Raw genomic sequence first — 68,189 nt, forward strand, 5'->3', positions numbered from 1 at the left:
AAACACAATACAGAGGTGCAACGGACAACGAAAGCTTGTTCTAAATAAAGCCTCTACCCCATCATCTCATGGTACGATTGAAAGTGACATAATCGATAGCTTCAAAATCAAGGGGCCATATTACCGTAAAAGTGAAAAATTAAATTACCTTTCAGGAGGGAATCGCACAAGGCCTGATAGCATCGTGCAATTTTTTTTCTGAAGCTCAAGTTGCTTGTCTTTCACCTCGTTAGCCTTCTCTTTCTGCAGTTTTCTAGTGATTTAGAAATAACATCGTAGTTTGAGTTTTTCAGGAAAAAAAAGTTCACGAGGACACAAGACCTTGTTTCAATTATGAATGCCTTCATGATTTCTTGTTTCAATTACAATCTTTTACCTTTTCCATTAGGTATTAGAAATGTACATGCTCCAATTTACGTTTTATGAAATTTTCATGAATGACACTTGGATGGCATTCCAATAGGCCATCTGATTATCGTAACTGCAAGACAAACAGGGGTCAGGAAATAGACAAGTGGACTTTAAGATCCAGAACTAGAAAGCTTAATTATTCAGAACACAAAACTAATGGGCCCAAACCAAAACCATAACCCAATGGAAACTGTTTATCATTTCACAACCAGGAAGGCCTCCAATTATCCACACAACATCAAAGTAAAAGAGGTAACTACATTACCAGACGTTAGCTCAGGATGAAAAATAAACCATAATGTTATGCCATCATCAATGTATAAGGAAAAGGAAAGCTGAAAACAATATTTGAACACGAAATATAAAACACAACCAACCACACATCATCGAACATTTGAGTTGCCTTTGTCAAATAAGCATTTAAAACCATCCACGATAAAAATTAACGAGGCCACAGATAGGAGAGGGGTCTCCCTCTTTCACATGCCCTGACATGATCCAGGACAGCATCTTGCAGTTGTTTCTCAATATCTTCAATGGGTTGGCAAGCATCAATGACCTGCAATCATATCAGACCAACATTTAGTGTTCAGAACAAGCTTCTACTTCGAGGGAAAGGAAGCTAGGGAAATGAAAATGAGGGCGAATTTATATTGTAGAACAGGATGAGGGCGGTAAGACACTTAAGCCAGCAGTAATTATAACTTATATGCATTGCTTGGGAACTTCCGCGTAACTTCAAAAGTTCCCATGTTAGGTGAGAAGGATAATGAAACCTTGTGTTAGATAAAGGCTTCAGGATTGAAGGTGATAACCGATAGCATCAAAATCAAGAAGCTACCATGCAGGTCTGATTATTACAGTAAAAAGAAAGAATTACCTTCCAGGAGGAATCACACAGGGCCTGATAGCATTTTGCAACTTTTTTCTGAAACTCAAGTTGCTCATATCTTTCACCTCCGTAGCCTCCTCTTTCAGCAGCTTTCTGATGATTTAGAATTAACATCATAGTTTTAGGAATTATTCAGAGAAAAAAAAATGCATAAGCCCAAATCCTGAACCTTAATAATGAAAGAAACAAAGTTTTCATTTAATGTTCTAAGTCCATGATTCTAGATGGAGGAAAGGAAACCAATATATTACTATCCATATTCCAGCACTAAAATAGGCAAACTTCATTCCTATCAGTTAAACACCATTTAAAAATGGTGTATCTACAATATTGATTATGCCTCGTGTCTTCTGAGTGTTCATTTACCATAACTTTCCATGACCCCCTAGAAGATCTATGTATGTGGGTGAGTGGATGACATAATATACCAAACCAGTCTCATATCAAATGGCCACACAAATGCTCATGGTATTTTTTGATATAGCTATAGGCACTCAAATGCAATTAGTACCATCAAAGCCAGTTAATTTTCAGCAGGAAAGTCCTGCTAGAAGAAAAGGTCTGCTTTATTAGGGGCGTCTCTGTTTCTGACATCTAGAGTGATCATGTTTAAAACTCAGCAGTATTCCACGTCTAGAGAAAATGGTTGTGGTCTACAGCTCACCTCTGGTGGTATGTCAAGGTACAAAACAATATCTGGAGCCAGCAAGCCAACCTCTGGTGCCTGCAAATGAAGATCATCTCATTGAATTCACCTTGACAACCACAAAAGACAAAGCACCTTTCAAAAAAAAATCAATTTGAATTCACCTTGCACCATTCAATATCAAGTCCTTTTGCAGATGAAAAGGCTACTCCAGAATAAGAATAACGGTCAACAACAAGAGTGGTTCCATTTTTCAGTTGAGTTTCCATCAATGATCTGCAAAACCGTTCCAAATACATGTTTTAAAACTATGTGAGCCCATGCTTATGTGACATGTACCACTCCTTTTCCCATAGAACAGACTTTAAGAAGATACAAGTGCACTTTCATGAATAAGGGCTTGCTAGCATGAAATATGCATCAAAAGGAAATTGACATTTGAAAAATTCCATCCGATCTAGAAAATAATTCATTGGAATTCTGCAATGAAATCAACTTGAATCAATGACAGTCCAGAACTCACTTCTTATTGTTTTTTTCCTATCGCTAGCTTGAAACTTCCTGGAATCAAAATTCTTGTGAAGTGGAACCTCAAAAGTTACGCTAAACAGCAAAGTGTATCATCATCCAAGCCTCAAGAACATGGTTGTGTAATCAAACAAGCCATTATGCTAAACTTTTAGAACACATTTCCAATGAAATCTTATTTGATCAAATTTTGAGCATCAACCACGAATTCAAGGAAGCTTAATATAATAAATCTCAAATATTTAACCGTCACCAAAAGAGGATTTTTTACCTCCTGCTAAGAACAGTGTTTCAGTCTATTTCAAAATACTTCAATTGATACATGCAAAAAATAGACCTGAAAGGGAAGCAGGTAAGCTGAAGACTGGCCAAGTTTTCCTTGGCCAGTAGTTGGAAAGAAAGAGGGTCTTGGGGGAATAAATCGTCAGTTTTTTCTCTTTTGATTACTCGCCAATTCTGACTGGGGAGAACAGGGCTATTCAGTCGTTATATTTCTTGGAATTTGACTCTTTTACAAATAGGAGGGGGGGGATTACGAAGCACACTTGCGCATGCATTTTCTTATTGATTTTTGTCAAGCTAAAGGAGATTTAGACAATGGATAACCCCTAATAGAAACCAAGGTGGGTACAAAATTGCTTATTTTTTTGAGATGCACATTAAGAAAGTCCCAGATAGCCTGGAGAAACCAAGAGAGTATAATGCTACCTGATTAACACCACCCACCCCCCAACACACACACACACACACAAAAAAAGCACCAAAGCTATTCTCATAAATATAAGCAATCCATGCAATCCCTGATAATAAAACATACCTCTTTTCCCATCTATTTGCACTGAAAAGAAGATGGATCGTGCGATCATCCAAGCATGACTTGTTCGAAAGATATGCAGATATCATTTGTCCAACACTAGTACTCCTATTAGGAAATCTCCATAATTCAGTCGAATGCCCTAGTCCCTCCAAGTAAGACAGTAATCTACTAGATTGTGAAGTCTTTCCACTACGATCCAATCCTTCTAAAACTATCAAGGCACCTCTTGACTCGCTGCTGCTAGCCCTCAGGTTGCAATTACTACTGGATTCCATTCTTATTGAGCTAACACAACACTTGTTGGGATGGTCAAGACCAAAACTCAATAACCTCCTTGCTGTTAAAGCCCTCAAATTTCTAAATGCAATGCATGTAAAAATAGGTTAGATAATAGCATATTGACAGTAAAGGAGAAGGTTCAAATCCCAAACAATCGCAGTTGCTCTTATAACTTAAAAAAGGATAGGAAAAAAATAAGCAAAAAATAGGTGAGAAAATATATACATACAAAGCCTTGGTAAAAGAGCAGGCATGTATCATCTCCCTCCAAACTTCATAGCCTATAAAATCAACAAAGCAAATAAAAAAAACGTTGGGTTTAAACCCAAATCCCTAACTAAATAAAGGCAATCAATCTCAAATCATGTTGCATTCCTCATTCAACGCCTAAAATAGCTTTCCATCATTTTAGATCTAAAGGCACCTGATTTTAAGTTCAGTTGCCCGTGCTTGTGGAGTTGAACCTAGCCCGCAAATGAAGAGGAAGCAAGGCAAATCCAGAAATTACAAGTAACAAATTGTTTTAAAATGAATAAAATCCTAATTAGAGCGAGAGATCGAACAAAATTGACATGAAATTAAAGGAAAAAAGAGATTAAAAGACATACCGTAAAAGTGAGTTTTGATTTTCCAAAAACTTCAATGAGCTATTCAGTACCGGATTCAAATTGGGAATTTTTAACATTAGAAGCAAGAAACGGCGCGGAGAAAGAGAACAAGATGTGCCCGCAGTGAGAATCAATATCACCTGCAAAACTAAAAATCCACAAAACAATCACGGGGTATTTTATCTTCTTCCCGATTCTCTACTATGTCAGTCTCTCTTTTTTTGTTGCAGCTGCAGGGGTGAGCGGCATTGGATGGTTGTCGCGTTGTAGGTGTTGGTGTCGGCTGGTGGTGTCCGTTGGGCGGAAGAGGCTGCTGTGGAGGTTGTTATGGAGGAGATCCGTGGTCACTGTTTTATGGAGAGAAAAAAAGAGTGTCGGTTTTGAGGCAGAGACCATGGAAAAGAAAGAGGCGGCTCTGGTCAGCGGAGGTCGGTTTTCCTGATGGTGGCTGGTTTTGGGTTGTTGTGGCTGAGGGTGTTTGGGTCACAGTAGCTCACGATTGAGAGGAGATGGCGAGAGGAAGATGTAAATTGTATGGTCAAGGGCTGGTGAAGGTGGCGACTGACGGTCAAGGGAGAGAAGGAGGCTGGTGTTGCTGTTGAGGATGGCTCGTGGCGGGAGCAAGAAGACTGCAGGGTGCTGTTGATTTTTTTAGTCTAACAAAAAGGGTTTTCCTCGGCTTCTTTTTTTTTGGGGCGTGGGGGGTGGGGTGGGGTGTTTGGATTTTGAATGTGGCTGCGACAGATCCGGTGGGATGTCATGGCTGTGATTTGCCTTGGATTGTGCTGAAAAAAACTAAAAAAATTACGGCCGTCAATCCTTAAAATAAAAATATAAACTTAAAAAATATAATATTAGCAAAATCAGGTTGTTAAAACTCGTGAATAAAACCATTTGAATAATTATTCTTTAATAGGTGGTCTGTACTGTACTAGGGATTTATCATTTTTTATTAAAAAAATATCAAGACATGTATATTTAAAAAAAAGAATCAAGATTATAATAATTGATTTGAGATTTAAAAATATTAAAAAGTAATGAAAAACAAAGTCTAGCCAAATCTTGTGAAGCTGATGAATTTATAATTTAAGATATAATATCGAAAATAACTCAATAAATAAATAAAATCAATTTTAAAAAATAAAAAGCAAAATTCTTTCAAATATTACCTCAAATAAAATGTTAGGAATGCAATCAATAAATTTAATTTAATAAAAAACTAAAATAGAGCTAATCATATTTTTCATTAGAAAAAAAATATCAAAACATTATAAATTTTATAAACCTAGGTTAAACTCTTAAATCTATAATCCATTCAATTCTTGATCCAAGCTCAACACCTAAAAATTAAATGTTGAATAATGAAATCATTTAATTTAATTCAATTCAAAAATAAAATTCATTTGAAAAATCTAAATTTAATAAAAAGCAAAAAAACTAAGAGCAAAGTGGCCTATGCTATTTTAAAATTGACTACAAAAATTTCATAGAATACAAAAAAAAATAATAGGATGGAAAAGGATGGGGAAAAAAGCTTTAAAAAAGTTTAAAAAACCGCAAGTAAATCTTTAAATTCTAGACTCAGACTCAACTAAGCAGTTTAACACCCATCTAATTAAATGTTGAAGAATGAAATAAAAAAATCAATATAAAAAAAATCTTGCAAGGTCGAAAAAATATAATAATAAAAAAAGTTATATTTGACAAAGAAAAAACAAAAGAATAATGAAATTGCCAAAAAAAATAATTACAAAAACCATCTAAAAAATAGCAATAAAAAAACATGAACCAAATTAGATAAATTGAAAAAAACCTTTAATTCCATAAATTATGTAAAAATTTAAAAATTATAATGAAGAAAATAAGAATGAAATCTTAAGTATAACAAACCTTAGGGGTTTATTTGATTTTTTTAAGATCAACACGAAAATCAAGTAGGAGAGAGGAGAAAAAAAACAAAAGACTTTATACCCAATTCAGTCACCATTGAGCTAGATGTGTTACTTATTCGTGGAGGGGATGCTAAAATACTTGATCATCCTGTATTCAGGATAACCTCGCATAAAGAAAGGTGGAAAAAATAACAACACTTAAGGGTCAATAATTTAATGGCAAAGGATAAAATTAAATAAAAATTCAATTTAAAAAAAAAATGAATCAACTCATGTTAACTCAATTACCTTACGACTTGAGATCTGAGATGGGGATAACCCTATAAAAAAAATGAACAAATCACAAAGCTCATAGCCTAATAAATCAATGTCAAACGAAAAAAATAAAAAAAATCTAAAAAATAGTTTTAAAAAAAATATTGAACTCAAACTAAGTAAATTATTAAAATTGGTGGACTCGTTCATGAAAATAAGATAACCCTATAAAAGGCAAAAATAATTACAAAGCAAAATCCTTAATTATATATATAAAAAAAACAACAAGGACCAAATCTTACACCAAAAATAATTGAAAGAAACTAATAAGAGATTAAATTGAAAACAAAATAAATGATAGAAAAGGTGTAATGAGAAAAATAAGGATCAAAAATTGAAAAATATAAATTAAAATTCTAAAGGAAAAAATCAAAAAAATAAAATAAATGCAAAGGATTGAAAAAAATCAAAATAATAAGAACTAGATTGGATACAAAAAAAAAAAGCACATTAAATTAAATGCGAAGAGGGATAAAATTGAAAAAAAACTTTAATAAACATTAAAATCAAAGTAAATAGAAATCAAAAGAATAAGGATCAAACCCAAAACAAATATAAAATGGAGGACACAACTAAATTTTTAAAGGTCTGGCATGAAAAATAAGGCCCAAGAGAGAGAAATGAAATGAAGGGCAAGAGAAAAAACTCATCTTCACCAACTCGCTGCTAGTCTTGGCAAACATGCCACCCTAACAGCTACACCATATCCTTGCGCATTAGATGAGACAACGATCGAGTTTTTCTAGCCACCATAATTGTCCTCATAAATCTTTTGAATAGCACAAAGGACTCTGACGCACAGACGAGTGCATGGCATGTGTCTGTATATTTTACTGATTTATTAATATTTTAATAAGATGAAATACAAAAGAGGCCCCAAAGGCACACCATTATTACAAAATGACCATGGCGCAAAGATAAAAATGTCCTCCGAGGTCATTCTTTGAATTTTAAAAGTCAAAGATTAACTATGTAATTTTAAAATTAGGCTTGTAATTAATCTGGTAAAACCCAAATGACCCAAGTCAACCCTACTTGGGTAACTCAACATAATTTGAGTAAAATGCTTCATAACTTTTCCTCCTTCGACACCTAAAATATCTATCATTTTAGATCTAGAAGCACTTGATTTTAGTTTAGTTGACCATGATTGAAATTCTCATAACCCAATTCTGGGTTAATATCTAAAAATCAATTTCTTTTTTAAAATAAAAAATCAAAAAATAATATAAAGGCTGACAACATGAAGAAAGCAAATCAGGAATCAAGCTGCAATTTTGAAGGAAATAAAAGGCATAATTGCATCCCATTATGCTCAAAAATAAAGAAAAAAAATATAAATTCAAGGTCAAATTAAATGATTATTGGACGAATTTGCATAAAAACTAAGTCCAATGACATAATTAAATTTTTAATAGGCCAATTTAATTTAATCATGGGCCAAATTAGATTTTAATTATGTTTAAGAATTAATCTGGGTCCAATTAAAATATTTAATTAAGTGCAAGGACTTAATTATACTTTAAATGGATTAAATTAATTTTATGTTAGGCTTAATTAGTAAAAAATTAAGTTTGGGAGCCTAATTTGGGCTTAATTGAGAAGATTGAAATTTTAAGAGATCAAATTTAATTTTTACCAAGTTAATCGATTGAAATTAAAAGGCAAAATTGAAAGACAATTGAAGTTTTGGGCTCAATTACAGGTTACATTGAAGAAATTGATAGCCAAGAACCAATCTGCAAAAGACGCTAAAATTTAAGGGCTTAATTGAAAAAAACCAGAGGTGAAATTGAAAAAATTAAAAGTTTAATGGTCAATTAGGAATTAAATTGAAAACATTTAAGACCAGGAACCATATTGTAAAAGGTGTGTAACTTTGGGGTTCCATTTGAAGTTCATCAGGTGCTTAATTGCATTAAATCACAAGTTTAGGGTCAATTAGGGGGTTCAATTAAAACAAATTGAAAGCTAAAGGACTAAATTGCAAAATAGTTAAAATCCCTAATTCAAACCTAAAATGACGTTGTTTTGTGTATTAAAAAAAAGAGAGGACCAGATAACGTGTCGTTTGGTCCTTGTTCATTATCTTCTTGATTTTTTTTTGAAAAAACTGGTACAATCACCTACTTTGTAGGTGTATTTAATGCATCTAACGTCCATCAAATTTGACAAAACATGTATGCAAATGATCCCCTACAGTTTCTTTACAACCCCAACTGAACATTTCAATCTGAATGGCAATGAGATGGCCCCATTATCGGCCTAAACAGGCCATCTTAGGCAGCCTCTATCTGCATATTAAACAACTCATAAGTTACACTTTGAGCCAACGATTGGGATCTTCCCTAACCAAAGCAAGGATTCAAAATTTTTCTCTATGTAGAAAAGATTACTCTCTTCGATCTCCTATAAATAGGAGTGGATTTCATGCTCTAAGGAGGAAAAAATCAGGTCCAAAATCGGCCCAAAACTAGCCTCTTCACCCCCGAGTTCTGCAATTTTTTTCTCCCTCCCTCTCTCTCCATCATTCTAGCCTCCAAGCCATATTTTCACAAGCTCGTCTACCACTCTCTCCACCACACTTATCCCTCTCCATCAAAAGCTCCTCTTTCTCCCTCCACAACGGCAGCATCCCATCAGCACCACTATAATATCCCACATCGGCAAATGAGGGAGTGGTAACCGGCCTTATTAAGAGTGCTGGTTACTAACTTGTTATACCCGTTTTGGGGCGTCAGGCTTAGATGTGGGCTCACGTCACCATGAACAAAATCATGAAAGCGTTAAGGCCTAAAACGGACAATATATCGCAGGTTAGGCGGGGCTGTTACATTTGGTATCAGAGTCGACCTTACTGGCTATCCAATTGTGCCAATAGGGTCATCAGGCTCCTTAAAGAAGTGGATTGTAATATCCAACATCGTCGGGTGAGGGGGTGGTAGCTGATCTTATTAAAAGTGTTGGTTACCTACTTGTCATACGCATTTTAGGGCGTCAGGCTTAAATGTGAGCTTGCGCCACCAGGAACAAAACCGTGAGGGCGTTAAGGCCTAAAGTAGATAATATATGGTAGGTTAGGCGAGGTTGTTACATAATATGAAAACCTTAAAAATTTATAATTTAAATATGTAAATGTGTAAACCCTTATATAAACATAAGACTGAAAGGGATAATATTTCAATGAGTGATAGAAACCAAGATTAGAAATAATAGATAAATAATGATAAATAATGAAAGAGATGACCTCCATAAAATGAATTTTGGTTTAGAATTCATAAGGATAGAGAAACTGGTAATGTGTTTTAATAGATAAAATAATGAGAAGAATGACAAAATATTTTTAGGAAATAAGTGAGGTAATAAAGAATGCATTATAATAAAGGATAGTGCAATGAAAAAGGTAGGACTGAAGATGCAAGCACTGATTAAAAATCAGTAACATTATTTTGAAATGGTAATAACCTCGATAAATAAATAAAGGTGGAAGTTCTAAAATGAATACATTCCAAAATAATAAAATGGCCTTTAAGGTTTAGAATGATAATTGATATGATTTTTTTGAAGATTGAATAAGAAAAATCTAAATTATTGTAAAAAGTCATGAACTAACCAATTTTACATTAGAAATCATCAGATCAAGATGAAATTTTACATGAAGTCTATTAATATGTTTTCCTACCTTGGTTAAATATCTCATCCCAATCGGAGTTTGGTAAAAACTAGCGACTTAAGCAGAAATAAACCAGATAGTTTACATGAAAAATAAAATAAAATACATAAAGGCATGAATAAGGGATAAAATTGTGATTATGGAAAAAAGGTTCCTATAAAATTGCAAAGAGGCCACTAGTTACAAAAGAAAGAAAGAAAGAAATAGAGAAAAACGGATAAATAGAGAGCTGCAAATTTTAAAGAAAACCAATAATGCTCTGGTAGCCATATCTCTAGAATCTACTATTGGACCGTGCTGCATTTTAGATATGTTGTTCTTATTATACCACTGATTAATACTTAAAAATATATTTTTATTAAGGTTTTACATCATCATTTTACACTTGAAGTATCAATAACTCTTTAATTAAAACATGTTTATAATAACATATCTAATAATATAATATACCTTTAATTATGCAGGCTTATCACATAAATAAAAGGATTGATTGATGAGTTTAAATACTGAAATTGAAAGGACAAAGAGATGGTCAAACTTAGAAAAGACATGCTGATGCAATCCAAACTGGAACACTGTTTAGTAATTAGGTCATATCTGGAGTTGTACATTTCAGATTTAGGTCTACTTTATATGGATAGAAAGGTAAGACATAGTCCTACAATTTTTATGTGGAGGTCTGGTTTTAAAAAGGCCTTTTTCAAGTCTAAATTGTAGCAACAACGAAGAAGTTTGAATCTGTCCTACTGCCAGACACTATTTAGTGTTCAGCCCATATCTTGAGTTCTAGAAATCTAAATGACCTTAATTTTATTTTTTTTCATATAAAGCTGAGACAATTTTCTAGAACTTTGATGGTAAGGTTGGTTCAAATTATAACGTTATCAATGATGTTTTATTCAAACAAGAGAAGATAAGGATTGTCACCAAGTTGGCCACTCACTCATCAATTAGTTATCAAATCAATAGTTTCTAATTTTGGCCTATAAAAATGGCATTTTCCATGCATTTAGGTATCTTGGTTTCCAGATTAAGATCATACTCTTGCTTTCTCTCTTTGTATTTTTGTAATGCTTAAGTTTTGTTTTCATTTGTATCTTGTTTATGCCTTTTAATTTCTTTCCTTTACTTAGTTAACTTTTATCTTATTTATGTTCTTATCTTGTTTATTTATGTTTATCTTATTCATTATGTTTAGTTAAGTTTATTACATCAAGGTAAAAATATTGCACTAATAGTGTAAGAATAAGTATAGTGTAAACTTAACATGGACTTTAATATTTGATACAAACATATTTTATATTTGTTATCTTATTTACTCTTTAATACTTTGCTTGTTAAATGAATAATCTAGATTTATGTTATATAACACTTCGTACAACAAATACTTTGTACTTTTATAGCACAAACCGTATGGTATAACCGACACTTGTGCTATGAAAGAAACTTGATTTTTTGTTAATGTAAGTTATAATCATGAATACCTAACAACATTTACAAGTATTAGCATTATTCGAATAAAATAACTAATGTATTCATGTTTATCACACGTGTGCGGCGTTACGGCGAGTTTTCCACTTCATCTGGGAATGTATATCTATCTAATGGCAAATATGGGGGACAAGAAAATCTAGTCTTTTATTGGTGGAAAATGGAATAGGAGTCGCCACCATTAAACCTTCAATAAAATCCAATTGAGTCCATAAACATCCAATTTGGACTTTTCTCTTTAGATTAAATTTTCTTTTCCAACAAGGCTCTCATCATTCAAGTATATACTGTAAAAAAATTTCACTCCTTGTATTTTTAAACCTCCTTAATTAATTTTTCTGATCCTTTTCTGAGCACTCCAACTTCCTATTATTTTTCTAATTTCTTTTGGCTATATATTTTTATTTTCATGGGGGGCCAAAATGGGTTACAACAGATGCCCCCTCTCAGTTTTTCTTGCAATCAAACCCTCTATAAATTCAATTAAACCTTTAATAAAATCCAATTGAGTCCATAAACATCCAATTTGGACTTTTCTCTTCAGATTAAATTTTCTTTTCCAACAAGACTCTCATCATTCAAGTATATACTGTAAAAAAATTTCACTCATTGTATTTTTGAACCTCTTTAATTAATTTTTCTGATCCTTTTATGAGCACTCCAACTTCCTATTATTTTTCTAATTTCTTTCGGCTATATATTTTTATTTTTATTTTTATTTTCGTGGGGGGCCTACAATGGGTTACAACAATTTTAACAATTTATAATTTGATTGGAACTTTCTTTGTGTGTGGTTTCTATTTGAGTAATAAGAGTTTATACTATACTTATTTGAAATATCATTAGTGGATCCTCTAACCTTGACATTTGTTGTTATCATTGTTTAATCATTATATTGATCTTCCATCTCAAAGTTCTCATCAACAACAACTTCTTCTTCTTCTTCTTCTACTACTATTACTATTACTATTAATATTCCTATTATTATTATTATTATTATTATTATTATTATACTACTATTACTACTATTACTAATACTACTGTTATTATCCTTGTTGTTATTGTTGTGTTGTTGTTGTAGTATTGCTGTTATTTATAATTTATACAATTAACCTTCTTGTGGTTTGACCCCGGTCTTACTTGGTTATTTATTACTTTGACACTGCTATATTTGAGAGAAGACATCAATCTTTTGGTTGTGTCAACCACCTCTACAAACTATGAACACAACCCGTTTGATAGAAATCATTATCGAAAATTTCTTAGAAAACAAAAGGGAAATGCACCTGCAGGGTAGTTTGGTCGCTGAACAATTTCTCTCTCTTCCATCGTTGGATCATGTTTATTCTTGGATATGTGGTGCCCCTAGATGTTGCTTTCATCCTGGATGATGGATATTAGAAACTAATTCTTCAGCAAGGTTTCGCGCATGTTGAACAGTAGCTCGTTCATTTTCAAGTAAGCTCGGTTTTATTTAGATCTAGGAAGATCTAACCGTTAGATCATTAGGAGTTTGAGATATATTATGCACAACTCTATGATATATAGTCTGATCGTTAGGTTTAAAACAAGAATTAGAGGTTGATGACTTATTTCCTTTTGAATCAATTACTAGTTTTGGCAAAATATAGTATGCTTGATTAAATACATGTTTTGATGAAATTATAAATGTGTAGGTGTAGGTTTTATGGAAGATGAAATGGTAAAATATGTTTTTGTTGCTAGTATTATTATAGAATAATTGTGTATTCTTTATATAAGGGGAAGAATGATTATTGTGTAAGAATAGTAAGGAACATTGCTATATGAACATGTTGATTGAATAGAAAGTTAACTTGTTAGTTGTGTGGGTATAAATGGGATGGAACCATAAAGAAATTAAAATTAAAAAAATTTGAAAAATAAAACATGTTTAAAGCTAGCCATAAGTATTTTTGACAAATTACTTAATGAATGAAGATTGTCATGGATTCCAACTAGTAGGGTGATATTGTTGTTATGATAATGATATAAGAATATTAATTGTTAAGGTTTGCCGCATATGTTTAATTGCACAAGGAGAAAGCGAAAGAAAATGAATAATTCATCATTTTTTTTTATTAATAACAATAATAGAAGAAATCCCAAAAGGAATGAGTTTTCTCATTTTGGTTTAATCTTGGTATATTATAGAGGTAGGGAAATTATTTGAATGTTTTGCTTTAGAATTAGTTTGAATTTGTGATTTAATGATGCCAAATGACCTTGGATGATGTTGTTTTTGCATAAAAATAAGTTTGAAGTTGAAAAGGATTTCCAAGGAATGAAAATCCTCATTATCCAAAATTTTAGTTATAAAGGAGGGGCTATTATGATTGTTGATTTTGAGCTTTAAAACAAAATAATTTCGAGTTTGTTTCTTCATAAAAGTTGTAAATTTATGTTTTAGCCTTACATAGAGATCAATCATGCTCAAAACTGAGCTTTACAGCTTTAGTTATGATTAAAACACTAAATAATTTTCTAGGTTAGTTAAACTAAATTGATTAGAATTAAACAATTTTTAATCTTTACTTGGAATTGCTATTGAGTGATGGTTTTAATAACAAAATTATAAGAATGAATATAACCATGAAAATGTGTAAGAGTATAATATATTAAAAAAATTTCCTTATGATTGGTTTGAGAATACTAGTTGAATAAGAATTAAATAAAGATGTGATGTTGGTTGTATTGTTAATAAAAACTGAATCCCTGGTGGTACAAGGAAAGCTGTGGGGACTGGACAATTGCATGGAATGGCAGCATGTGCACCTATTCTAGGTAGGTAATTCATCACTTTATTTTGTAATTATTAGTTTTTTTTAATATATGTGTTATGTATCTAATTGAAGTTAAAAGAATGAAACAAATGAATAAGTTGAGTGATTATTACAAATGAGAATTATTGGTAATTTAAGAGAAATTATCGAAATTATTTGGCTAATAAAAGAGGTTAGCTGGGTGTTGGGTAATTCGTATGAAATTACCAGATTGATTGTGACAACCAAGATGGGTTAGCCAGATTTCTTAGGTAATTAAGAGAATTATCGAGTTTATTGGTTAACAAGGAGGATAACTCGATATAGGGTAATTCGTATGGAATTACCAGATTGATTAGCTAATAAAAAAGGTTAGGTGGATGTTGGGTAATTCGTATAGAATTACTAAATTAATTGGCTAACAAAAGAGGTTAGCTAGATGCTAGGTAATTCGTATGAAATTACCGGATTGATTGTGACAACTAAGATAGGTTAGCCAAATTTCTTGGGTAATTAAGAGAATTACCAGTTTTATTGGTTAACAAGAAAGTTAACTAAATATGGGGTAATTCATATGGAATTACTAGATGTTGGGTAATTCGTATGGAATTACCGAATGAATTGGCTAATAAAATAGGTTAGCTGGATGTTGTGGAATTACCGGATTAATTGGCTAACAAAAAAGATGTTGTGTAATTTGTATGGAATTATCGAATTAATTAGCTAACAAAAGAGATTAGCCGGATGCTAGGTAATTCTACGAATTGCCAAATTGAACTTAGTAACCAAGATTGGTTAGCCAAATGTTTTAGGTAATTAAGAGAATTACTGAGTTTATTGATTAATAAGAAAGTTAACTGAATATGGGGTAATTCATATGGAATAACCAGATGTACTGGTAATCGAGGAAGGTTAATCAAATATGTGAGTAATTATATGAAATTACTAAAATTATTAGCAATCAAGATAAGTTAGCTAGATAGTTAAGTTTTAAAAAGATTATGTGAATTAATTGATTGAAGTTAAAAGTAGTAAATTCTAAATGTTATGAGTAAAATAATTAATATATGACAAAGATATTGAGTAAATTAATTAATATGGTTATTAGATAGAGACAATAACTTGGAGATTGGAGGGGAATTGATAGATAATTGGTTACCATTATGTTCGTGGCTAAGGATACATTACAATGATATTTAACACTATAATGATGGTGGCTAAGGGAATAGAGTGATACTTAGCACCGTGATGGGGGTGACTAAGGTTATGTGAATAATACTTAGTGACCGTAATGTCGATAACTAAGATTGTGTACAAATGATACTTAGCAACCGTGGTTATGATGCATATGATGTTAATGAGAAAAAATGAAAGGGGTACGGTATAAATGGAATAATCAAGTGACATTAATTAGCTATCCAGGTTTGGATTGCTAATGATATCAATGAGATTTTATCTAATTTTTAAATTGATTAGTCTAGCCCAATATTACAAGACTAATGATACTAATAAAATTTATTAGTTTTGGTGATTATCTTTTAACAACTGATTCAGAAAAGGGAAAATATTAATTTGTTATTCCAAAAGAATGAGATAGGCTAATAATACTAAAAGAGAAATATCTTGTTATCAAGAGATAATTGATTTATAAGGAGATGGTGTTCATAAATTGTTGAGTTGTGTTGAGATTTCCAAGATGGAATTATTTTTGGTAATTGAGATAGGATATTAGATGGATAATGTTAATAGATGAAAAATATATGTTGTAAAAATTTTATATATCAAAAACAATTTCGTGGAGATTATTGGTTGTCATTGTTATTGCTTCTTACTATCTTTTATATTTATATGTACATGTTAATTTCTATTTTCAGGTCCATCAAGGTCGCGTCAAGGGTAATATTAGTCTAGTTATCTTTTGCTTTTGACCATATAAATTATTTATAAATTAAAAGACATAACTCCTAAAACTTGAGATGTCATATTAATCCATAAATTTGAATGTATATCTTTACTTTACTGGTTGAAATTCTTAGTACCTATTTTATCATGAATGTTTATAGTTGAACTTGAATATTTTATTTGAACTACATTATATGATGTTATTAATTAAGATGTGTTGTGTTGATAATAATGAGTTGGGTTGAAACCTAGGATGATTGGATTATGATTTTGGGTTATGAAATGTGAGATATTAGAAGTGTAAACAGGGTATATGTTGATAACTTGGGACCTACCAGTATAAAGGAGACTCTGATAAAATTTCAGTGGAACCTGTATATCAAAAAACATTTACCTAATAATTTTCAATATATTGTGAAAAATAATGTAAAAAATTAGGGTTGTTACAACCACCATTTTCACTTTCTTCCTTCTCTAGTATCGGCAGCAGTAACACTGACTCCTCCACATATGCCACCACTAGCTTCTGGGCGATTACCAGACCGACAGCTTCTCCCAAGCCTAGGTGGCTTTCCTTCTTTTTTTTTCCTCTCCTTCTCTTCCACCTTATCCCCCCCATTTGCATGTGGGGTGCAAAATAATTCGCCCCCCTGTGTGAGGCCTGGCTAGTTTTGGCCTAGCCCAAATGGGTTAGACCCGACTCAGCCCCTATTATTTAAAAAAAAATCCAAAAAATTCAATAAATCATTTTAAAAAATTGCAATTTTTTCAAATATTTTTCTATCAATTTTACATAATATTAGGCTGTATATTTACATTGTAAAATACAAATATGGTATAAAAATGCTTGATTTTCTCTTAAATATTTCAAAAAAATCAAAACATTTTAAAAAAAAATCTAAAAAACTTTTAAATCAATTTCCCTTTTCAATTTTTTTTTTATGTATATGGTCAAATCCTAAAATTTTTCCAAGCATATTTTTCATAAAAAAAAACAAAAACAAAAATTACATCCTTTTCATGTTTTTAAAAATCCAAAAATGGATATCATAACCAGTATATGATTATCCATTAGGGTTTGACCAAAATATCAAAAACAAATTCTAATTTTTTTTAGAATCCAGATGTAGACTTTAATATTTATGAGGTGTAAAATTACACGATAAAATACATCCTCAAGTATTAAGATACAAGGTGTCAGTAAATGTGATGCTAAAATTCAGACTTTAAAACAATTAGGATTTAACTAAATAAGGTAGAGACTTTTTCATGAAAAAAGATCTGCCTTGAGCCTTAAAAAAGATCAATGAATGAAAACTCGACTTAGAGAAAAACAATCAAACAACAATGCAGCTTACCTTAAGTAGGGTGTACTGGGGGTGATACGTCTTCCTCTCGCATAAGCAGTCCTTTACTCAGACTCTCACAAACCATAGGTTCTTAGTGACCATAATACTAAGTGACGACTCCTAAACCTTAATCATAATTCTATAATTAAATTCAAAAACCCTATTCAACACACAACACCTCATAGTGGAGGCACAACAAGAGCCCTCGTCATCACCAGATGACATCGTCGGCTCTCACACCCTCGTGACAGAAATATCAAGAGCTTTAAGAGTGGGTTTGAGCCTAGCCTGCAAATTAAAGGAAGCAAAGCAAATCCATAAAATATAAGAAATAAATTGAAGCAAAATGAATAAAAACCTAATTAGAGTGAGAGATTAAGCAAAATTGAAATGAAATTAAAGGAAATAGAGATTAAAAGGCATACCTTGAAAGTGAGTTTTGATTTTCTAAAATGACTTTAGAATGAGCAAGATAATAACAACAGAGAAGAAGGAGCATAAAAGCTAATATTTACACCATTTATAAAGCAACAATGGTGAACTCGAAAGGAATCAAAGACAACTTTATGCTAGTAGCAAGACTAATATGTAATGAGATAGAATTATTACTTATGAAAAGGGAAAAATATTATTTACTATAAAGAATAAAATGTTGAAGGATAAGTGAATAGAAAAACAACTAATAAAAAGGACAAGTTTGTGCACCACTTACATCATATTATCTATTCTACATAATCACATATTATAGGAGTAAGATGTTTAAAAACAAAACATATAAAATGAGTCTTCATAATTGCCATACATTTTATCTTGTATTATCAACCAAATCAAGCTAAAATAAGTCCTTTAACATGATAGTACATGGAAAAAAACACTTATATGTTATCTATGAACTAGCCTATATCCTTGGGAACTTAACAAAAAAAAAAAAACAATTTAGCTATGTACCTAGAAATGCACCACACATGATTGAATTGGTAGAAAAGCTTACTTCAAAATTTCATATGGATATTATTGCAATATGGATATGGATATTAGAAGAACATGAAAAGTTAACAATATAAAATCGCTTTCTGTCTACTAACGTTGCAATGCATGAATTTCTTCGCTGCCGGCGAAAGGAAATGGCGTATTTAAGGAGATTGAAGAGTGAAATTGAGACCCTAAAGAAAAGTGTAAGAGGAAGAGAAATACATTTGTTAAGTAAAGTGTAAATAAGTGAGTTCATTTTCCAAAATTCTTGTTTTTTTTTCTACAAAGTGTTTAGAGTTTGGGATTGATTGATTACTAAGAGAAATGAAAGATTATAAATGTATTTTTTGTAATGGTGTTAGGGTCGAGAGATTAAATGAAATAATTTTGGTTTGTCGATTTCAAGAAAGATATTAGAGGGATACAAAAATATATAGGGTTATTCGTGTGTCGGGTTGGTACCTATAATTATATCCAACTTATTATTATTTAAAAGTGTATTTTTATTAAAGTTTTATATCATTATCTTGCACTTAAAGTATCATTAAATTCACTAACTTAAGCATGTTTTATAATAAAAAAAATATGATAATATAAGATATTTTTTATTTATAGTAAATGCTCATTTCAAATGCAAGCATATCTCACAATTCAAAAGATTGATTGATGTAATTAAATATTGAAAGTGAATGAATAAAGAAAAGGTTAAGCTTAGAAAAGAGATGTTGATTTAATTCAAACTGAAACACCATTTAGCTTTTAAGACATATCTGAATTTGTAGATCTTGAGTTTTAGTTTGGTGGCTAGAAAGCTAAGACATAGGCCTAAAATATTCATGACGAGTTCAAGACTCAATTCTGCCGTTTGGAGGTCCAAATCTTAGTATCAAAAGAGAAGTCTAGATTTGTCCTACAGCATAAACACTGTTTATTAATCAGCCTATATCTTGGTTTTCAAATAAATATTATATTTATTCTTTCTTTCTTTGTATTTTAATGTTTAAGTTTTATTTTATATTATATTAATTTCTTATTTATGTTTTTCATTTCCTTTCATTTACTTAGTAACTTATATCTCATTTATGTTTTTATTTTGTTTATTTATGTTTTTCTTCTTCATTATGTTTAGCTAAGTTAATTTTATCAAGGTGAAAAGGCTACACTAATGGTGTAAGAATAAGTATAGTGTAAACTTAATATGGACTCTAATGTTTGATGTTAACATGTTTTGTATTTGTTATCTTATTCACTCTTAATACTTTGCTTGTTAAATGATTAATCTAAATTTATGTTATATAACCCTTCATACAATAAATACTTGACCCTTTCATGACTTACTGTATGGTTTAACTTACACTTGTGTTATGAAAGAAACTTGATTTGTTGTTAACATAAATTAACATTAGAATACCTGATAATATTTACAAGTATTAGCATTATTCGAATAAGATAACTAATGTAATTATGTTAACAATTTATAATCGAATTGGAATCTTCTTTGTGTGTGGTTTCCAGTTGAGTAATAAAAAGAGTTTATACTATACTTATTTGAAATACTATTGATGGATCCTCTAACCTTGACAATTTTTTTATCCTTACACCAATATCCTATAAAATTCTTATAAAAAATTTGTGTTATTATTCACACACACACACACACACATATACATATTATTTTTAATTTAGATAGTTCACCTCCTTGTGGTTCGACCACAGTCTTGCCAGGTTTTTTATTACTTTAACACTCGTGCACTTGAGATTAGACATCAACTCTTTAATCATACTACCAACCAACACAACTTTTTATATTTTATAAATTGTAGACCCAACCCATTTAACTTTTTGTAGATCTAAGTGAGTTGGATATATCAGGTTGGGTTAAAAATATTTGTGAATATTACAAGTATCTTAAGCATGTGAATTCCACTATTCTTTGACAATCTTAAAAAATAAAAATGAATTAATCAGGAAACACACCAAGGTAGTTGCAAACGGATGGGAAATTAAATAACAACACCACCAAAATTTAATTAAAAGCATTTAAATTAAACGCTTGTTATAGGTTATATAGATGGGTTTTGATACATGTTTGTATAACTCTAGATAACTATGTTAATTGCTTGAACTTAATAATGATGAATGATACAAAGTGTAGAGATATAATCTAGGAAAGTAAGAAGAACAAAAACATAAGAGCATCTCACTTGGAAGGGTATATTTCCTTATACTTCCATGACAATATCACTAGCATGGCAAACCAAGCCACTCTAAAGCAATATCACTCCTTTATTAATAGGATCTATAACTAACAAAAACAAATGAAAAAGAGAAAGTGGATCTATAGTAATTTCATGGAATATATTAAAGGAACAACAATTGCCATGAGAGTGCGAGTGTCGCAACATTGTCTGGCAACGACTGAAGCTTTTGCCATGCCTCCTATGTGAGGTATTGTGTACTGAAAAGGGTTTTGAATTTAATTATAAAATTATAATTAATGTTCGGGAGTCGTCACCTAATATTATGGTCACTAAGAACCTCTAGTCTACGAGAGTCTAAGTAAGGGACTAGTTATGCAAGAAAAAAACGCATCATCCCTAGTGCACCCTACCTAGGGTAAGCTCCATTGTTGTTTGATTATTTTTCTGGGTCGGGTTTCTATTCTCTGGACTTTTCTAAGATTCAAGGTAGATCTCTTTTCATGAGAAAATGTCTACCTTATCGGGTTAAATCCTAACCATTCTAAATTCTAAATTTTGTCTACCTTATTGGGTTAAATCCTAACAGTTCTAAATTTTGAATTTTAACATCGTATTTTTAAACCTTGTATCTTTAATATCTGAGAGTGTACTTTTATCGTGTAATTTTATACCCTACAAATATTAAAGCCTATTTTTGGATCCTAAAAAAAAGATTGGAAAAAGATTTTTAACATATTGGTCAAATGCTTATGGATAATCATAAATTGATTATGATATTTATTTTTGAATTTTTTTAATGAAAAAGATGTAATTTTTGTTTTTTATGAAGGTATGCTTGAAAAAATTGTAGGATTTGGTCATAAGTATGAAAAAAAAAATTTGTTTGTTTTATAAGAGAGAAATTAATTTAAAAGTTTTTTGAGATTTTTTCTGGAAATATTTTAATTTTTTTTGAAATATTTTGAAGCAAATCAGGTATTTTATACTAGATTTATATTTTATAGTGTAAATATACAACCGATATCATACAAAATAGGTAGGAAAATATGCAAGAAAATTATAATTTTTTTTAAAGGGTTCTTAAATTTATTTTCATCGCCCAACCTAGCAATTTGGGCAGGGCTAGTAAAAAAGATATTAATTATTTTGCAGAACGTGAACAATAGTTCATGTTCTGCATGCAACTACACAATTGCAAATGGTGGGAGAGAAAAATGAAGGGCGACCTAGCGAAGGGGATGACCAGCTTGTGGTTAGGCTAGTTACCTATGGTAGAGCTGGGGGTGGCTCTGGTTGATGGCTGGAACGACGGGGAGAGAGAGGGAGAGAAAAACTGCTGAAACAAGGGTAAATGGGCTTTTTTTACTGACTTTGTACCTGATTTTCTCCTTTCTCAGGCCATGAAATTCATCTCTATTTATAGGCAATGGAAAAGGGCAATTTGTCTACACTAGGGGGGAATTACAACCTTTGATTCAGTTAGTAAGGATCCCAACTGTTGGCTCAAAGTAGGCATCCTGAGTTGTCAAATCTATAGGAAAATGCTAACTAAGTTGATCTTTTTAGACCGGTCTTAGCATCAATACGTTAGCATTCAACCCGAACGAGCCATATAGGGTTATAGATAAAGTGCAGATGATCATTTATGTGTAATATTTGTTAATTTTTATAGATGTTTGATTAGTACTTAAAAGTGTATTTTTTATCAAGGTTTTATGTCATCATTTTGCACTTGAAGTATCAATAACTCCTTAACTAAAGCATGTTTTATAATAATATATCTAATAATATAAGATACCTTTAATTTATGGTAAATGTTCATTTTAAATGCAGGCCTATCACATAAATAAAAGGATTGATTGATGAATTTAAGAATTGAAATTGAAAGGACAAAGAGATGACCAATCTTAGAAAAGAGATGTTGGTGCAATCCAAACCGAAACACTGTTCGGTAATTGGGTCATATCTAAAGCTGTAGATCTTAGATTTAGATCTACTTTATATAGATGGAAAGGTAAGACATAGTCCTATAACTTTTATATGGAGCCTAAGACTTAAAAAGGTCATTTTCAAGTCCAAATTATAGCAACAACAAAGAAGTCTGAATCTGCCTTCCAACCCGAGCACTATTCAATTATTGACCCATATCTGAAGTTCTAGAAGTCCAAATGACCTAAATGTTTTACATAAGAAAGCTGAGATAATTTCCTACAACTTTCATGCTTTCAAGTGGCTCTAATTTTGACATTATTCATGACGTTTTGGGCAGACAAGAGAAGATAAGGATTGTCACCAAGTCAAGAGTTGGTCACCCACTCATCAATTAGTCATCAAATCAATAGTTCCCAATTTTGGCCTATAAAAGGAGGCATTTGCCATGCATTTAGGCATTTTGGTTTTCAGATCAAAATCATACTCTTGCTTTCTCTCTTTGTATTTTTTGAAATGTTTATGCTTTACTTTCATTAATGTCAAGTTTATGCCTTTCATTTCCTTTCGTTTACTTAGTTAACTTTTATCTTATTTATGTTTTTATTTTGTTAATTTATTTTTCTTTCTTTCATTATATTTAGCTAAGTTTATTATATCAAGGTGAAAAGGTTATACTAATGGTGTAAGAATAAGTATAGTGTAAATTTAATATAGATTTTAATGTTTGATACTAACATGTTTTGTATTTGGTATCTTGTTCACTGTTTAATACTTTGCTTGTTAAATGACTAATCTTGATTTATGTTAAATAACATTTGGTACAACAAATGCTTGGCACTTTCATAGCCCATATTGTATGAAGTATCTTAAGCATGTGAATTCCACTATTCTTTGACAATCCTAAAAAATAAAAATGAATTAATCAGGAAACACACCAAGGTAGTTGCAAACGGATGGGAAATTAAATAACAACACCATCAAAATTTAATTAAAAGCATTTAAATTAAACGCTTGTTATAGATTATATGGGTGGGTTTTGATACATGTTTGTATAACTCTGGATAACTATGTTAGTTGCTTGAACTTGATAATGATAAATGACACCAAGTGTACATATATAATCTAGGAAAGTAAGACGAACAAAAACATAAGAGCATCTCATTTGGAAGGGTATATTTCCTTGTACTTCCATGACAATATCTCTAGCATGGCAAACCAAGCCACTCTAAAGCAATATCACTCCTTTATTAATAGGATCTATAACTAACAAAAACAAATGAAAACGAGAAAGTGGATCTATAGTAATTTTATGGAATATATTAAAGGAACAACAATTGTCATGGGGGTGCGTGTCGCAACATCGTCTAGCAACGACAGAAGCTTTTACCATGCCTCCTATGTGAGGTATTGTGTACTGAAAAGGGTTTTGAATTTAATTATAAAATTATGATTAATGTTCGGGAGTCGTCACTTAATATTATGTTCACTAAGAACCTATAGTCTACGAGAGTCTAAGTAAGGGACTAGTTGTGCAAGAAAAAGACGCATCATCCCTAGTGCACCCTACCTAGGATAAGCTCCATTGTTGTTTGATTATTTTTCTGGGTCGGGTTTCTATTCTTTGGACTTTTCTAAGATTCAAGGTAGATCTCTTTTCATAAGAAAATGTCTACCTTATCGGGTTAAATCCTAACCGTTCTAAATTCTAAATTTTGTCTACCTTATTGGGTTAAATCCTAACCATTCTAAATTTTAAATTTTAACATCGTATTTTTAAACCTTGTATCTTTAATATCTGAGGGTGTACTTTTATCGTATAATTTTACACCCTACAAATATTAAAGCCTACATCTGGATCCTAAAAAAAAGATTGGAAAAAGATTTTTAACATGTTGGCTAAATGCTTATGGATAATCATAAACTGGTTACGATATTTATTTTTGAATTTTTTTAATGAAAAAGATGTAATTTTTGTTTTTTATGAAGGTATGCTTGGAAAGTTTTTAGGATTTGGTCATAAGTATGAAAACAAAAAAAAATTGTTTGTTTTAAAAGAGAGAAATTAATTTAAAAGTTTTTTTAGATTTTTTCTAGAAGTATTTTAATTTTTTTTGAAATATTTTGAAGCAAACCAGGTATTTTATACTAGATTTGTATTTTACAGTGTAAATATACAACCATTATCATACAAAATAGGTAGGAAAATATGCAAGAAAATTATAATTTTTTTAAAGGGTTCTTAAATTTATTTTCATTGCCCAACCTAGCAATTTAGGTAGGGCCAGTAAAAAAGATATTAATTATTTTGCAGAACGTGAACAGTAATTCATGTTCTGCATGCAACTACACAATTGCAAATGGTGGGAGAGAAAAATGAAGGGTGATCTGGCGAAGGGGATGGCCAGCTTGTGATTAGGCTAGTTATATGTGGTAGACTTGGGGGTGGCTTTGGTTGATGGCTGGAACGGTGGGGAGAGAAAGGGAGAGAAAAACTGCTGAAACAAGGGTAAATGAAAGGATTGATTGATGAATTTAAGAATTGAAATTGAAAGGACAGAGATGACCAAACTTAGAAAAGAGATGTCGGTGCAATTCAAACCGGAACACTATTCAGTAATTGAGTCATATCTGGAGCTGTAGATCTCAGATTTAGGTCTACTTTATATGGATGGAAAGGTAAGACATGGGCCTATAACTTTTATATGGAACCCAAGACTTAAAAAGGTCATTTTCAAGTCCAAATTGTAGCAACAACAAAGAAGTCTGAATCTATCTTCGAGCCCGAGCACTGTTTAGTTATTGGCCCATATCTGAAGTTATAGAAGTCCAAATGACCTGAATTTTTTACACAAGAAAGCTGAGATAATTTTCTACAACTTTCATGTTTTAAGTGGCTTCAATTTTGACATTATTAATGACATTTTGGGCAGATAAGAGAAGATAAGGATTGTTACCAAGTCAAGAGTTGGTCATCCACTCATCAATTAGTCATCAAATCAATAGTTCCTAATTTTGGCTTATAAAAGGAGGCATTTGCCATGCATTTAGGCATTTTGGTTTACAGATCAAGATTATGCTCTTGCTTTCTCTCTTTGTATTTTTTGTAATGTTTATGCTTTGTTTTCATTAATATCAAGTTTATGCCTTTCATTTACTTAATTAACTTTTATCTTATTTATGTTCTTATTTTGTTTATTTATTTTTCTTTCTTTCATTATGTTTAGCTAAGTTTATTATGTCAAGGTAAAAAGGTTACACTAATGGTGTAATAATAAGTATAGTGTAAACTTAATATAGACTTTAATGTTTGATACTAACATGTTTTGTATTTGTTATCTTGTTCACTCTTTAATACTTTGCTTGTTAAATGACTAATCTTAATTTATATTATATAACACTTGGTACAACAAATACTTGACACTTCCATAGTCCATATTGTATAGTATAACCGACACCAGAGCTATGAAAGGAACTTGATTTGTTGTTAACATAAGTTATAATCATGAATGCTTGACAAGATTTACAAGTATTAGCATTAATTGAGATTTACAAGTATTATCATTAATCGAATAAGATGACTAATGTAATAATATTAACAATCTATAATCAAATTGGAATCTCCTTTGTGTATGGTTTCCACTTGAATAATAAGAGTTTATACTATACTTGTTTGACATACCATTAGTGAATCCTCTAACCTTGACATTTATTGTTATCATTGTTTAATCCTTACATTAATATTCTATCTAAAAGCTCACATCATCATCATCATCATCTTCTTCTCCTTTTTTGCTTTATTATTATTATTATTATTACTACTACTACTATTAGTACTATTATTATTATTATTATTATTATTATTGCTACTAATATTATTTTTGTTGTTGTTGTTGTTGTTTATAATTGTTGTTTATAATTTGTACAATTAACCTCCCTATGGTTCGACCCTGGTCTTGCCAGGTTATTTATTACTTCGACACTCCTGTACTTGGGAGAAAATATCAATCTTTTAGTCGTATCAATGTTATATGTATTAAACGCATCTACATAGCAGCCTCCCTAAGTTGTCATTTTAGAGATTTAAAGAAGAAGATGAAAAATATGAAAGTTTTATTTTTTGCTAAAGTTTATTTTAGTCTTTTCTCTTTAAATTTGATTTAATTGCACCTATAATTGATCCTAAAACTTCAATTTTCTTATGATTTTGCCTATGATTTCAATCAATTAACTTGATAAAATTAAATTTGGTCTTGTAAAATTTTAATTTTCTCAATTAAGCCCAAATTAGGCTCCCAAACTTAATTTTTTATCAATTAAGCCCCATATAAAATTAATTTGACCCATTTAAAGTATAATTAAGTTCTTGCACTTAATTAAATCCTTCAATTAGATCCAAATTAATTCTTAAACATAATTAAAATTTAATTTGGCCCATGATTAAATCAAATTGACCTATTAAAAATTTAATTATGTCCTTGAAGTTAATTTTTATGCAAATTCATCCAATAATTATTCAATTTGACCTTGAATTTACATTTTTCTTCATTTTGGGTATAATGGGGTGCCTTAAAACTTTCTCTAAAATTACTGTTCAATTTCCTGGTCTGTTTTTTCTAAACTGCTAGTCTTTATTTTATTTTTTATTTTGAAAAAAAATGAATTTTAAGAAATAAGCTAGAATTGGATTCCGAGAACAACTATAAACATCATTTGAATTGGGGAAAAAAAGTTTTTGTTGGGTGAAAGTTACTGCTAAAGTGGAGTGGCTACAAATCAATAAACCATATCAAAAGCTACTGGAATTATATATGTCAATGATTGGGCACCCAATGAGCTGACAAATGTGGGATGAAAATCGAGCAGAAAATTAATGGGGAAATCTACTCTTTTATATTCTTTGTTGGATACCGGAAAACTTAATTAATTCAACTTATTGAATGCAACTTTTTTAATGATCCGTTGGTTAGTATATGTTTCTGAGTAAAACCAAACGTAATTAAAAGAAAACTCAACAAAATCAAGCACCCAAAATCCTAATAAATCCAACTTTAAAAAAGAAAAAGAAAAAAAAATGCAAACCAGTTCAAAGTCCATTAATTATATTCCTCTTCATCGTTTGTGCATCACGCAAAGCAGCGCTCTTTAAAGGAGGAGTGAAAGGAAGGAAGATTAGACTACAGAATCAGCTAGCTACACTTTTACTTGAGCAAATAAATAATGTCTGGAAATAAATTCTAAGTTTTAAGGAGAAAATTGAAAGGAAAGAGATTAAAAGGGGGAGAGAAGGGGAAATACTATTTATACTGAAGGGCTGGGATTACTTGTATTTATATAGCTTGGGTCGATTTGCGTCTGGTTTTAAAAATTTCAACCTAGTTATGATATCATTTTATTATATTTTATGACTTATTATTATTTGTAATATTTATATTATTTATAAAAAATATACTTCTATTTTATAGTAAAATTACATTGATTCCCTTAAGAAACAATATGTTTGTTTGCCGTGTTTTTATCATTTTGTTTTGCTATGCTATGCATATTAAAATTATCATATTACCCTCTGAATTATGAAGAATTTAAATTGAAAACAGGGTTTATTTTGTCTTTTCATTTTTATAAGTATAGTTAAAAAACTTATTTGTCTTTGGAGTTTTGTTTTCCCTTAAGTCTAGGGTTAAAAGATATTTTAGTCATTATATAACTAGTTTTTTTAATGTTGTTGGGGATGGTACAAGGGTAATTTGGTTTTTAAAAATTATATATAAAAAATATTGTGGAATAACCAATTTATTATTTTTAGATAACTTATATGACTGATTGAAGTGGCTAAAAAAAATTATGTCAATGTAATATCAACTTTATCTTAACATTTTATTTATGGATATGCAATTCGTTTACCTAGAGGAATTATAATTGGACACTAATAACTATTTTTTTTCCTTTTTTTCCTTAGTGTTTGTACCTTATCCCTAATTTTTCAAGTCAACCCCTAAATTTTTTTTCTTTTGATTTAATCTATATTTTTTTATATGATTTTTTTTGAAATAATTCATTAAATTAGATTTTTGTTTTGATTTCATCCTCATTCAATTTTTTATCTTGTCAAATTTAATTTTTGTTTTTTTAATTTTTATTCTTATAATCTAAGATAATATTTAGAGTTGCATTTTTTTCCACCCTTCATGAATTTTCTTCCTATTAGATTTTATCTCATTATTTTGATTGTTGTTTTTTTTTATTTGAAATTTTTTAAAATTGGTATTTTTTACCCAATTTCATTCTTTGACGTTTAATTGGTTTAAATTTAAACTTTTTAATTAAATTCATGTCTAAGATTTCATAGGTTGTAAATTTAAAAAAAGATCCTAATTTTATAAGGTTTGCCTATGATTGCTTTGTTTTTTTTTTTTTTTATCATTTAATCTAATGTTTTTTTATTTTTCAATATTTATTTAATTGAAGATTGAGTTCTATTATTTTCATGCTTTTTATGACCTTAGTTCTATCATTCTCTTTTTATTTATTTAATTGGTCACCTTATATCTTTTTATTTGTTGTTTTATATTAAATTAAATATAATTGATTTATTTAATACATTGAATGCCTACGGCATTTTGTTTTCTTCAACTTGCTTTTTTGAAACTTTACTCTAGCTATTCATGCTAATTCTGCTAGTGTCATTGTCCACACTTTTATTATTAGGTTTAAATCATCTTAATAAGCTATTTTTATAAGCTTTTTATAATGAAGATGTTCACAATAGAGTATGATGGGTTTCAATAATTTTTTTAATTTTTTTTAGATATGATATTGATAGCTCATTTATTTTAATTAATTATTATCAAATATTTTTTTATATAATTCATCTACTATTACTCTTATAGTTAAATTTAAATTATTAAATTACTTAATTTTATTAGATGTAATCGAATTAATAACTCAAATATCAGATTTTTATTTACTTATTTAAAAAAGTTATCATTATCTAAATATCCGTTTTGCGTGCTTAAAATATTTTAACCGGCAACCGGCTGCTACGAAGCGCAGGTCATCGATCCAAAGAGAAGTTAATATACAAGAATGCCCATTGTACGCAGCTCTTTCGATCCAATAAATCACTTCTACTGCTAACATAGTCCACGTCATACATTACTATCCAATCACATTTAACTCCTGAATGCTAAATGCACTTCGCACGTGACACTATCACCGCCACTCATTATTAATTTGCTAGTTTTGCCCAGAGAAAAGACAACTTAAACTAGATAGTAATTAATATTCCATCCCCAACGCTGGTTTTAGATCCCTCGGGTGAGATATAAGCACATTAAAACCGTCCAATTATAAAAACATAAAATCCAACGGCCGCTATATGTCCAAATGACCCTAGTTATAAGTAGGCAGTAACAAGCTGACTCTTCCAAACTCTTCTTTTCTCTCTAAAATAAAAAATTGAAAAAAAAAGATACTCTCTCTCTCTCTCTCTAGGTGTTTTTCGGAGCGTTGTCTCATCGAATCGTGATCTAGTTTCAACCGTTGATGTCAGTTAGTCAAAGTCACTCTTCTAGTTGCTTCGATTTGGCTAGATTTGGGGTTTCGTTAATATAGGGTTCTGTTTTTATGATCAGTTTCTGTAAATCTTTCGTTAATTAGTATATATCGTCGGCTTCTATTGGAGTTTGTGTCGGTGAATCGTTTTGCATTCATTGAGCAGCGAAGAGATAGCAACCGGTAAATGTCTTTTTAGTGTTATTAGGGTTTTGTTTCTCTAATTTTTTATGATTGGTCTTGCAATTAGGATTTAAGGTTTTTTTTTTTTAATTCCTATATTCTTTTTTTGTAATTTTGAACGGATAAATTTGAAATTTACTGAAATCCTTACTGGCTTGAACTCTAAGCAGCTCTAATTTTGCCGTTTAATTTTTAGTAATTTTAAATGTTATTTAGGGTTAATTTTACCCATATTTTTGTTGCTGGGAGTAACGGGGAAATCGAAAGAGAAGCAAAAATCTTGTTCTTGATTCATTGTTTTGCAAGACATGAATATTTCAACCCAATAAAGTAATGCAATTTAGAAAATTGTTTTGCAGTTAAATTGTGTAATTGTTGAGAAGTACAAGTAGATAATGACAGTATTTAAAAGTCTCGGGGAATAATTTTGTTCCCATGATTTATTTATGCAGAGTTGGGTAATTAAACCAACCCGCGAACAAAAGAAGTACTGGATTTTAGTTATTGGCTAAGATGATGGCAAAGAAAGGTAAATTCAGTGGAAGGTATCATAGAAATAGATTTCACACAGCAGGTGAAATTGAGGGTTCTGCTAGTTCAGGAAGGATTGACATGGAGATTACAGTTTCTGAGGGTTCTAGTGCTCCTGGGCGGAAACTTAGCAAGTTAAATTCCAACAAAGAGGACACTTTTGGTGTCCCTGTGCAGATATTTTCTCCATCGCACCTGTCACCATCTGAAAGGAAGGATTTAGAACAAAGGTTGAGATGGGAACTTGAACAAGTAAGGAATCTCCAAAAGAGAGTTGATTTACAGAGAACGAATGGTGTTACACTGTCATCTTCCAGTGACATTCTTAGTTGTAGCAATGGAACAAATAGGCCTCGGATAGAAACTTTTAGGAAGTCTTCGGCTATGACTTCTGGGTCTGGGAAGAAAGTGAATCTAACAGGACAGGCACGTGTATGGAATAGGGGTAATTCAGGAAGGTTTAAGTCTGCAAAACAAGTTTCCAGACAGACAACACCAATCACTCCAAATATAATATTGATGAAACAGTGTGAGACGCTGTTGAAACGGTTGATGTCTCATCAATACGGTTGGGTCTTCAACAGCCCAGTTGATATTGTGAAGTTGAACATCCCGGATTATTATACTATTATTAAGAATCCAATGGATTTGGGAACCATAAAGAGTAAGATATCTTCTGGTGCTTACTCAAGCCCTTTGGAGTTTATGGCTGATGTGAGGCTTACTTTCAAAAATGCTATGGTGTACAATCCACAAGGGTCTGATGCCTACGTTATGGCTGATATTCTTAATAAATTTTTTGAAATGAGATGGAAAGCTATTGAGAAGAAATTACCAAGGGCTGGCGGTGAAGTTTTGCAGGAAAATTCAGGTCCTCATGAAGACTTTGAAACTGCTGAAACATCTCCTGCCAAAAAGAGAAAAGTAACCTCTTTCCAACATGACATTATACCAGAGCCTGGAAAGCGGGGAATGACAGATGAAGAGAGGCTCAATTTAGGTAGAGAATTGGAGTCTTTGTTGGGAGAAATGCCTGTAAATATTATTGATTTCTTGAGGGAAAATTGTTCAAGTGGGAGGAATGGTGGAGAGGAGGAAATTGAGATAGATATTGATGAACTCAGTGATGACACCTTGTTCACATTGCGGAAGCTCCTAGATGACTATTTGCAAGAGAAACGAAAGAATGAAACCAGAGGGGAACCTTGTGAAATAGAGGTATCTTACTCTTGGCTTACTGTTTAACCAGAACTCTCCTGCCTTTTTTGTGTATGACAGCAGTTGTCTATTTTTGTCACAGCTATTGAATGAATCCGGGCCAAGCAATTCATCCATGCAACAGAAAAAAGGTTTTTTTCTATTACACTTTGTCACAGTTGATGATGGTCTGACCGTCAAGGCTTGCACATCGGAACCTTTTGTTCACTTGACTCTGGTGGGCTGTGTGTATAGGGAATGACCTGGGTGATGAGGAAATTGACATTGGTGGCAATGGGCCTCCTGTCTCAAGCTATCAACCTGCGGTGATAGAAAAGGAAAAGGATATAGGCCATAAGAGCAGCAAAATCAGCTCAGATAGCTCTAGTGGTAAAAAAAGTTTGCCTTTCTATGTTTTTTTTGTTTGTGCTTCAAAAATTTTGTTTTATATCAAAAATCTTGTCCAAGAATCCTCACAAAGGTGAAAAAATATGCACGATTGAGTTGTATTTGGAAGAGAACATGTTAATGAGTACTCGTCTAGAGTTCTAATTTCTTGCTCACTAAATGTTCCCTAATAGATTTATGTTCCTACTGATGTTTTTGGATACTGGGGAGCAAACCTGTGAAGTTGAAACTTTTAAGTGAAGAGAGATGGAAACAATGAAACTAACTTGGAATAAGGGTTATGGAAATTGCAATTTTCTTACTTCTTTATTTCATAGACATGCTTTGGTGAGATTTATGGTTCTATATCTGTTTTTCCTTGTCAGATCATGTACTTGAATTAGTTCCTAGCTTTGTTGTTAGAATCATCTTTCAAGGTCTGGGTACCTGGATTTACTCCCCTGGGAGTTTCCCATCATCCATTATCCATCATCATTTACATGTGTTTGAGTGATTTAAGGACAGGAATTCACCTATGGTATTGATTGAAAAAATGTGATTCTGATGGTCCACTGTGGTATTGGAAAATTTTGGTTAGGAGACTCTTTTCCTTAATACACTGACAAGCAGTGATGTCATATCAGAAACTTAATGCAACATTATTGCAATTAATGTTTTCTTGCTCACAAAAGTCTACTCATGTAATGAATCATTTCAACTTCCGAAGAAAATTTTTGTTTAAATTAAAGGGGAACATAATTTGTCTTACAAAAGAATACAGGTCATACTTGTCTATTTAGTCATGTAAAAGAGCTTTGTAATTTGTTCTCCAATTCTTTTCAGATTCAGACTCTGGCAGTTCTTCTCAAAGTGAATCAGATATTGCAAAAGTTTCAAGTCCAGCAAATGCATCAAGGGTGAATTGCTTGTTTGAATGATTTTGAATATTCTTAATTCTATATTTGTTAAACGTTCATGATTGGATAGAGCAGTCTGTCTTGTTTTATTTGCTGTTTGGAAAATGTTATTTAATTTCCCTTTCAACTTTAGGTATCTGAAACCTTGGTTTGTGGAGCTCGATTAGGCAACAAAACAAATGCTGGTGCTAAGCTTGAGAGGAATCGTGAGTATTTGTTACTAAATCCTGCTTTCTTGCATGATCCAAAATGAGGGTACAAATAACACTTCAATGTTTAATAGTTCTTGTTGACAAGCCTTAATAAGAAAAGCTGAGCCCTGGAATATATCATGGATATCCCTGCTTTAGGCTGCTACATCATTATTATTGTTTTATAGTCCTTAGGTGAGAGATAATTTATCATACATGCTTAACCTTTTCTTGTTCTGATGCAAGCTCTTTTAGGGGAAACGAAATTGAACTCTATTATTAGATGTAGTTTCTATTTGGATTGTTCTGAAATTGGAAGCTGATGCAAATTCTATTTGAGCTTAGGTATACCTGAATTGTGTTTTAAAATGTTAAAAAGCTGCAATTGTACTGAACTGTGCATCTGATATTCTCAATTTTTTATCGAGAGAAAAATAACAAGGTTGAGCTACATGTCTATAATATCTTTTAAAGCTCATTGAAGGCATCTGCATGCCCTCAAATTTTTACGTTGTTTTTCCTGGTCTAGTGCTGCAAATTTTCTTCCTTGTTTTTATCCCTAAAGTTTTCTAATCGGGGTCCTGTACAGAATCTGTCAGTGGTTTGGATCAGCTTGAACAGACTTCCCAGGAAAAGCTGAGTTCTGTTGAGTCTGATTGCCAGCAAGATGGTAAGTTTTAGAGGATGGAAGGACTTTTCATTTTGTTTTATGTGTTGGGGATCATATCACTAATGAATTCATAAACATCTAAATTCTTAGGGGAAAGTGCTCCAAGTGATAGCCAGGTCTCTCTTGAGAAGCGTATTAGGCATGCTTTGATCAAGAACCGTTTTGCCGATACCATATTAAAAGCTAAAGAGAAGACACTTTCACAGGTCTGGCACAAGTTTTTCCTACCTTCGAAGTTGTTCTTTTTGTTCACGTGCAGTGTAATAATATTTTTTGGATTTTATCTCATTTGATTTTATCTTTGCTGGAATCAGGTTGACAAGGGGGATCCTCAGAAACTGCAGCGGGAGAGGGAGGAACTTGAACTGCATAAAAAGAAAGGTTCTGTTCTGAATTGCCTTTGAACTTTTCACATCATGTCTGTGGTTCTGTGTGAATTCAATTGGTTGCATGTTTGGGTTAACATGTGGTGTACACTATATCAGTGTGTATTTTAATTTATTAGTATCTCCAAGCTGATGATGTATTCTTGTCTGACCAGAAAAGGCGAGGTTGCTTGCTGAAGCAAAAGCTGCTGAAGATGCTCAAAGGCAAGCCGAGGCAGCAGCTGCAGCTGAGGCTAGACAGAAGAGGGAGCTTGAAAGAGAGGCAGCGCGACAGGCTTTGCTGAAGGTAAAAGCATGAGGTTCATGCTGCAGAACTGTAGCTTCTTCATCATTCTGTGTTCTGTATTTTATTGGAGCATGTTTGTTGTGCAGATGGAAAAGACTGTTGAAATTAATGAGAACTCTCAGTTTCTTGAAGACCTGGAAATGCTCAGGGCTGTCCCTGCTGAGCATGTACCAAGCTCTGTAGATGAGACGAGCCCAGATCGCTCACAAGATGGCTTGGGTGGGTTCAAGTTTGGGGCCTGTAACCCCTTAGAACAACTTGGTTTGTTTATGAAAGATGATGAAGAGGAGGAAGAGGGTGAACCGTTAAATGTTTTAAATCCTTTAAATGAAGTAGAAGAGGGAGAGATTGACTGAACTGTGATACTTTGTTTGTCATGTTGAATCAAGAAGCAATGTTTTGACTTCTTATCGGGGAAAAATCACCGGCTAAGTAATTCTGAATGGCTGTCAGGCCATTAGGGTCCTTTCCTTTATAAGATGGGCTCTTGGATATAGCGAACAGGACCATGGACAGCCTGGATGTATAAATATTGTACTCATGCACGACATGGGATTTACCCTGACACATGAACTTGTGTGTAGGCCATATGGAAAGATTGATCTGGTGCACTGCGTCTGCCCAAGAGCATAAAGGCCTTTGTAGCCAAGCAGCAGAGAGTTGTGTTGAGACCCGGTTTTATCTAAGAGAGATGAGTTTGGAACTATGTGAACCCAATATGGTATCTAATGACTACAGGCTATATAAGATACTTTCTTTGGGTGACCTTGGAATTTGGTGGGAAGTCTGTTTTCTCAGTAGTATTGTTGTTGGAATTTTGTGGTTGAAGGTGATGGGATCTCATTTGGTAGATTGTGTTTTGATGCTAATGGTGGTGTAATTGATCTTACTATCAGTTCTATGGCTTTTGGGTTGGTGTGCAATTGATATAGGTGGAGTGGATTATAGGTTATGCGAACCAGAAACTTATGTCCTTCGGGTTTTTGATCAAGTCTAATAGAGGCTGAGGATAATGCGCTGGGATTCTGATGCTCTCAATGTGATAATGTGAGAGTTCAGTGTAATGTCTATGGACAGGGAGGGGGATTGCAATTACACGGTGATGCTTGTAAGCTTGCTTCTTGCATGTGCTAGAGTGGCCAGAATGTCTACTGACCATTTGGAGCAACAGTATGGAATTTCTGGCTCCCCTGGATTCTTGACCTAGTTATGCAGAAAGCCTAATGTTGAGCATTTTTGGATTTCTTCAGTCTCGAAGGGCTGTTAGTATGTTGTTTTATTATAGTGTCTTCTGCTGCTGAACGATCACTTTTATCATCATGTTTGCTGCGAGTTCGGTCTTCTTTTTGAAAAATTGGGAAAATGAGAAAAAATAAAATAAAATTATCTTCAACTCTCTTCTGGAAAAAGAAAAAAATGAAAGGATTTGTGCTCAAAATAATCAAGAGAGTCTTGAAATTAAAATTATTTGCGATTCTTCATTTCATATAGATTGATCATCAGGGATTTGTACTGTTTCGGAGTATAGTGGATTTTGATTTTAGATGTTTTTTCAAAGTGTGTGATTAAAAATAAATATTAATTTCATGTTTTTTATTTTTTATCATTTTGATGTTTTTATATTAAAAAATATATTCTATACATTTTAAAACTCTTAAAACGAAAAGTAAAAGCATTTGCAACATGATACTAAAAACATGCGAAAACTTGTTTAATTTTATGTTGTAATTTTTTTATTTTTTTATTAATTATAAATTAATATATTTTTAATTTTTTTTAATGTTCAAATTTTTTTAATGTGTTGATATTAAAATTAATATTTTAAAAATAAAATAATATATATATTGACATAATTTTTTTTCTAAAAATCAATTATAATTACACTATAAAACAGAATATATTTATTTTCAGAAAATATTTTATTTTACACTGTAAAATAATATATATTCTTTAATTTTATTTATATTATTTTTTGAAATTTTTCTAGTTTTATAAGTTGATTTGATTTTTTTAATATTAAATTAATTAAAAATTAAAATTTTAATTTGTTTTAATTTATTTTTTATAATATTATTTTATCTCATAATTTAGTTTATGAGTTCATTTGTTAACTTGTATTACTTTAAGTTGTGTTTTTTTAATTGAATTTGTTAATTTTATTTTTTAATATTAATTGAAATTAAATTTTATAAATTATTTCAATTTATTTTTAATCGACTTATTTTAGTTTTATTAGATGAGTTGCGAGTTTAACAAGTTAATTCAAACTTATTTAAATTTATTTTTTATTAATTTTTTTAATTTTATCTTTTAATTTTAGATTTATTAAAAATTAAATTTTAAAATTTATTTAAATTTTTTTCTAAAAAATTATTATATTCTTATGATTTGTTATGAAAATTTACAGGTTATTTTATATTGATACAATTCATTTTCATATATTTATTTTTAAATATTTATAAATTTTTTTATTTTAAATATTTATTTTAAGTTCAACTAATATTTAATTTTTTTAATATAATTATAAGTTTAATTGTTTTAAATTATTTTAAAAAAAAATATTAGGAACAGTTATTCATTTTTTTATATTAAAAAAAGTTAATTCCATCGTTAGCGTCGTACGGGTTAAATTTCTAGGCATCCCTGAAAGAGTAGCGAACGCTATAAAACGACCTCGCTTTTTGAAGTCCTTTTTCACAATTCCCTTGTAAACCTTGAAGCTCTCAATTCCTCGAGAAGCACGGACGAAAAAGGCAAAAGAAGTGAGAGAGATAACCTCTCACCAAACGGCCCCCTTCCCTAACACCACCACTATCATCACCAAATTACTCTCCTCCCTCTCTATAAAGTCTCTCTCTATTTTTTGTGTATTAGAGACTCTCTAAATTCATTAAAAAAGAGGTTCAAAAAATAATGGAAACCCTAATCAAATCGCTCCCAGACCTCCCTATCCTCTTCTCCTTCTTCCTCACCATTTACCTCGCAGCCCATTTTCTTGTTTTCCGTAACTGGAGTCCCAAGATCCGACCTGAAGCAGCCAGCTGCTTAATCTCTATATTTCACGGTACACCGGCGGTGTTTTTAGCGACGCACGCACTATTCACAGACCCAAACCGAGGTTTCTCTTCCTTAAACACAAAAACAGAAGCCTCGGTCCTTGATTATAGCATTTCCTACTTCTTAATGGATCTTATTCACTACCTTATTTTCTCACCAAGTGACATCCTTTTCATCGGGCATCACTTGGCAACTCTTTTTGTCTTCGTCACTTGCCGCTACCTTGTCACTCGCGGCGCCTACGCGGTACTGATGCTGCTGATTCTTGCAGAGGTGACTAGCGCGTGTCAGAACGCGTGGACACTTGCCAATGTGAGGAGAATCGATGTGGAGTTTGCTGCCAAAGTGTATGATTTTTTGTCTCTGCCATTTTATGCCTTTTATTCCGTCGTTAGAGGGATTTTGGGGCCGTATTTTGTGTATCAAATGGGTGCGTTTTTTATTAGTGGGGTTGATGGTGGTATAATTCCTAAATGGATTTGGGTTTCTTGGTTGTTTGTTGTTGTAATTGCTATTAGTGTTAGTATTTTGTGGGTTACCAATTTGTGGGTTCAATTGTACAGAGAAAGGAGTGCTAAATTGGAAAAGAAATCGACATAAATTAATAAACTCAAATTTAAGTTTTCATTTCTTCGTTTTGGCTCAAGAAATTTCCCTTCATTTTACATTGTCAATGCAAGCAATCTATGATTTTTGTAGCAATTATCTGTAGGGCTCTAGGTGTTTAGTTGATTTGTTTACTAGTTATTATCTGAAAACTTTTCTTGTGAATGCAACTCTGATATACAATGACGGTGTTTGAATGTGTTTAAAAGTGTGATATTGATTGTTTTTTAAGTGTTTATTTCTCAGAAAAATATCAAAATAAAATAAAATTTTAATTTGAAGTTAAAAAATTTAAAATTTTAATAAAAAAAGGTAGAAATTCACTTACAACCACCTTCTTATTACAACGTGACAGGTATGGCCTTGTTTTTTTTGAAAAACATTAATTAATTATTTTTTATTGTAAATTATGTTGCTATATTTTGAATCCTTTAGATAAATAATGATATTTAAAATAAATTTAAAATAAAAAAATATCTTTTTTAAAAAACTACAAATAAAAAAATTTAACGTTAGTCTTTCTGCTAAAAAGTGTACTATGGTGTTGGAGCTGGCCAACAAGAAAGCTGTATAGATTAATGAAGCAGGTAGGAGAGGTTGGTTGTATGATTGAGAAATCTTCCTCAAAATGGGGTTGAGTATGGGCACAGAATGGAATGGCAGTTGCGTCGTTTTGTCCTTCCTGTCACGGCATTTATGTTGTGTTCATATGTTCAAAATGGGTGGGCAGGTGCTAGGTTCATAGATGTTGGATATGCCCACTTTTACATGACCAAACTGGTATGGAACTCGGCAACGGCTGAAACAATTTGAGCAGCTAAGAACAGTTTTGGCTGCAGAAACCTCAATGAATCATATAATTTCGTCTTGTAATAAATTAGACGAGTGAAAAACAAGAGCGGAACTGAATTTGGGCTTGGAATTAGTGATCTAGTCAGGGAAAATAATTGTACAGGTACTTGATTTCTGATGGGATTAGTCAAATGTGGGAAAGATTAGATCGCCCGTGTCGAAGGGGAAGCAGGCAAGTGTAGTTGGCTTTCCGTATCCAACCTGTGATCTTTACGGCCTCTTGTTCTATAGAATTCATAGCTGAAGTAGCAGCAGTCTTTAGAGTCAAATAAGCGGTGGTAAAGCTTTTCTGTTTTCCAGGATGAATCTTCCTATTTCTCGGTGCTGTTGTGAGTAGATTGGCCGGTTGGTCAGAATGTCCAGAGGACTCAGGAAACGATAAAGAAAAGAAAAGGTTATTGTTGATTAAATTTAAGTAAAAGAAATTAATTTTAATATTAAGAAGTTCCATTTGATAGAGGAATATTATTGAAGTGTTTTTGATGATTTATTTGACTGGAGAAAGCAAATTGGGGCTCATGAAAATGATGTTCTTATTGCAAGATGGGTTTTTTAAGGATGACTCGTGACTTCCCAACTTGAGGTTGTTGGCATTTTCATAGTCAACGATGCGTGCTCGGCTGGCCCTTCTTTATTATAGGTCTGGCACTTGGTGTGCTTTCATAAAAGCGTATTTTTATATATAATTTTATTTAAGATTCATTAGAGTAAATAATTAAAAATATATTTTGAATTATTTTATTCAATATCAGTCAAGTTTTATTTTTTAATATATTATTATAGTATTTTTTATATTTTATTAAATATTATTTTTTTAGCGATTTTTTTTTAATTTCATGTGTTGTCTTTCTTGTAGATATCCTTTTTATTATTTTATTATTGTATAATTAATGAAAAAATTATTCCATATGGTCCAAGTGGTGACGAGAGAGCAGTTTATTATTCTTATATTTTTTTTTAATATATTTTTGTAAATATTGTCAACACTTGCTCCTGTAATTCCGATGAGTTTTTATTTTAAAAACAATATTCTCAAAATTTATTTTTTAAAAAGGAATACATTAATAAGATAAATGAGCTTTAATTAATGAGATACATTTTTTTTTTATTTCAAATTCTTCATTCTTTTTATATTTATTTTAATTGCTTTGAATTCTTTACATCTAAGAAAATCTATATATTTTTTTGCTGAAAACAAATAGCTAGATAAGGAGGAACTATACTGGAAAATTATTTGATTTTTCTTTAAGAAACAACTTTATAGCCATATCATTATATAATTACAAGGAAATAAATTGCTCCCCCAGCTCGAGATGACGCTTTATTTATCTCAATTTTTTTTTAACATTTATTTGTGTATATAATTTTTTATTTAGTTTATTGAATGGATGCTATAAAACATATTGAAAACGCTTTCATACTCTTTCTTGTTTTTGCGTTGAAGATTAATTTTTGCAGCGTAACCAGGGTAAGCATACCAGTCATTCCTGGAGTTAAACAGTGCATCAATAATTTAACTCTTCAACAGTTGCTTTTGGTGAGAAAACTCCCTATGCCATGCAACAATCTTGAAGCATGGTTCAGAGAAATTGTGGAGTGGAAATCGAACTAAGATTTCTACATTGCAGGAGTAAGCTCTTCGAAAACCATGAGAGATGAGTTATGAGAATGACAGTGAGGAATCATGACCTCCAAGAGTATGCAAAAATGTTGATGACATTAAAGTGAATCCAGAACTCCTTCCATGGCGTTTCATAGGAAACAAAGAATCCGAGGCAAGTTTAGTACTCAAATCCAGACACTTCACCAAAAACAAATAATAAGATCATGTTCCGCTGACACGCAAAATGCGAGGCAACTGCAGTTCAAATAAGAGACAAACTGTGGCCAAGCTTGAAAACAACATTGGTGGACAATGGAAAAGACAATACCTACCGATCAGCAATGACTTCTGCACAAACTGAGTCTGACTTATTGTCAAAGACATCTTAATTTTAATACAGCTATAGGGCGCCAGTCTAATACAGTTCTCAGAATTTACACTGAGTTGTGTGAGGATTGATCAAGAGAAAAACTCGTAGCCCTTGGCATTAAGTATGATTGTCCGCAACCCTCCAATAGGTGACAAAATCATCAATAAGAAGCCAAGTATAATGCAGATCTGAAATGGAGAATGCAGGATCAGGTTTGAGGAGATGAAAAGCATATCAAAGTGTGGTGTGAAAAATTAAGCATTGAGCATACCCAGTTGGTGATCCATGATAAGCTGAACCTTTTTGGTTTGTAGATGGCCAGCCATATGATACAAGGGAGCTGAAAATGAAAGGAAAGAGATTCAGGAATTGGAACTGAAGCATCCTTGAGAAGTCCGTAAACTAAACAAGAAATTTCTGCAACTAAATTTCATTTTTTATTGCACAGGACAAGAAACTAGTGCTTACAAAGTAAGTTGTTGGGGCAAAAGCAAATCCTCCGAAGAATCCCAGAAGACCACCAAAGAAAGGGAAGCAGATGCCAACGAACATTGTAAACGCTGAAATCATAATCGAAGTCTCAGTTTATACGAATTAAACCAGACACTTCCGAAGTGACAACACTGGTGAAATTTACTCACCAACATATATATTGCGTGAGATGAATCGAAGCTTTCTGGAAGGCCTGAAATGCAACTTCTTTACCAGCAATGTTTCTAGCATGTCAAATACTGGAATTGCATATATCTGTTCTACAACAGAAACAAAAGAATAATAAAAAAAAAAAAGAGAGGACAAATTCATGTTAGTTTTGCTATCATGGCGATTGAACTGCTCATGAGACATGATCAACTGCATCAAATCAAACCTGATAGCTTCCGATAACATGGATAACAACGAACATGTTCGCTGCTACGATGAGCCATGTTGGTTTTTCTAACGATATGAGTATGTTATCTTCGACTTTATTACCGAACATGTAATACCCTATCAGAGCAACTGGGAAGTAGCACAATGCTACAACTATATAGGCAACCACCACTCCTTTCCACATTGGCCCTTTCGATGGCTTGCCTGGTTTAGATGGAATTGTTGCTTGAATCTCTAACACGACGTTGTGCCCAGCATAGGCAAAAGCTACATCGCCCAAGGCAGAAAAGAAATTGAAGACCGTTCCAGAAGTTTTCGAGGCTTTGTAGCCATATTCGACATCTGGCTGCACACCTTTGTGGACAGAAGCTGTCCATGCAATGGTAGAGTAACTGCAAAAGATTCATTACACCAAACACGATTGTGTTTGGTCATCATCAATTAGAAAGTACAAAACAAGAATTAAATGAATTCCCATGACTCTTGAAGAATTCTCTGTTGCATTAGGTGTACCCTGTAGGAATGCTTTTCATTTATAACACAGGAGGCTGCAGTCTCTGGCTAAAGCTGATCGTTATTTTTTGAATTCATAATGGATTATGCTAAACGGTTGCCTCATTGATTAATTTCTAGAAATCATTTAAGCAATTCGTGCCTCTCAATTCCATCCTATCCTCTTCAATTTTCCAGCAGAGGATTTAGAATTCTGTATTGCAAATCAAAGAGGGTGGTCATTTGACTTGCGGCCAACATACCTCAAAGACATGACTGCGGCAGCCAGTGAAACACCAGAGATAGAGTTAAAGTTGGGAAGATGAGAAAGCACGAAATGAACCGAGGCGAAAATCATGATAAAGTAGGTTAATTTGATCGGTGCACAGTCTTTGCACACTAACTTGTGGATCTTCTGAAGTGATTTTCCTCCAGTAACCATGTAGACTATGTCAACCCCTACTTCACAAATAAGCTGCTGGGGCACTACTATGTAAAGACCAAGTTTTTCACCAAAGGCATGCTGGCCAAGCTCATGGTATCGGTCAAATCGTTTCCCAGGAACCATCTCATGCATCTCAACCATTTGCCATAAGGTGTACAAAGTGATGGTCCATGAGAGCACAAGAATTACGGTACCAGGGCCCCTGGAATCAAAGATGAAAAAGACCTGAATTACCAATCATGCCGTCACAGAATAAGACTAATTCCATTTTCTAGAAAAATTTAAAGATTTAAGGACAAACATGAATCAGGCAATTTCACGATGATGCTGACGAAGACACATACCATCCAAGATTTGCCATTGCATATGGAAGACTGAGGACACCAGCTCCAACCATGGCCGTCACATTGTGGAAAGCTGAATACCACCATTTTGCATTTCTCGAGGAAGTGATTGGAAGCCAATCATCAATCTCCTTCTTCCTTCTATCTGCCTGTCATTCACAATATCACATCTCTTTGTTACTTTCAATAACAAAACTGCACAGTTAAAAATTGAGCAATCCAATTCCAAGTAGATGCTAGATGGATATTCCAGAAAATAAAAAAAGGGTTCATGACTATGATTTGTTGATTGATCACAGACTCAGGATCTTGGTTCCACAAGCCAGCATGGTTTGCACTATCCTAAGGCATATTGTATGTAAAGTACCCTCCTGTTTTTGCTTCTACTAACTTCGTAATCCTGCATCCTAGCATAACTCAGCAGAAATATTTCTGTTACAAGAAGAGGTAAGATCCTAATGGACAAACAAAGCCTGCTGTAACTTCACATAGTAGAGTCTAGCTATCATTCCAGATGAAAACATGTTGTTGTGTAGGACAGGAGAGGGACATACTACTGAAATTTCCTCGGGGACATCAGGTTTTTGATTATCAGGAACTTGAGTACCCATTTCTGTGCAGGCTGAGAATTTTGTGACAAATGAAGATGACAATGAATCTTTGGAAATAGCAATATATAATTAGGAATTGCGAATTAGGGGAATATCGAAAATGACGATGACTTTAAAGGGATACCGTTCGCCAGCTTGATGACAAGCAACATAATCCAAAAGAATTAAATATAATGGATCTTTTTTAAATGAAAAAAATATAATGCAAAGAGCAGAATCCACGAGCGGTATCTTAATTAACAAACAAATATCATACTTACCTTAAATTCTTTTCTGTACAGATTCTTCATTCTCTCTTTCGTTCTTTTTTTTCTTTTTTTCATTTTTCCTTTTTGTTACATGTTCTATTCTAATGTTTTTGGCATCCTGTGTGCATTGAACATGAATGATTTTGGCTTTGGAAGTCCAATGTATTTCGTTTTTTTTTTTTTATATAGAATTTTATTTTCAGCACAGTAACACGTTTTCAATTTTGCATTGAAAAAGAAAAACTAAATAAGGAAAAACCATTTTCAGCACACCTTAAGCGCTCTTGGTCATGTGGGCAGGCCTTATTTTGGCTTGTTGATATTGATGCTGGTCGGCATTCATGCACCTAATTCTTGCAGCCTTCTGCTAAACAAGATAGAAGAAAAAAAATACACAGCATTTAGATGCTGCAGTTTGCTTGTATTTCCCGCAAAGAGGTTAATGACATTGGCCAACTATAAAATTCTTCATTATTATTCCTCTACTTTTCAAGTAAAATTAACCATCAAATCCTGTCAACAGCTGGGGACCCTAAATGCTTTCCATGCAAATACAGGATCACCATTTTTGCGACATGGCAGGTGATATTCCTATAAAGGAATCGCCACCTTCTTAGGAGTATCTGACCGAGGCCTGTGGCGAAGTGGCTGGCAGGCCTTGAAACTGTCGAACTTCTATTCTATTTATCTATTCTGCCTACTCCATCTGATATAATTTATTATGCTTGCACTGACACATGGCGCCAAACATTGCAATGGTGGAATCTTTGGGAAACATACAGCTAGCATACGTTTAAGGTTCTAGTATTAGTAATACTGACAAATCTGCTGGTGTATAATCAACAGCTGTACGCTTGCTAGCACATCACTTTGAATCAAATCCTCATTGATGTCTAATCTACAAAACCACGCTGCCCCGTTCCTACTATTTCTGGGCTAAGGTAAACTTTATTCTGCAATCTCTATCTATGACAACAACAGCCTGCAATTTCCTGGAAATCTCTTCGCATATCCATCTTTCTTTTCATGGTTGCACCAAGAATTCAAAGAAGGATGTAAGAAGGAAATATTCTTTATCGATACGGCATGCTATTTTTTCCGTTCATCTCAACAAGGTTTGTTTTAACCACAATTAAAAGCAACTCAAACACAATCACAATCAAATACCTGCTACTGTATAGTTATTCTTGCTCCCGTCGTGATAAATCGAATCCCATCCTCTGTTCCTGCTTATTTATACAAGATATTTTAAAAGGTGAACATCCTTCTTAGTAGCAGCGGGGTTTGGAGAAAGAATATGAAATATATATATATATATATCAAGAATGAGAAAAATAATATTACAAGAATAGAATACTTATGCATACGTAAATTCAAGGACTAACCACTGAGTCACAAATAAAAAAAGAGAGGATAGGTTGATGGATCCCAAGCTTTCTATTATAATTTCTAATATTAGAATATAGCTTATACCTGATATAAAAAATAAAATTGGATTGAATAGAGTTGATGAAGAAGAAGCTTTCATCGGATAACAGACAATGTGATACAAGGCCCACCACCATAATAGTTTAATATAAAAAGACTAGCTATCATTATTAGTTTATCCAAAGTTTTTTTTTATCAAGGCAGTCTCCCACATGAATCACTAGCTAATTTCAACTATTAGATAATATTTTATTGTTATTAGAAAAGATAGAAATAAATAACTGGATATCAATTTACCTAAATCAATTTATAATTTAAAAATTTTAATTTTTTTTGTGCAATCAAAATTATGATCAAACAATCAATAAATATAAAATAACATTCATACAAATCAATACCAATATTTTTAAGTGAAAAACTCAATTCAGGAAAAACTACGAGACTGTAGTCCACCTAAAAACTTCTATTATCAACAAATAATGAATTTATAACTGTTCTTCCTTAAATTCAACTAAGGGTTACAACATATATATTATCAAAAACAACTTATTCTTGAAATATAATAACATTAAAGAAAAAGTATTTGAGAAAAAACTCACAATACTGATAATCTTTTTTTTCAGTTAAAACAACCAGCTTCTACACCATCAATTTTCAATCTAACTGTTCAAATGAAGAATAATATGTCTAAAAGTTACGGTTAAAATCTCAGCTCAATCCAAGAGTGAACGAGCTAGAAATCAAGAAAAAAAGACAAACTGCTTTATGACCTCTTCTTCCTTTTTCTCTCTCTTTTCTCTTGCTCTCTTTTGTTTAATAATGCTACTGTCACATTTAAATCAAATAGACATTTAACTACTTTTCTTTTTAATTAATATGGTAGTTTTACCATCATATTGTACGAGATTACATACAACAATTATTGTTTAAAAAAAAAGGATTTACTAAGATATTATTACGGAGATAAAGATAAAATTAGGATAATTTTTAGTCAATTTTCAGTTTCTCTAAATGGAGAGAGAGACAGAGCCAAGCTATTTTCAGTTTCTTTTATTCTGAAACAATAATCAAACGTGACCTTATAGTCCAACACAAAATCTTCCAGCCACTTAGTTTACCACACAACTGAAGCGAGGAGTTTATCCTGACACAAAGAGCATAAGGCTTGTTTCTGAAATATCCCCTTGAGCCATATCTGCAATTTGAAAGATAAGTAGACATGGATAGTTTGCGTTAATGCTCCCTTCTCAACCTTTACGTCTATGGTTACTTTGCCTTTGAAGCTTGCAAAAGAAACCAAACACTGCTGCCCAGGAATACTAATATCAGTATAATACAAACAAGAGCTCTCGGCTTTCCAGCTTATCATTGGGTGGTGATCCCTTGTGATGAACCTCAATTTATGCAAAATCTTCGTTTAATATCCTACATCAAATTTTTGTTATAATCAACATCATCCTGTGCCATCTCTGGGCTCCGATCTCAAGCCTAACGAGATAAGTTACCTCAACATTTTTGCCTAAGTTCTGACAAATATTGATCCTTATCCTGTTCTTCCTTTTTATCAACAATTGATCCATTTGGAAGCCAATGATGACATCAAGACTTCAAGAGTATATGTCTGCAATTCCTCGAGTTGGTATAGGCATCACCTTTTGCGACTTCAAGAGTATATTTCTGCCATTCCTCGAGTTAGTATAGGCATCACCTTTTGCAGTCCCTTATTTTACCCTCCGCTGGTGAAAAACGTGCAGGATTTCTTGCTATTATTATACCCTCTGAAGCTTTTGTTGTAGGTATGGTTCATACTCAACTTCTAGGATGTCCTATTTCAAAAGCTGATATTGTTTAGGATTTAGCAGGAGTATATGGTATGATACGAGGGAAACTGAACTTGATTATCTTATTTATTATTATGATATCCATAGCAACATTTTAGCAAAGTCTACTTTGTAAAGCTTGCCATTCGATTCCACCACAAAGTGATCTTTTTTTGGTTACAGAGTAATCTTTTTTGCTATGATTATTCAAACTGAGAGTGCATTTCTTGATAGACATTCTGACTCCTCTACTTTATTTGATAGCTCTAACATGAGGATTCCAAATTTCTGTGAGCAAATTCCAGGCAACTAGAAGCAAGAACGTTATAATATTTGGAAATGGCAAAGTGCTGCAGAGATTTTCTGACGTGAGATAAAAAAGACGGTAATCTATGCACAACCATATTCACCTTAAATGCAAATTAAAACACTTTATCTGTATTCATTTCAGTAATCGAAGGGGAGAATTGACAAGCCAAATTGAGCTCAAACAAAACATGAAATGGAAAAGGCATGATATACGCATACACAAATGGTGAAAAAATAAAAGGAACAAAGTATTGGCATGTAGGAAACCCTCTTATGAATCTGCGGCCACCATTCAAGCTTACACGAGCAAGAAGCATGTCAATACTCCAAAACAGTCTATTGGGGTCTTAATAATACTGGATAGCCCTATTTAAAGATCTAGTTTTGTTCGTTGCCATAGTTTCTGTCACCATTTTGGTTTCTTCACTCGAGGATTTTTCTTTTATAGCAATCCCCTTCATGCAGGTTGGAAGGTTGTTCAATTGTAGAACTTGTAGTCCTTTGCTTGAATTATGATTTGCCTCATCCCTCCAATGGGTGATACAACCATCAAGATAACGCCGAAGACAATGCAGATCTGCGGTTGAATAAATTAAGTAAGATAAAGTGAATTTAGATATAAAGCAAATGAATAAGCGTAGATCTTCAACAACTTACCCAGTTAGTCCACCAAGATAAGCCAAACTTCTTTGGTTTGTAGATGGCAAGCCACATTATGCAAGGGAGCTGAAGAATGAAACAGTGAGGTTAGGCATTGATGCAAAATCTTTTAATAAACCAATCACATAATAGTTTTCTCAATCATACTAGACTGAAATAAAATAGAGCCACTCACAAAGTATGTAGTTGGGGCAAAAGCAAATCCTCCAAAAAATCCGAGAAGACCACCAAAGAAAGGGAAGGTAATGCCAACAAACATTGTGAATGCTGCAATGAAAACAAGAACAGATGAATAAATCTAATTTCAAACTCGATCTACTTGATTTCACATGAAATCCTTGAATTCAAAAGCTAAACTTAATAACTGAGTTCTCTCTTACCAACATAAATATTGCGTACAAAGAAACGAAGAATCATAGTGGGCCGGAAATTCAATTTCTTTACTAACACAGTTTCCATCATGTCAAACACTGGCATAGCATAAATCTGCATCGTGGGAAAAAAATGATGTTGAAAAATCTGGAATAAATATCAATCTGAAGTAAGGAGGAAAGGCTAAGATAAGGTTTGATTTGCACCTGGTAGCTTCCAATAACATGGACCACAACAAACATGTTAGCCATTGCAATAAGCCATACAGGCTTCTCCAATGTGATGAGGATGTTGTCGGAGACTGAATTTCCATACATCCAGTACCCAATTAGAGCAACAGGGAAATAGCACAAAGCCACCACTATATAGGCAACTATGACTCCTCTCCACATAGGTCCTTTGGATGGCTTCTCAGGTGTAGATGGGATTGTTGCTTGAATCTCCAAGACCACATTGTGCCCAGCGTATGCAAAAGCCACATCACCCAGGGCACTGAAGAAGTTAAAGACTGTTCCTGCCTTACTAGAAGCTTTATATCCATATTGCACATCTGGCTGAACACCCTTATCAACAGAAGCCGACCAAGCAATCGTAGAATAGCTGCAATGACAATGTAAATCAATTTTAGTGCATGTGAAGTTCACAGATTTATAGATGGCAACATAGTTTCCTAAGACCTAGAATGTTAGAAAAACATATCAGTTTCTAGCCCCTTAAATTTCTCTTATTTTCCTTTTTTATTTATTATTTTTTAATTGTGTTGTGGGGTTCCATATCACAAAATTTGGCACAGACTCAGTAAATTTTATCTGAAGGCCTAAAAGTGTAGGGCTACCTCAAGGACATGACTGCAGCTGCCAGAGAGACACCAGAGATGGAGTTGAAGTTGGGGAGATGGGAGAGCACAAAGTGAACAGAGGCAAAAATCATAATGAAGTACGTTTGTTTGATCGGTTTGCATGTGCTGCACACAATATCATGGAACTTCTTCAATGATTTTCCCCCAGTAACCATGTACACAATGCACACACCAATTTCAACAATAAGTTGCTGCGGCACAACAATGTACAGGCCAAGCTTTTCACCAAAAGCATGTTGACCAAGTTCATGATATCTATCAAATCTCTTTCCTGGCACCATTTCATGCATCTCAACCATTTGCCATAGTGTGTATAGCGTGATGATCCATGATAGTATCAGCACAGCCACACCGGGACCCCTGAAAATAACAAATAGAACGTTACATTGATAAAAAAAAAAAAAAGTCATTAATGTCATAATGAAATGGGCCACAGCTGGGAAGCTTCTCTTCCTTTTAAAAATATGTGCTGCTGAACATACCATCCAAGCTCTGACATGGCATAGGGGAGACTGAGGACACCAGCTCCAACCATGGCAGTGACATTGTGGAAAGCTGAGTACCACCATTTTGCATTCCTTGAAGAAGTAATTGGAAGCCAATCATCAATTGCCTTCTGCCTTGCTACTTGTTCATCATCCTGTCATTGATGATTACACATTTCTACATCAATTTTAACAGCAAAACATACAGAATAATGCAACAGAATCGTTGTTTCTTGCTATTGAATTAGCATAATAATTAGACTATAATTCAAGAAAATGATATCAGACAGCGCAAAAAAAGTTGAATAAATTTATTTCCCTCCCTTTATCCTATAAGTTGACGCTACACAGTTCATTCTGTAAAACAAAGTTTGCAGAAAAATCCTCGGCGCACCCATTAGTTCTTTTCATTATTTATTTTTTAATATTCCAATCCTATGGATCTAGATATCCCTAAACCTCGGGAGCAACAAGCAGTAGATCATTTGTCAACTTGTCCATTTTCTAGTAGTTCAGTTTCCAAAGTTAATCTTCATACTTTTGGGACCTAGCTAGCAGCCAATTGGTTGGTTCACACATCACCCAACCACCACTATTTATAACGATAATCTGACTTTGACTAGCAACACATAGAGCCCATCATTTCTGGGAATGGAAAAAATGGTCCCTGTACTAAATATAAAACAACCATAGCCACCGATAAAGACTTCAGAAATAATCATCTACTCTTCCTCAAGTCCTGCTTGATCTAACTGGTTTCCCACACGCATACTGCTCTTATCCTTTTTTTTTTTTAAAAAAATAACTATTTATTTTCCAAAACAAACCATATTTATTTGCAGTAATTAGTGTAAGGGTCAAATAATATGCAAGTAGAGCCATGTGCATGAAGAGTAAAAACCGCAATCGTCCCATAAAAAGAAAAAGGCAAAATTATAGTAATAGAAAATTTATGAGCTGTATGCATACACCGACAAGGCTACAACTAAGGCAGTATCTTACAAATTCATTAAGAAAAAGGGTACTGGTATCTTAGAAAGTGTTAATTATTTGTGCATCCTCTATTAAATTTTAATCAATTTTTTACTCTAGAATCCCCCAAATCCATTGATGATGACGATGGTTACAGGTGTTTTTTTATTTTTATTTTTCAGTGGCAACTGGCAATATACTTTGTAAAGTTGAGAACCAATAAAGAAAAAGATTGAAAACTATTAATTTGAATTGCTGACCTAGCTAGCTAGCTAGCTAGCTGACATGCAAGATTAGAATACGGCAGAGAAAAAGAGGAGCATAGTGGTGAGTCAAGTGGATACAAATTTCCAAATATAAATGCTAGGCTTGGAAAAATTAACAAGAAGAACGAAGCAGTGGATGTGCGTGTAGAGTCTAAATTTGTAAAGTCAACATATTGAAGGCAATTACGTGTTTACTAAAGCTGTCTAATTAAGTCTAAAGTATCAATAAATAGAAAACAATAATTTAAGAAACCACAACTTTTTTGAGAAATCAATTAACATAATAAAGAAAAAACTGAAAAATGTGCAGCAGAAACATACTGAGGATTCTTTCTATGCTTCTCCTTCTTTATGAAGGGAAGGGAAGTATATTGGAGCACTAAGCATAACCATTTTTATATAGCATCGCTATTATATACTCAATTCGGACAATTTAAAAAAAACGAAAATAAACTGACTGGACACAGGCTATGAACATGAAGATTGCCAGCTTGATGAAATTGCAGTAAATTAAAGGGACTGGTGCAGTTTACGAGATTAAAGGAGACAAAATGTAGATGCCCTTTTGTTTTTTTAAGAAAAAGAAGCAAGACACTGTGAATCTCTCAGTGAATCACATCAGCAGATTTGTTCTTTGTTATGCCCTCAGTTCTTGAATACATGATGCACACAGATTTACCGCTCAATTCGTAGCAGAGCACCTGAACGTTTATGGCGAGTTCTTGTACGTAATAACATTAATTAGATTCTCGAAACTGGATAAAAATAATCATTTTCTCCTCTACTTGCCAAGAAGAAAGATGTGCTAAAACTTTGTCCCGAATGCAAAAAAAAAGGAGCAATTCAGAAAAAGAAATTCTAATATATAACAAAAGGTGCCAATTGGAGAGGTTAATGATGCAAGAATCAAGTTAAAAGCTAACAAAAGACAAAACTCCAACCATTTTGGAAAAGATCTCATCACTTTTCATGTCTTGTTTCCCTGCAAAATTAACAATATCTAGGAAAAAAGTAAGAGAGAGAGGGGGGTGGGCTCACCTCTTTCTGGGTGTAGCCATGATCATTGTTAGTAGTTTCAACACCCATGTCTTCAAACTGCAGAGAATGACACGCAGGAGAGCTCAAGAAAATAAAGAGCTAGAAGATGAAATATTGCATCGACGTGCTTTGAACGACCTCAAGCGCCAATCCTTCCTTCTATTTATAAAGAAAACCCAAGCAACACGAAGAGAACCGAGTGAAGTTTTTTGTTTGACTTGATTAGAGTCCTTGTGGGGACACCTAAGAAGCCTATCTTCTACCTTACCTTTTTGAAAATTCCACGAAGTTGCATTCGCTTAAAAATATTAAATTATTTTCATATATATATGAAAATGATTTCAATGTATTGATTATAAAAACATTAAAAACTATTATTTTAATATATTTTTATTTTAAAAATATTATACACTGTCATATCAAATCCACAATAAATTATCGTCTTCATCGTAATTTAATTTTAAGCTGTTTGTATGGTAATTACAGTAAGAAAAAAGGAATATTTACTATGGACCAGGAAGTTTAGCCAAGCACAGGATAAATTACATTATAATTAAGCAGTAATATAGTCGTTTTTACCTATACGCTTCCTTGATACTTTTCTTTCTGTCATTGGACAACTAATATTTCAATTTGATCCTAAATTATATATCAATTGCAATTCGATCCAATGAATCTAATTTTTTTTCATTTAGAATATTTTCGAGTTAACTTCTACGACAAAAAACATAAAAGAAATATAAAAGAATAAAAATATATATAATATATAAAAATATAAAAGAATGCAAGCATTATTATCTTTATCGTCCATAATTAGTGTCAGCATTCAAAGAAATCATGAGACAAAAAATAAGTATATACAGCATATATAATTCTGTAAAATAATCTTACCAGTTTTTTTCTTTTTCTTTTTCTTTTTTGGGGAAGAGAATAATTAATAGCCTGCTCGATCTGAAGATAACTTATTTATAGGCTTGATAAGGGGAGTTTTCTTAACCGATAGCAACAAGAAATTCTAATCCTTCCATGATTAGAATCCTTGTATAATAATAATTCTTCTATAAAACGGACAGTTTTTTTTTTATTTATTTTTACTGGTAGAAAGAGACAGAAATTCTAATCCTTTCATTATTACAATTCCATATTCCTTAGGTCTTAGGTTATAATTAATACTGTAAAAGGAGGTTAGCAAGAGGAAGTTCTAAATTCAGTTAAATTTATATATATATATATATATATAGTGTGCGTGTGTTTAGACTTTCAAAAATCAGTAGTAAAGTGGATAATAAAACTTTTTAATAATATTTTTCATACATTTATAATTATTTTTTTTATAAATTGGGATCTCTGGACCAGTTTACGAATATCATAACTAATCCCTAAATTTATTAAATATTCTATAAATTTAGTTAATAGGTAAGATATTACAAGGATGATATGGATATACAAAAAAGATCCAACTTGAATAAAAAAAAGATCTCTTTTTTTCACTAAACAACGAACTCAATAGCCTTCCATAATATTAACAGTATGTGTTGTAGATATTTAAAAAAAAAACTAAATTATTTAGTTCATTGTCAAATAAGTGCAAGGTCCCTTCCAATCGGGAATAAAATATACTTGGCCACTCAAATAAAATTGAAAAGGAAAATTTAAGGGAACTATCAAAATAAATTGAGTGTATCGGCCGGCAAATAATGACTAAGAGTTTTTTTTAATTAAATAAGTCTTCTTTTTTTTTTACAGCACAAATGTAATTTTCATGGGCAAAATATTTTTTTTTTCATTGACAAAAACCTATAAAAACAACTTATGGAATTAAGTCAAATTAAATAATTTATTAAAGAAGTAGTTTTTAATTCAGAGATTAGTGGCACTTTGATAAATAATGAAGGAGGCTTATGTGCATTTTAGTCCTTGTAGAATGATATAATTCATTCACATGGAAGTACGAGATCCCTACCCTTAAAATACTAGTCAAATTATTCTTCCAAGAACATGTTCACACATGCAACTATAATGGAAGATTTGTCCGCGCTTCTACTTGGGTGGAACAATGTTTCTTTTGATGTAAAAAAAGTAATAGATATAAAAAAAAATAAGTTTCAAATCATTCATTAAAATGGCAATTTAAATAATAATAAAAAACACAACAACAATAAATAAATTAATCAAAAATTAATGGAAAAAAGATAAAAAAATCACAGCCAAATCTTTCCAAATTACAAAACAATCCAATATTTATTTAACCGAAAGAAAACCTAAAAAAAAACCAAACTTTAAAAAAAAAAAACAAAGCATTCTTCGGCGAACCTCCTAAACCTAAACTAATCTAAAAACCTTTCAACTTAGATTATATACCCGAGTTCAATTAAAAAGTTTAAATGTCATCCAATTTAATTTTAAATGATGGAATAGTTGAAAAAAATACTAATAAAAAAAAAATAAAAAAATCACTTAACTAATTTAATTCTAAATGATGGAATAGTTGAAAAAAATACTAATAAAAAAAAACTTACAAAATAAAAGGATTAGCAAAAGAAAAAAAAATGGGCCTAAAATATGACAGAAAAAAAAATCATTAAAGATGAATTTTGAAAAAACAAATATCCCAAAAAAATTGCAATTAAAATAATCGAGACTAAACCTGAAAGATTAAAAAATTAGAGGGGTGAAATTAAAAATTATTTATAACATGATAGATTATTTGTAAATTAAAAAATGATTTTGGTGAAATAAAAAAAATTGTTAAAAGCAAATTGAATTTTTTTATCCAATTTTGATCAAAAAACATAATCTTCAACCAATTTAATTTCAAAAGATAAGATCGCTATAAAAATATTAATAAAAAAACCTGTAAAAGCAACAAGATAATTAAAAAAATAAGGATCAAATTTTAAAGATAAAAAAATATTGGGGGTGAAATTAAAAACATATATAAAAACCAAGCAAACCTAGACAAACATTCTAAAAATAATAAAGTATTAAAAAGCTCGCAACCAATGAAAACCTAGATCCAGATCCTATCAAGAAGTTTATTATAAGTAAATTTTAAAATATAAATTTGAAAAAAATTATCCAAGCCAAAAAAAGATAACAAAAAAAACCTTTAGAAACCCAATAACCAACCTAAGCTAAGATATCCAATATATAATCTAGGACATGAGTTTGTGATAACGTTATAAACAAGAAAGCTTAAAAAAGGATCAAAGTTGACTCGAACTAATTTTCTAAATCTACGACTCGGATTATAAAACTGTTGTGACCTCATCAAAAGTAAACCCGAAAGAAAAAAAACCAGATAATTAACTAAACAAACATTAAGGGATGAAATTGAGAAAAAAATTCAATAAAAAATGAAAAAAAAAAAGAAATTAAAAGAATGAAGACTAAATTAGACATAGAAATAAAATGAAATTAAATATTCACGGATGAAATTGTAAAAAAAAAATTCATTAAGAAAATAATTTAAAAATATCAATTAAAAAATGACCAAATTTGACACAAAAATTAAATGAAAATAAATGTCTATGGTGGAATTGTAAAAAAAAAAAAATCAATCAAGAAAATGATTTATGGAATTGTAAAAAAAAATCAATCAAGAAAATGATTTAAAACAAAACAAATAACAATTCAAGGAATGTGCAAATTTCAAAAATCAAATGACCAGGAATAAAATAAAAAATAAAATCTAATTGAAAATAATTAATATAAATACAAAAAATCACAAATAAGAGAAGAGAGATTGAATTGAAAGAACAAATAAATTAAAGGGTTGATATGATTTTTTGCATGGCTAACACACAATCCTTGGAAGAAAGAGAAGGAAAAGAAAAAAGAAAAGTCATTTCATATCAAACCTCATTGAATCACTAGACATTGGTCATCCAAGAAAGAAAAAGACAATAAGACAAATCAAATGATGCGGTGAAAATGTCATTACAATCATTAGAGTAAACTGCACACACCACTTAAAGTTGACAGAGCGATTGACACACTTACATGTACTTTGCATGTGCAACAACTTGTTTTTATTTGTACAAAACCAAAAATATCTTCAAGACTAGTTAAAAAACAAACAATGAAAAAATTACTACCAAGCCCCTAGATTGATGGCTAAAAAACAAAAATGGTATAGATAATATAGTAATTCTGCTATTCTATGAAATATGAAAATATAAAACTATTTTTATGCAAAAGACATTGGATTATTTAATTATCGGGTTATATTAGTTATTTTACTATTCATTTTAATAAGCAATTACCAAAATAAACCAATCAATTCTTAAAAAACATTTATGTCATGGAAAAAAAAACACCCTACCCCTTAAACAAAACCAAAAAAGAAAATGACTAAAAAATAATATAATAATTACACTATTTTTACAATGAATAATAAATAAACTATTTCTTGAAACACGATAATATCACCATAAATTTTGGACCTCTTGTTAATAATTCATTCATATGGAAATACGAGATCCATTCCCTTAAAATACTAGAAAAATTATTCTTCCAAGAATATGTTCACACATGCAACTATAATGGAAGATACAATGCATAGCTCAAGCTGCGCAAATCAATCATCAAAATTGCCCAATGTGATCTTATTTAATTGGCATAATTAGGGTTTGACAATGCCTTCCACGACAGCTACATGCTGGTGCTCCATTGTATGGCCGCGATATTGAAGCCTTTCACAGTGGTGCGAAGAGACCTACCCACCTCTGCAACTATAATGATGATTTGATTCTTTGTTTGTTTCCTCATATGCTGTTCATCGTTTTACTCCTCTTTTTCCAGCATCATTGCAACTTATATATCTTGATCTTCAGAATTTATACATAGCAGTATAGCATTTTCAACAAATCGATCATTGTGATGCTGGAGATTTTTTTTTCTTCCCAATATTAATTGGCTTAACTTTGTATTCATTGTTTGTTAAATCGAGTTGAAATTAACATAATATCTTGTAAACCTAGTTTTTTTACATTAAAATTTTGCAGCAATTAAAAGACAGGAAAGGTTTTCGACAAGATAAGACTCAAAAGATACTATTTAAAATTTATAATTTTTTTTTCTAGTTGGTGTATGATTTTTCCCTCTTAATTCATGAATTTTTTATTATTCTTTTATATCAATTCATCGTGTGAATTGATAATTTCAATTGATTATGATTTGTAGTTATAGTTGATGTATAAATTAATATTTTTTTAATAATTATAAAAAAAAATTAATTAATTGTCAAAGTTGAATTGACTTGCAATTGTAGTCAATTGCAAATGAAAATAGATGACAGTTTTTAATTTCATTTCCATCATCAATTCACATATGAATTAATAATAAAATTATATAATTATCATAGAGAAAGTCTTTTCTAATTAATTATATAAAAGATAAATTTATAACTAAATTACTTTATAAAATTTTATAAATTTAAAATTTTCAATGGAAGTAATCTTTTAACACAAAATTTATATATATCGTTCATGTAATAATAGATATATTATATAAAAATAATATTAAAAATCATGACTATGATACTAATGTAGATTGGAAAGGAACACTTAGTTGTGAAAAATTAATTTTTTATTTTTGGATCATTTACTTCAGTGTCACTATAATTACTAGAATCAAAATGATATTCTATAGTATCAACATCTTTATAAATCTTGTCAAGATAATACAGTGAGTTAAGATGGAAGAATATAAAAAGATAACAATGTTCTTTTAATAATAAAAACTTATAATCTTTTATATGAGTTATATCTTTTTATATATGATTAGAGAAGGCAATTATTTTTTTTAGTAACTCCTCTAATAACTTAGACCATGCCCTTCCATTATAGACGGATAAAACATAACCCAATAATCAACATTTTAAAATTTATATAGGATTTTTATTTAATTTTTTTCTTTATTTTTAGATCTTCTATTTATTTAGAGTAATTTAAAAACCTTTTAAAGAACCAGGGCTGCCTAAGAAGAAATTATTGAATAATAGAATTTTAAATTAAAATCTTTATGCGATTCTGTATTTTTATATTCCACGTGTTTCCTGTATTTTTACGTGATTATGTATTTTTATATTCCATGTGTTTCTCGTATTGCTTCGATATGCATCAAGTTGAGAAAGAGAGAGATGAAATCTGTTAGGGGTCTTGCACAGCTATAATGCAGCACGAGGCATCACCAATTTTCTGTGCACATCGTGGTACACGCTAAACAAAGTGCAATGCCACCTATCTTTATAGTCCACAATTTCATGATATGCCATGAAGCTCCATGAAGACCAGCTTTGTGCCCATTTGAGATATTTCCTAGCAATTCACTTTCCATTGTAGCATTTTCCATAAAAATCCGTTGCTTGAAATAAATTAAAAAATAAATTCAATTCATATATATGAAATCAATTCAATTCAATTTATTTCTTGCATTTCTATCATGAGTATCATTACTTTTCATCTTATTCCTTTAGAGCTCTAAACAGATGGGTATTTTGAGGAAAATAGTTTTGATATTAATTTATCCTTTTAGAGTAGCAAGTCAGGAGGGATGGCTGAATTCTATTTGAACTTTGATTTTTGGTACTTCAAATTATTCCAAACATGAAATTTCATTGAAACCTATGAATTGAATCGGGTTACAAACACGCATGCTATAAATTAATTCTTACAAAATTAATGATGAATTTGGTATATAAATTTACTAAAATAGATACAAAATAGAAATTAAAAAACTAGAGATCAAGACTTCATCCAAATTCTATGTATATTTATCCACATCAATTGAAACAGATATTTATTATTACTATTATTATTGTTGTTTTAAATAATAGGAATATTCAAGATTTTTATATATTAGGTAATGAATGTAATATATATAAATGTTGCATAATATTGTACATTATAAACAAGTATTTGTATATAATGTTTATAGTTTTATTATAATTTCATAATTTTGAAACTCTGACTTGCAATGCTGAATAATAAATGTTTACTAACTTGCATCCTTACTAATTTGATTTTTGGTGATATCACAGCACTATTTTTTTATTCATTTCTTTTTTTTCCTGACTTTGAAATATTTTTTCAGATTAGGTTTGGATCACCAAAAGGATATATTTGATGGTTAGAAAAGTGATGCATTTTCTTAACTTTCTAGGAGAAGATAAATGAGTTAATTTTGAAGATAAATGGGTTTGGATCACCAAAAGGATATATTTTTTTGCCTTAACTTTATTAAAAAATCTTATATTTTTTTATGAATAAGATGTTATTAATTTTATTAATGAGTTATGATTAATACAAATCACAATAAACACAAATTAATACATCACGAGAAGGGATAATGTGGCTATTAATCTAATCTTCTAAGAAAAATTTTATATATTTAACTAAAAAACCGCTATTAAATGGAAGAAGATAAATGTTTAACTCGAGAACTTTTGAGCAATTAATTAGATATGGATGGTGTATTTCCCTCTTGTTAAATGTCAACAAATACCCATTAGGCATTAGGGGATTGCTTCGCTGGCTAGCCCAATTAACACTCCAGAAATCCATCGAACCTGGTTGCCTTAAAGTAGTTCTGAATTTGAAGTGATTGCTACACTTCCATCATTAATTAAAAAATTTAATGTTGCTAATTGTTACGAGCAATTATATATATATGAAGTATTAAATATCCAAGTAATTTAAAAATAAATTTTATAGTTGAATAATTAATTAACAAATTAATTTTAACAATCTCATCTATTTTTTTTTATTCAGGGTAATTGATAGCTTATATTAAATGCTTGGTATACTAATATGATTTATAGCTAATGCTGGTAAAAAATCTCTCTTAACGAGGATAATAACTCTTCAATTTTTAAATAAATATCTTTTTAGAAAAACAATACAATAATATTCTCTCTCTATATATATATAGAGAGAGAGAGTTTGTTTATATATATATATATATATATATATATATATCCAATAGAGAATGAAAATTATGAATATTTGTTTTGAGTGTCTTATTATATGTTTATAGCCCATAAATTTTGTTCTTTTATATATTCAGGGTAATTGATAGCTTATATTAAATGCTTGGTATACTAATATGATTTATAGCTAATGCTGGTAAAAAATCTCTCTTAACGAGGATAATAACTCTTCAATATTTAAATAAATATCTTTTTAGAAAAACAATACAATAATATTCTCTCTCTATATATATATAGAGAGAGAGAGTTTGTTTATATATATATATATATATATATATATATATCCAATAGAGAATGAAAATTATGAACATTTGTTTTCAGTGTCTTATTATATGTTTATAGCCTATAAGTTTTGTTCTTTTATAAAAAAAGAAAGCTGAAGTATAATTTCATATTAATGATATTTTGAGTTGTTATGTATGTTATATTCACGCATTTTATCCTGTTAAAATATGGTTTTATGATTGACTATAAAAAATTTTAAAGCATCTAATGGTTTTGTTGGAGTATAAACTTATTTAATTAAGCTTATTTGTTGAAATCATTCCTTTATGATTTTATATAAAAATCTATATAATTGAAAGTGTTAGACCAAATCATCTTTTAGGTCTGGCCAGCACCAAACTCAACATATTTAGGGCTTGGTATGCTATCAAACTTAATCGTGGTTGGGTTTGAATAAAGTCAAACCTAACATCCTCGAGGTTTGGCACATTACCATGCCTAAACATGGTTGGGTCTAGCTAGCGCCAAACTTAGCATGCTCGGAGCTTGACACACTGTTAATCCCAATGCGTCTTCACTTGAGTGTACTTGTTTTCAAAAAAAAAATTATACTTGTTAGTCTTTCTTAATCCGGTGTTTTTTTTTTTTTGTAAAAATATACTGACAAAAACTTGATCTATCCCCTTAGCCTTTGTGATATAATAATATGAAAAGACTTTAATAATCTCTTAGTTTAAATAGAGTAGTAACTTTTGCTCAAATAAAAGGGGTAAGCCAGGAAAAAATAGTGAAATATGCATATGAACTAAAAGAAATTATTTTATATATAAAAAACTAAGACTATATACTTATAAAAAGGTACTAGGCCCATTATTTGTATAAATTTCTAATTTTTAAATGATTATAGGTTCTTGATAAGTGGGAGCCTGTAAGTTTCCCAATATTATTATAAGACTTAAAAACCTTTCACTAAATAGTGGTCATTATGATTTTTTTTATTTTATTCTTGACGGGGCATGAGAGCCCCATACTAAAAGTGATGATTGATTACATGATGTTGTTATATATATTTAAGAGACCAAGTTCATTCTTTATAGAGTTATACATATATTACTAAGGAGACTATGTCTATCCCTTGAAGATTTGTGCATATCACTAGGGAGACTATGTCTATCCCTTGAAGATTTGTGTTTATGACATTGAATAGAGTACATCTATCCCTTAAAGATTAATGCATATAACACTAGAAAGACTACTTCTATTCCTTGGAGATTGATATATATAGCACCGAGGAGACAATATTTATCCCTTTTCTAGGAGATGTTTTGAGAGGCCTTCAACCACCACCTGAAGAGAATGCATAATCATTTTGAATAAGTCATCCATATTAAAAAAAACTTATATTTTTATTAAGGATTATACATATAGGGGTGATCTGAGTGATAGGTATGATAAAGGTTTTTTAGAGGAAACATGTCTTGGAGGTGGAATTAAGATTGCTTTAAATACCCTGATTACTTCACTTAAAAGATCAATTACACTAGTTGTCCTTGTAAAAAGAAGAAGTTTAATGATGTAACAAATTAACCTCTTTAACTTGTGTGTTATTTTTCATGAATTGCTTCACTTTGAATAAGTTTTTATCTAGTAAGTTATAAATTTTTTTAGAACTTGCTTGTTTTCTGAAAAATTTATATTCATAAGTCTTTCTTGATCTAGTGTTTTTTTTTTTTGTAAAGATATATTGATAAAAACTTGATTCATCTACAATGAGCACATAAATAAAACATATTGTAAATGATAGGAGGCCTTTGAATATTTTATGGGTTTAACACTGCTAGCATCCATATTACAAAACAACTAAAACCAAAGGCAAAAACATCATAGCTTCCCTCATATTTTTCTATTCACACCATAGTGTGGTGGATTTTTTCTAATTCTCAAGAAAATTTGCTTACCTTTGAACCAAGGGTATTTTTATCTTTTTTATATAGTGCATTAGTCATTCTGGATCTGTTTGGGGGTATTTTATCTATTCAATATATTTATGAAAAGTTAAAGAACCATAATACTCCTAGGATTAAAAAAAAAAAACTAACATAGTAGGCAGAGGTGTTATTGTCTGTTTCTTTTTCAAAATATAGTAAGTTTACATAAATTAAACCATTGAAACAGGGGTATTGACATCTTTTGCTTATGGTTTGTTTTGTAATTATTGGTTTGGTCAAAGGTTGTAACATAATTTACCATTTAATTTATGATTTTTAAATGCAAAAATCTACTAGCATGGGTCTAGCATGTGCAAGCGTGTGGGAGATGCAATGCATTTTGAGAAACAAGTGCAGTGTCTCTCAATGGTGTAAGATGATCTTTCACAGTCCCATTTAGTTCTTCTTTGTATCCTCTTCCTTTATTTGTAAAGCGTGACATTTAAAGATGGTCGATTTATCACCGATGACCCTTCATTTTCTCCCTTTCATTTCTTTCTCCTACCTTAGAAAATCAACTCTTGTCCTTATTGTTATTAGTGTTTTAGATTCAACCCTTTTAGTTTTGGTTTTTAATTTTTATCATTTTTTCTTTTTATTAAAGTTTTATTTTTTTTTCAATTTAATTCCTCAATTATAATTTGTAAATGTAAGTTTTTCAATTCGGTCATTTTGCTGTTGATTCCTTATTTTGTTTTCATTTGCTTATTTATCAAAGTTTTTATAGTTTTTAATTTTATTCCTCATATCAGGTTTTTGATTTTTTTTCCAATAATAATAATACTAATTCAATTTGATCCTTTTTCTTTTGATTTTTTATTTTTTTTCCTTTCTTATTTTCTTAAAGTTTTTATGGTCTTTAATTTTAACCTTCAAATTAAATTAATGCTTTTGGTTATTTCAATAATAATAATAATAATAATAATAATAATAATAATAGTAAATCATTCTAAATTCAAATGTAGAATAATAAATTCTAAGAAATTCTAAATTACATTTTTTTAAGAAATTCTAAATGAATATAAATTTGAATTCTATTCAAATAAAATGGAATAAAAAATCAAATATATAAAAACATTATATAAATTAAATGTATATATATATATATATGTATTAGATGTAGTCTACTAATTAAATATAATAATATAATAAGCAATTAAATACATTAGGAATATATTAGATACATAATAGGAATATAATAGAAATAGTCCTGAAAAGAATATCTACAATAGCTATTCATAAATAAGATCCAGAAAGTGCATATCATTATCAAGATAAAAAAAAAAAATGGAGAATATTATCAAGGATAGTGTTAACTATTAATGCTACCAAAATTTAAGTTGGAGTCACATGATTGAAATGAAAATCTTGTAGAATCTCATTTTGCTTAAGCATTGATTAATGCACACAATTTTTTTTATTTTTTTTAATAAAATTAACTAACATAGTTTCAAAAAACTCAAAAAGAAATGACACACTTTTGAAAAGTTAAGGGGAAATGAAATAGTTTTTACATAACTGTTATTTTAAATAATAGTTGTTAAAGAACCATTATTTAGAAAAATAGTTTAAACAAAAAGTATTATTTTATCATTTTAAAAATCACTATTTTTTAACAATAGCGATTTAGAATGGCTATTAACAATATCTATGCCCACATCTATCATTTTCGATACTGTTTTGTTTTTTTTATTATAATGAGTTAGATAGACAACAGTCAAATCAGATATGTTAATAAATTATGAGAGTAAAATAATTATGTGAGTTGATATTGGTAAATGATAAGAATTAATTATTTGTATTGATGCTTAATTTTTTGGATATTGGTAAATGTTAGGAAATTATTGCATAGGTTAATGTTGAATTTTTTTTTTATTTATAAATGTTGGGAGATAATTTTTTAGGGGTTGATGTTGGTAAATGATGAGAAATAGTTGCTTCTATTATATACACATTGGCCATGAATTTATAGACATTAGTTGTTCACCTTATAATTTTTTTATTTTATTAAGTTGTATTATCCAGACTATGTGATGCGATAATTTAACTTTAAACAACACATCCTGTATGATATAGATACGAGCAATCAATTGCATTTCATTAGTTATTTCGGTAGGCATATTGATTGAAATTGGATGATCCATATTTATATATTAATGTACGATGCATAAAGAAATTTTATTTTTAGAGAGATGCATCTTGTAATTTCTAAAGAGGAATACATGGGATAGTAACTGAGTATAATACAATGAATCATTACACCTCACCCAATACAAATTCCTTCACGCGAGGAGATGGAGTATAAGCCATAGGCACGTAAGATTCAAAATGTTGTAAGTATTTGTTACTTTTATTAGGATTTGACAAAAAATTTACATCTTTTTTATGGATTAATAAATTTTATTTGCTATCATATTAGATTGGACAATTGTTACATTATAGTCAACGTGCTGCAACTGATTTTTGTGATCTTGATGATGATGATGTGGACTTATTTGTTATTATGTATCTTCTTGGTTCGAGATATGTCATACCATATTTGACCTGTTAGGAGAAACATTAAATATAAATGATGTTGTTTTGGAGGATGAGACTACACAAACAAATTAAAGTTGTGTACTGATAAAATTAGTCTATCCACTTGTTATCGCAGAATACATAGATAGGTGCAGATGTATTATTATGTTATGTATAATTATGCTATATTATTTTTTCTATTAAGATTTATTTTTATTTTTATTAGTTTTGTAATATTTTTTTTTCTAATTATCATGTTGATGTTAAAGTTATCTTACATATTATGCATTTTCATACTTGATTTATAAAAGCATGATTTAAAATCGTTAAAAAAAAATAGATAAACATGTGAACAAGTTGTTTAAAATTTCAAATCATTCATTAATAACATAAAAATATATAAATAAAAATAATATTTTAAAAAACACGTATTAATTTGAAATTATAATTAAAAAATAAAAATAATATTAAAATATCATACTCTAAATTATAGATTTGAGGTTTAATAATTTATGCTCTTGATTGACTTTTAGTTGTGGTGATCTAGACTTAATTTTGAATGAAAATTGAATTTAGGATACAACCATTATTAACAATTCTAACCAGCTACTAATAGTAATAACAATTATATATTATCATTAATGGTTTTAAACAATCATTGTTATAATTAGTGGTTAAGTTAAAACTATATTTTTTTAAATATTTTTATATTGTTTTAAACAATCTAAAATTAGAATTAGCCGTTAGATCAAAACCATGTTATTTTCTAAATATTTTTGTATTCTATACTTATTTTTTTTAAAAAAAATATCACACTATAATAGTTTAATAAAAGTTTTAAATATCACACTATAATAGTTTAATAAAAGACAAAATTTTGGGAACAGTAATTGAAGGAAGACATAGTATATGTTTAGGACAAAGGTTGAAATCGTGTTGACGGTGACAATTTTTCAACTATTTTACATGCATGGATTTCAGCTAAGAAACCTGATGGGGACAAAATTAAGAGGCCGTTTGGAAGTTTCAGCCAAATTTGATTTTTCCCCCTTTTTTTATAATTTTGTATTGTTTTAATATATTAATATTAAAAAATTAAAAATATATTATTTTAATATATTTCTAAATAAAAACACTTAAAAAATTAATCACTACCTAATTCTCATAAACCTTAAAAGGAATTAAGAAACTGTCATGTACAGGCTGCTGTCAAATTGTGGTGATTAGTACTTGTATTGTTCATCTAAATTGAGACCCAAATAATTAATTAATCTCAAGAAAGTAATTTATCAAAAATTAGTTGGAGTGGCGAATGGTAAGTTTTTTTTCATAATTTATATTTTTCAATAATGTTTAAATAAAATAAAATATTTTAACAGAATTAAATCATTCCACCCTGCCTTCAGTTAAGGATCTTTTTGAAAAATTTTGGCATTAACATGATTAAGCTCTGAGGATTGCATGGATTTGTTGTCTTGATACCGTTGATGTTGTCTCCAATTTGATATTTTGTTTTGTGTCTCCTTTGATTTAGTTATAATTTGGTGAGGATTTTTTCTTTTTTGTAAAGAATTGTAGAAGACAAAATTTTAAATATTAAATAATGTTATTGAAAGGGATGGTTAGTTGAAATCACTATAAAAATATTATGCATAACTTGTTTAGGAATGTGGTTGTGGTTGTTTTTTAAAATATTTTTCATGCTGAAATATATTAAAATAATATTTTTTTTAATTTTTTAAAATTATTTTTAAAATCAGCGCATCAAAATGATCTAAAATATACAAAAAAAATAATTTTTAACAAAAAAATTTAAATTTTTTAAAAATATGATTTGCGTTTCTAAATATAGTCGATATCGTCTATTACTTTATTACATCTACTACTTTATGCTTTTAGCTTTTCATTGAACTAAACTTATTTAATGTAATTGAAAAGGTTTTGTTCATTAGTTATTGACATGTGAAATTTATGTTATTTATATTTATATCCTATCTCTTCTTTTATTTAAATATCCTCTCATGACTTTATTTTCCCTCCTCCTCTTTCATTTCCTATAAAGTTTCTATAATAAATATTCTTGTCATTTCATTCTTTTCTTACAAGTTATGTATACACATACACATAACTTAAAAGGGGGTGCAACAAAATTAAATAAAATTAGTCTATATAATAAGTTGACTTTAAGATTCTAAGCACCTCTTTGAGTCAACTCCTTATACCTTACTCAACTTAAAAAGAAGATGATTCTTGATGAGTTTTGCCTTGTATTTGATGCTTTCAATGATTGAATCTTTTTTAAGAAGAATTATTGAATTTTGTAACTGATTAAGATCTCTACTAATTGCTTTGTCTGCCCTTTCTTGTATTTTTCCAAGATAATTTGCTTGTAAAACCAAATTTAATGAATCATTGATCAGAACTCTCAGCATTATTCGACATTTTATAATTAGAGAGGAAACTCCTACGTCGTTTCATTCAAGAGTCGCTTATTTGTTTAATGCAAGTTGTGTTGGAGTCATTTTTTTTCCATTTTTCTATTATCCCTTCTTCTTCTTTTTTTAATGCAAGTTGTGTTGGAGTAATTTGTGTGTCACGGCACCAGAAGTCAAGGGCTTTTGCCCTTTCCCCATGCACTGCAAACTATTATTGCTTGATTTCTCCATGATTAGGCAAATAAATTTGCAGAACGTCGACAGACACAGGCAGCCAAAATGAATTGAGCCTTGGGAAAGAGCTTGTAATTTCAAAAATCCCAAATATAAATATATATAT

General features: G+C 30.9%; 5 protein-coding genes across 15 annotated transcripts; 2 read left to right on the forward strand and 3 right to left on the reverse strand.

Annotated features, from left to right (window-relative positions):
• Positions 1 to 649: 649 nt before the first annotated feature.
• ZEU1 (P-loop containing nucleoside triphosphate hydrolases superfamily protein) lies at positions 650 to 7,524 on the reverse strand. Of its 10 annotated transcripts, none has more exons than XM_011046878.1 (8): positions 4,182 to 4,889; positions 3,998 to 4,037; positions 3,803 to 3,854; positions 3,295 to 3,651; positions 2,114 to 2,225; positions 1,968 to 2,027; positions 1,292 to 1,396; positions 650 to 970 (listed from the first exon to the last, which is right to left on the reverse strand). In XM_011046878.1, exons 3-8 carry the CDS (start codon positions 3,832 to 3,834, stop codon positions 854 to 856), a joined length of 783 nt encoding a protein of 260 aa, XP_011045180.1. In that variant the 5' UTR covers positions 3,835 to 3,854; positions 3,998 to 4,037; positions 4,182 to 4,889; the 3' UTR covers positions 650 to 853. The 10 variants fall into 10 exon arrangements, with proteins under 10 accessions (XP_011045180.1, XP_011045184.1, XP_011045178.1 ...); XM_011046882.1 differs by having other exon boundaries at positions 3,799 to 3,854; positions 4,182 to 4,260; XM_011046876.1 differs by having other exon boundaries at positions 3,998 to 4,042; positions 4,182 to 4,225.
• Positions 7,525 to 30,124: 22,600 nt separating this feature from the next.
• LOC105140166 (transcription factor GTE8-like) lies at positions 30,125 to 36,370 on the forward strand. The gene is made up of 11 exons (XM_011046885.1): positions 30,125 to 30,422; positions 30,875 to 32,171; positions 32,254 to 32,302; positions 32,406 to 32,540; positions 33,381 to 33,454; positions 33,588 to 33,660; positions 34,235 to 34,315; positions 34,406 to 34,521; positions 34,630 to 34,696; positions 34,857 to 34,987; positions 35,074 to 36,370. The coding sequence occupies exons 2-11, from the start codon at positions 30,936 to 30,938 to the stop codon at positions 35,341 to 35,343; spliced, it is 2,232 nt and encodes a 743-aa protein (XP_011045187.1). The 5' UTR covers positions 30,125 to 30,422; positions 30,875 to 30,935; the 3' UTR covers positions 35,344 to 36,370.
• Positions 36,371 to 37,611: 1,241 nt separating this feature from the next.
• On the forward strand, positions 37,612 to 38,718 carry LOC105140167 (DNA-binding storekeeper). Its single transcript, XM_011046886.1, has one exon. The coding sequence runs from the start codon at positions 37,901 to 37,903 to the stop codon at positions 38,642 to 38,644; it is 744 nt and encodes a 247-aa protein (XP_011045188.1). The 5' UTR covers positions 37,612 to 37,900; the 3' UTR covers positions 38,645 to 38,718.
• Positions 38,719 to 41,252: 2,534 nt separating this feature from the next.
• On the reverse strand, positions 41,253 to 47,505 carry LOC105140168 (lysine histidine transporter 1-like). 2 transcript variants are annotated; one of them, XM_011046888.1, is made up of 10 exons: positions 46,992 to 47,505; positions 45,653 to 45,711; positions 44,759 to 44,849; positions 43,627 to 43,775; positions 43,101 to 43,484; positions 42,344 to 42,737; positions 42,117 to 42,222; positions 41,944 to 42,035; positions 41,747 to 41,815; positions 41,253 to 41,663 (listed from the first exon to the last, which is right to left on the reverse strand). In XM_011046888.1, exons 4-10 carry the CDS (start codon positions 43,677 to 43,679, stop codon positions 41,565 to 41,567), a joined length of 1,197 nt encoding a protein of 398 aa, XP_011045190.1. In that variant the 5' UTR covers positions 43,680 to 43,775; positions 44,759 to 44,849; positions 45,653 to 45,711; positions 46,992 to 47,505; the 3' UTR covers positions 41,253 to 41,564. The 2 variants fall into 2 exon arrangements, with proteins under 2 accessions (XP_011045190.1, XP_011045189.1); XM_011046887.1 differs by lacking the exons at positions 44,759 to 44,849; positions 45,653 to 45,711; positions 46,992 to 47,505 and adding an exon at positions 44,181 to 44,316.
• A 639-nt stretch (positions 47,506 to 48,144) lies between these two features.
• On the reverse strand, positions 48,145 to 52,812 carry LOC105140169 (lysine histidine transporter 1). The gene is made up of 8 exons (XM_011046889.1): positions 52,695 to 52,812; positions 50,416 to 50,573; positions 49,910 to 50,293; positions 49,281 to 49,674; positions 49,083 to 49,188; positions 48,878 to 48,969; positions 48,700 to 48,768; positions 48,145 to 48,619 (listed from the first exon to the last, which is right to left on the reverse strand). Exons 1-8 carry the CDS (start codon positions 52,740 to 52,742, stop codon positions 48,521 to 48,523), a joined length of 1,350 nt encoding a protein of 449 aa, XP_011045191.1. The 5' UTR covers positions 52,743 to 52,812; the 3' UTR covers positions 48,145 to 48,520.
• Positions 52,813 to 68,189: the final 15,377 nt, after the last annotated feature.

The sequence above is a fragment of the Populus euphratica genome, unplaced genomic scaffold (assembly GCF_000495115.2).
Source record: "Populus euphratica unplaced genomic scaffold, PopEup_1.0 scaffold256.1, whole genome shotgun sequence".
NCBI classification, from domain to species: domain Eukaryota; kingdom Viridiplantae; phylum Streptophyta; class Magnoliopsida; order Malpighiales; family Salicaceae; genus Populus; species Populus euphratica.

Excerpts from the sequence above, each read along its gene's own strand:
- ZEU1 (XM_011046874.1), bottom strand. The coding sequence starts at position 4,258 with ATGTTAAAAATTCCCAATTTGAATCCGGTACTGAATAGCTCATTGAAG. Across the intron at positions 4,043-4,181 it reads AATCAAAACTCACTTTTACG|GCTAGGTTCAACTCCACAAG; the intron begins GTATGTCTTTTA and ends CTTCATTTGCGG. Across the intron at positions 2,226-3,294 it reads GCAAATAGATGGGAAAAGAG|ATCATTGATGGAAACTCAAC; the intron begins GTATGTTTTATT and ends ACGGTTTTGCAG.
- LOC105140166 (XM_011046885.1), top strand. The coding sequence starts at position 30,936 with ATGATGGCAAAGAAAGGTAAATTCAGTGGAAGGTATCATAGAAATAGA. Across the intron at positions 34,316-34,405 it reads GTCTGATTGCCAGCAAGATG|GGGAAAGTGCTCCAAGTGAT; the intron begins GTAAGTTTTAGA and ends CTAAATTCTTAG. Across the intron at positions 34,697-34,856 it reads TGAACTGCATAAAAAGAAAG|AAAAGGCGAGGTTGCTTGCT; the intron begins GTTCTGTTCTGA and ends TTGTCTGACCAG.
- LOC105140167 (XM_011046886.1), top strand. The coding sequence starts at position 37,901 with ATGGAAACCCTAATCAAATCGCTCCCAGACCTCCCTATCCTCTTCTCC.
- LOC105140168 (XM_011046887.1), bottom strand. The coding sequence starts at position 44,237 with ATGGGTACTCAAGTTCCTGATAATCAAAAACCTGATGTCCCCGAGGAA. Across the intron at positions 43,485-43,626 it reads GCAATGGCAAATCTTGGATG|GGGCCCTGGTACCGTAATTC; the intron begins GTATGTGTCTTC and ends CTTTGATTCCAG. Across the intron at positions 41,664-41,746 it reads TATCATGGATCACCAACTGG|ATCTGCATTATACTTGGCTT; the intron begins GTATGCTCAATG and ends TCTCCATTTCAG.
- LOC105140169 (XM_011046889.1), bottom strand. The coding sequence starts at position 52,742 with ATGGGTGTTGAAACTACTAACAATGATCATGGCTACACCCAGAAAGAG. Across the intron at positions 50,574-52,694 it reads ATGGCTACACCCAGAAAGAG|GATGATGAACAAGTAGCAAG; the intron begins GTGAGCCCACCC and ends CATCAATGACAG. Across the intron at positions 49,189-49,280 it reads ATGTTATTGGAAGCTACCAG|ATTTATGCTATGCCAGTGTT; the intron begins GTGCAAATCAAA and ends CCCACGATGCAG.